The 72,089-nt window shown below is 36.2% G+C and overlaps 2 protein-coding genes and 1 non-coding gene across 4 annotated transcripts; 2 read left to right on the forward strand and 1 right to left on the reverse strand.

Annotated features, from left to right (window-relative positions):
• Positions 1-13,547: 13,547 nt before the first annotated feature.
• Positions 13,548-15,781, reverse strand: LOC107630850 (bifunctional dTDP-4-dehydrorhamnose 3,5-epimerase/dTDP-4-dehydrorhamnose reductase). The gene is made up of 2 exons (XM_016334118.3): positions 15,102-15,781; positions 13,548-14,322 (listed from the first exon to the last, which is right to left on the reverse strand). Exons 1-2 carry the CDS (start codon positions 15,753-15,755, stop codon positions 13,873-13,875), a joined length of 1,104 nt encoding a protein of 367 aa, XP_016189604.1. The 5' UTR covers positions 15,756-15,781; the 3' UTR covers positions 13,548-13,872.
• A 14,557-nt stretch (positions 15,782-30,338) lies between these two features.
• On the forward strand, positions 30,339-34,704 carry LOC107630860 (cytochrome P450 736A117). 2 transcript variants are annotated; one of them, XM_016334129.2, is made up of 3 exons: positions 30,339-30,761; positions 31,918-32,474; positions 33,857-34,704. In XM_016334129.2, exons 1-3 carry the CDS (start codon positions 30,404-30,406, stop codon positions 34,457-34,459), a joined length of 1,518 nt encoding a protein of 505 aa, XP_016189615.1. In that variant the 5' UTR covers positions 30,339-30,403; the 3' UTR covers positions 34,460-34,704. The 2 variants fall into 2 exon arrangements, with proteins under 2 accessions (XP_016189615.1, XP_088357578.1); XM_088501452.1 differs by lacking the exon at positions 30,339-30,761 and adding an exon at positions 31,146-31,321.
• Positions 34,705-68,224: 33,520 nt separating this feature from the next.
• Positions 68,225-68,332, forward strand: LOC148576846 (small nucleolar RNA R71). Its single transcript, XR_015903067.1, has one exon. It is a non-coding gene; the product is annotated as a small nucleolar RNA R71 (small nucleolar RNA).
• The last annotated feature ends 3,757 nt before the right edge of the window (positions 68,333-72,089 follow it).

Here is a 72,089-nt window from a genome sequence, read left to right on the forward strand (position 1 = left end):
GTGGATCATTATTTTCAAAACACAATTCTTAGCCTTTTCACGTGTTTATGTACATCAAATTATTAACATTGTGATTGAGTATCTTTTTCTTTTGCTCAGCTTGGTGTTGAAATTGTTCATGTCCTCATTGGCCCAGTTTCATATTCGTTGCTCTCCAAGCCTACCAAAGGTGTTGAGAAGACCTTCTTTCTCTTCTCGCTTCTCCCCGAAGTCCTCGCTAGCTACAAGTAAGAACTTTAACTTTTGTATTATAACTATTGCTTATTTTTATGTGATTATATGTGTGTTATATCTCTAACTTGCTCATATTTGTAAAATCAGCAAAGTCATATTTACTAGTGTAGTCATATTTATAAATTGATTCTATTTTTTGCTCATTTTTTAATTGTGGATAATGAGATCAGAAAATGCATTGAATATTTGAACTTGATGAATCTTTTTTTCATTTGCTAGAAATCTGTCACAACTCATAATATTTTTTGTTGAAGTTTGATTTGTGTTTCATAGTTTTTAAGATGAGTCTCTTCCTTTCTAATCTGGTTGTTGGTGATTAAAGTATGTTCAAAGTTAAAAAAAAAATATTAAGCAATTTTTCCTAAAATTTAGACATAGTTTATGATAGGATGTAATGTCACTATTTCATCCATGTAGTAAAGCTTCGTTAGGAACGGGATATAGGATAATTATTATTTTTATTGTTGCATTGCATAAGGTAAGAGGGCATGGATGTGTGTGCGAAAATTTGTGTGATGTATTATTATACATTGAGTTTGAACATCGAATTATAAAGACCAACGCATTATGAGAACCAACAAGTATCTGCCAATTTCTTCATGTGAGGTCTCAGCTTTCTATTCTTCACTTTTTGACTTGCATTTGATAAACTTGTATTAGTAAGTGAAAAATAGTACTTTTATGATGGTGATTCTTTTTCCAAGTAATGCTGGCAAGTGTTAATGTTGCCCAACTTTTGGATGTGGCATTAATCATCCCATGATGAATGTGACATGGAACAATTGAACAACTTATCATATTCGTCGGGACATTGATCAATGTTAGTTAGAAGGCCCTGAATTTGACATTTTTGAAGATGACGTGCTTGATCATGTTAACATTGATCATGATGAGATTGTAAGTATATATGTCAATGAGTTATGATAATGTTCTAATTGCTTAATGGCTGGTAATGATACTGTTTTACTTATATTTTAGCATATGATGAGGATGCTTCACATGGTAGCAATGAAGCTGAAGATTGATTTGTAGCAAGCCAATAATTGGTAAGTTAGATAAAATCGATACAATAATGGTTAAGATGTATCTTTTCAACTTCATGTAATTTTTTTTAGGATTAAATATTTTTTTCGTCCTTAACATTTTGGGTCAAAATCAAAATCGTCCCCGACCTTTTTTTGTTATTAAAATCATCCTCAACATTACAAAATGTTATAAAATTATCCTTTTTACAAAAAATAATAATGCTTTGACAATTTTACCCTTAAAACAAAAATAAAAAAACCTCTTCCCTTCCTTCCCCACTAACCCCCTCCCTCTGTCTCCCTACATCTTCATCATCTACGCATCAATCACCTCTCTCTCGCTTTCTCTCTCTCCACCATCATCACCACCACCACCACCACCACCACCGCCCCACCCACTATCATTAACTCTTTCCACTTGAATTCCTTACCCAACACAACTCCAATAGCCAACATAAAACCACACTCAAACCTCAACAATGCACAATCTAGTCAGGAATCCATATAAAAATAAAATAAAACAAAACTCAATTCAGTGGATCAGTAGACTAATAGAGAAAAGCTTTAGATCTTTTTTACCAACCAATGGCCTGAACAATTGTATTCATATAAGTGAATCAAGTCAAACGATGTAATATACTTGTCCTAGGCTCCTAGTATACAATAAATTTTAAACCCGTGCTAATAATTTTATCTATTATTTTTGCTCCATAACAATTCAATTTGTGTAGTAAACTAATCGAAATGACTAGACATTAATGAGCGGAAGAACAATATCTTGATAAAATTGAAGTCAAACCTTGTCATCGCAAGAGCGGCAAAGAGCAGCCTCGTCGGTGGCGCAGAATAAAATTGCAGCGGCGTTTTTGCATACGTTGCAGAGGGTTCTCATTGTCACTCTCTTAATAATTATACCTTTCAAATGTCAATTATTCTTCAGCTGCACTGCTTTCTCACTCTTTCTTCTTCCGCAATGACAGTGCCTCAATGCAAACTTTACAATTTGAACAAGTGGTTCAGGTAGTTAGCATCATTAACAGAAGAAGAATAATGAATAGAAGGAATGAGGAAGAAGGAAGTTGAAACTTGGAAAGCAGGGTCAGGGGGTTTGAGAGTTTGGTTATGTTGGCAGTGGGGCGTGTCTGAGAGTAGGAGGAAGGGGATTTTGGAGGGGGAAGGGGGGAGACCGAAGAGGTTGGGGAGTGGGGTAGGGTGGGGTTTTGTTTTTTTTTTTTAATATTATTTTTATTAATAGTGAAGGGTAATTTGGTCAAAAAAATATAATTGAAGTAGAACATGACGATTTTATAACGTTTTGTAACGTTGGGGATGATTTTAATAACAAAAAAAGGTCGGGGACGATTTTGATTTTCACCTCAGACCTTAGGAACGAAAAATGTACTTAACCCTTTTTTTATGAATTCACGTTTTTGCTATTGCATGATCAAGTACCTTTTATTCATGTAATTTTTGGAACGTTGGCTCCAAATCTCTACTTATTGAGTATGCTACAAAGTATAATCTACTTTTTAAAAAAAAAAAGATAATAAGCATTATTAGGTCTTTGCCGGAGATGTTACCCTTTTTACACTTACAATTTACATACATACATATAAGAGCAATTCTTTGGTGCTTTTTTTACTCCGGTTAGTTTTGGTTATTTTCTTTAGACCGAGATGTGTTTCTTTAATATAATCTTAGTTTTTAACTTTTTTATATTAGATGAAAATAATGCAATGGCAATTGAACCTGTTTTAATGACTCATGCTGGTTTTGGACTTTAATTTTCTATAAATATCCGCCATCAAGCTCATTTGATCATGTAACCTTTCCAAATGTATCTGCTATCATTTGATCCTAGGGTATTATGATTGGCTTACTTTTATATACACACCCAATCAGAATTCTAGTTTTGAAAATATAGTAATGGACTTTTTTTTCTATTTGTTCTATTTTCTTACAGCACTAATGATGCAGTTCTGGAGGAAATAAAGAAAGACTACATACTACAACATGGTGGAGAGAGAATTGTCAGAATGTAGCCTATTAAATATCAATGTAAATGCCAAAGATTATTATATATGCTGTTAAGCTGATGCATGGTGCATTAGAACCATTACTGTGCTTGTAAATTTCTTTTTCAAATTTGTATTCAATTAGAATAAGAATGGAAGAAGTAAAGAACTCCCAAAATAAGTTTTGATGATTGTTAAAGGAATTGAAATCAAAAATTGAGGTTATTTGAGGGAAAATAGATAAATGGAGTGTTATTCATGTTGGTTCCTTTGTTTAAAGGTTTTCTAAATGCTTTTATGGCACTCTATGACTTGAATAATCCAAACAAAGCTATTGTTTCATCCATTAACTTAAACAAATATGCTTTCTTGTTATTCATGTTTTTTACGTTAACCGCATCTTAAACTAAATTTGCCATATTAGAAACAGAAGATGATTGCTACTTTGAAACAAAATGTCACAGCTTAATCAAATATAAAACTCAATAAATTTATATTTTAATTCTAATTAAAACACTATTTTTTTAATTACCTTGTCTATATACTTAAAGATACAAAAATTAAGTCTAAAATAAAAAATTAAAAAGTGAAATGAAATAAAAAAAATAAAAAAAAATTTCACTTTTTTAAAAAAATGTATGTATAATTAGAGGTAAATAATGGATATTCTAACCACAAAACATAGAGAAAGGGAGAAAAAAATAGAAAAGAATAAGCAAAATACACTGGGTGAATATAACACAAAAAAACTTATAAAAACGAGTAAGAGAAATTCAAACCTTTGTCCCAAAACCAAAAACACCGTATTTTTGTTTGAAAATATTTTCAAAAGTTAAAACCGAAAAAACTGAAAATAGCGATTTTAACTTTGTTCTATTTTTTTGAAAATATTTTTAAAATGTTTAATCAATTATATTTTTATGTCATATTTTTATTTTCTTACGAAAATAAAAATGAAACCGTTTAAAAGCCCCTAGATTTTAGACTTCAAAAGCAAAGAGATTGAGAGAGGTAAAAATGAAAAAAAACTTATAGTTCCATCATCTTCTTAACAGATTGTGCCTTGGATTTAGGTTGGGTTCTGCATTGGACAACGAAATCAAACTCTGGCCACTTTCTTCCCAAAACGTGGATCGACGATAGAACCACGATTTTAGTAAGGCTTTCATGTGTTGTAATTCTGCCTTGGAAATGCATGAAAGAAAAAAGTCTAAATAAAAGTGATAGTCAATAAAGACATGGAGCTTGTCCATATTTTGTTCACAGATTGATGAGTCGGTAAACTTTGATGGCATAGATTGTAGTTTGCTAATATATTTCGGGGTTGTTTTGCAGGTGTTTGACTTAATGTGAAAGTAGGAACAAATTTCCTTACAATTCTGTTTTAAATTATGGATTTCTTCATTTTTGTTTGGGTTGCGGTTTTAAAATTGTTTTTGGTGCTGATTTTGTGGGGATTTTGTTTCTCTGTTCGGGTATTGCGTTGAGCATTCAATTGATGTTGGTGCGGGGGTGTTGATTTTGTTTAACTGATTGGGTGATATTGTTCAACCATTCAGATGTTGATTTTGATGGATGAAGAGTTAGCATGATTGGTGTTAGAGTTAAGGGTAGTGGGTGGTATGGTGGTGGAGGAGGTGGTGGTGGTGGTGGTGAAGAGAGAGAGAGAGAGAGAGAGAGAGAGAGAGAGAGGGGGGTGGTGATGGAGAGGGAGAAGAAGATGGAGAAGGAGGTAGGGGCAGCGGTGGTGGGTTGGCGGAAAGGGAGAGAAGAGAAAGACCGAAAGAGAGTGAGAGATATGCCAGGGATGGAGAGGGTTTCTTTTATTTTTTAATATTAATTTTAATATTTTTTATTTTTGTAAAAGGGTAAAATTGTCCAAAAAATATTGTTTATGAACAAAAGGATAATTTTATAACGTTTTGTAACGTTGAGCGAGGATGCTTTTAATAAGAAAAAAAGGTCAGGGACAAAATTGATTTTGACCCCTGACGTTAGGGACGAAAAAAGTACTTATCCCTTATTTTAACCAGGAATAATTATTATTAATTAACAAGATGTTTTTTTTTTTTACTTTTGGACATTTTTGGCACTATTTTTTGGACTTTCATTTAGCCTATATCACGTTTTATACCGTTTTAATTGTTCAACATTGTTATAATTTTATATCTTGAAACCAAAAATAAAGAAAAAAAGCTACTGGCAAAAAAAACCATAGAAAATGAAAGAAATTGTAAAAAAAAAAAGGGAAAATAAAAAATATTAAGTTTATAATAAATACTAATTTGTAATTATTATTCTTATTTTTTTGTGGTCAATAAACAATTTGTTTACTATTTTATTTTTTTTAATACAACTATAACAGTCTAATAAATTATTTATCTCCAAAAATTAAAAAATTCTTCTAAAATTTTTTTGATAAAGTTTATTTTAAAATAAAATTAAATAAAAATTATCAGCACTAGGAATTTATATTTTATTTTATTTTTTTAGATTAGTATAAATCTTCGAATATTTATCTATCGCGAGAACTAATATGTAATTTTTAAGAGAAATGTTAGAGGACACTATCAAATTTTTTTATTTTTTGCCAACAATTAGTTATTAATATTTAAAAATATGGACTAAAATATATTATTAGATTATTAAACTAAAGAAATTTGGTTAATAACTAAAAATAATTACGAAAAATAATAAATTCTAATACTATTTTAATATTTTTCAATTTTTAAATGCATCTGAGTTTACCTTTAAGAAAATAGGAAATAAAAAAAAAAATCCTATTATATACACTGTCTAAGAATTAAAGCCAGTACATAAAATTTAGGCATCCAAAACAACTATCGTTTATACTGGGACACATAACTAGAAATTTTACTTTAATTAAGGAAACTCAACAACTCATCCTCAATTTTGAGAGAAAAGAGGAGGCTTTCATATTTTCAATTACATGTACTTTAATCAAGGAAACTCAGCAACTCATCCTCAATTTTGAGAGAAAGGAGGAGGATTTCGTATTTTTAATTACATGTATCATTATACATTCAAACAGTAAAGACCAGGTCAACATGCAAAAGTTAAAAAGAACTGTCTTAATTGTTGCAATGTGGATGTCCATCAATTAAACATCTATAACTTATTTTTTCAATCAAAATTATTTGGACGGTTCAAACTTTGAATGGTAGAAGTGCAAAATTTTTTAAAATTGGATTGAACATTAATGAAATTAGAAAAAAAAAAAGGAGGATTCTACGGGTATAAATAGAACAACATAACATGAGACATAAAATAAAAAAAAAATTGTGTATAAATATAGCAACATAACATAAGACACTTTTGCTTAGATAATATATATTTATGAAAGAGTGAATATAATATTAAAAAACTTGTGTATTATCTCAATTATATATAGATAACTATATTAGAGAATGTTAATACTAGAATTTTATATTTACACTTTTTTATTTTATATTTATTTCTTTTTTTATTTAGTTATTTTACAATACGTTATCAACATAATACTAATTAAATTTCAGAAAGATACATGTAATAAATTTTTATTATGTTAAAGCTCTCTCATCTTAAATTTAATGTTCTTAATATATTTAAAAATAATTACTTATCATGAATATTAGATGTCAAAATTCATCTTAATTCAATGGATCTCGAAAATACCATTAAGACTGAAAACAAAATATCTCAAAAGGATAAAGCCAAAGCTATGATCTTCCTTTATTGTCATCTTGACGAAGAATTGAAAAATAAATATCTCACATTAAAAGATCCTGCAGATCTTTGAAAGAACCTTGAAGAAAGGTATAATCATCAAAAGACAGTGATATTTCATCAAACTCTATATGAATGAGTGTATTTGCATTATAGGAATTCAGCAATGTTCCAAATTACATCACCAATAAAACTATGTTGGAAAAAGATAACTGATAATGATATATTAGAGAAAATTTTTTCGACCTTTCATGCCTTGAATGTGCTTCTACAACAGCAGCAGTATTGAGAAAAAGAATTTAAAAAATATTATAATCTAATTTCTTGTCTTCTTGTTACTGAGCGAAACAATGAATTGCTCTTAAAAAATCATGAAGCGTGCCCAACTGGCACCGCCCCATTTTCTGAAGCGAATGCTGCAAATCATAACCCCAAAAAGAATAAATGGCAAGATTTTGATAACAAGAAAGGATCTTACTAGAAGTGGAATAAAGAAAGAATTAATGAGCAAAATAAATCAAGAAGATAAATATTTCTGTTGCGATAGAAAGGGCCATTCGTTACATACCTGTCGTACTCAAGATATTTAGTTGATCTTTATCAAGCATCCTTGAAAAAAGATGACAAAGAAAAAGAGACAAATTTTATTTTCCAAAGATGTTGAAAATTACATCACTCATTATAAAGTATCTGATTTTTTTGAGGATTCTAAAAGAAATATTGACCATTTAATCAATGATAGAAAATTTAATATTTAAGTTCATTAAGTACTTATGTCATAAAATAATGTAAAAAATTTATTATTAAGATTTATTTTTTATGTATTTAAATTTTAAGTATAATATGTAAATAATATTTAATAAAATATTAATGTTTATATTTAAAAACTTTAAAATCACTAAATGTGTCCGTTTTAATTATTCAAGAATATAATTTTACTGTGCGTACATCTTTAATTATTATTATTATTATTATTATTATTATTATTATTATTATTATTATTATTATTATTATTATTATTATTATTATTATTATCTTTAAAAAAAATGACAAGAACATATAATAAAGATATTTGCCTTGTGAACAGTGCAAATTTGCATACCATTTTTAAAAGTAATATATATTTTACTTATCTTTTATCAAAAGAAGAATGCGTTAATACCATTATTGGCTCAGGCAATATGATAGAAGGCTCTGAAAGAGTTATAATTTTATTTTTTGGAGGAACAAAATTCATAATAAATAATGCACTATTGTCTATTAAGTCTCTAACAAATTTGTTAAGTTGTAACGATATTCGCTAAAATGAATATCATATTAAAACAACGAATGAGAAAAATCATGAGTACTTATATATCACAACTCATGATTTAAATAAAAAGATTATATTAAAAAAGTTACCATCACTTTCTTTTAGATTATACTATACTAAAATCAGTGCAATTGAATCACATGGCATTGTAAACTAAAAATTTACTAACCCAAATAAATTCATAATTTTGTATGATCGATTGGGACATCTTAGAACAACTACGATGTGAAGAATTATTAAAAACTTCTATGGATATTTACTAAAGAGTCAGAGAATTCTTCAATCTAGTGAATTCTGTTGTACTGCATGTTCTCATGGAAAGTTAATTGTAAGGTCATTATAAGTAAAGATTAGATTTGAGTCCCTTGAATTTCTAGAAAGAATTTAAGGAGATATATGTGAACCAATTCATCCACTATGTAGATCCTTTAGATACTTTGTAAGAACCGGACCGGACCGGCCGGTTCGACCGAAAAACCAGTGAATTGGATCCATAACCGGTCCGGTTGAGTGATGTAACCGGATAAGGAAGAGAGCCGTTTCGAACCGGGTTGAACCGGCCGATTTTGATAAAAATCGAAAAACCAGCAGTTTCTGGTTAACCGACCGGTTCAAAAATTTTTTTTTTTAAAATTCCTTTTCCAAAACGACGTCGTTTTGGTTTATTTTTTTTAAAAAAAAAAAAAAAGAAAAGCCCTACGGGCTACCAAACCCCACCCCCACCCTAGTTTCCACTTTCCCCTTTTCCCCCCAACCCTAACAGCGCCTAAGCCTAACCCTATCAGCCCTCCGCCAGTCCGCCTCGGCCTCACCTCACTCACCCAGCCCCCAGCCCCCAGCCGCCCGCCGTCATCCTCTTCGTCTCACCGCCAGTCTGAACTCTGAAGGAACCAACTCAACCAAGGGAGTAGGAACAGGACAGATACAGACCCGCCACCCGCGAACTCGCCGTTCCAGCGCCGTCGCCCTCGCCCAGTCGCCGTTGCTTTTCCAGTCGAACTCGCCGTTGCCTCGCCCTTCTGCTCTGTGACTCTGTCAAACAGGTAAGCTCCAGTTCTGTAATGTGTAATCTGCTTCTTCTCGGTTCTGCACTTAAAGTTTAATGATTGTTCTGTGAAAAATGCATTACACTCGCTCTGTTCTGCATTGCACATTTGCACTTGTAAGTTGTAAACTTACTTTTTTTCTGCACTTCTTGCTGACTTGCTGTTATGAATATGAATATGCTTGTTGAAATTGTTAAGCTGAATATCCTTGTTGAAAGCTTGAAATATGAAACTGTTGAATATGCTTATTGAAATTGTTAAGCTGAATATCCTTGCTGACTTGTAAGTTGTAAATTTGTTGTTTTGTTGATTTGTACTGGAAATATGAAACTGTTGAATTATATGCTTGATTTGAATCTATGAAATATGAATATGTTTGTCTTGCTGAATAGGGAATTTAACTATTTAAGCATTTAAGGTTGCTGTCTTGCTGAATAGGGAATAGGAACTAGGGAATTTAGGATTGTTATTGTTTTATAATTTTGCGATTTTGCTACTCCATATTCTTTTAGAATGTCTGCTGCGAATACACCATCAGAAACATCATCTTCGCAAGAACAAGGATCAACTGTTGATGCATCAATCGGAACCCAAAAAAACAATAATAGAGCAAAAAACGATCCTGCATGGGGTCATTGTAAACAAGTTGTGGAGTCTGGAAAAATAATTCTGCTATGCATATATTGTGAGAAGCTTATTAGGGGTGGAGGAATTCATCGGTTTAAGCTTCAATCACCTTTAGATGATTTAGGTATGCTTTTATTTATTTATGAGTTTTGATCAACTATGATTTTCGTATGCCTTATAACATGTTTTATATTATTTTTTATCTTGATTTGTGAAACATTATCTATAATGCTAGATCAATTGGATTTGGAAGATGATCGGGAGGATGATGGAGCTAATAATTCTGTGGAAAATGCAAATCAAAATGAAACCAATCAGGATGTAGCTCCACATTTGTCAGATGAAGAGCAACTTGCCGACTTCGAAATCACTCCTTGGATTTAGTTTATGAATTATTATCCATATTGTGTTTAATTATGATACTAATGTACTAGTACTAACTACTTTCATGTTTATCTTTGTATTAGTTATATTTAGACTTTGAAACTTGGTTGTTTTTAAAATGTTGGTGAAGAACTAACGATATGTATTTTGAATTTATTAAGTTTATGACTATTTTTAATATTTATATTTTTTATTCATGTGAAACCGGTTTTACCGGTTCAACCAACGGTTTATCGGTTGAACCAATAAACCAGTGAACCAGTAACCTGACCGGTTCGATCACCAGTCCGGTTCTTACAACTATGGTCCTAATAGATGCATCTTCGAGATGGTCACATGCGTGCTTATTGTTTTCTCGCAACCTGACGTTTGCGAGATTACTTGCTCAAATTATTCGATGAAAATCATATTTTTTAGAAAATCCAATCAAAGCAATTCGCCTTGATAATGTTGGTAAAAATTCACTTCCCAAACTTTTGATGCTTATTGTATGGCTAAAAGAATAAGTGTTGAACATGTAGTAGCTCACGTTCATACACAAAATGAATTAGCAGAATCACTTATTAAACGCCTCTAATTAATTGCTAGACCCTTACTTATAAGAATAAATCTCCCTATTTCTATTTGGGGTATGCAATTTTACATGCCGCAGCACTTATTCGTTTGAGGCCAATTAGTTATCATTAATTTTTTCTTCTACAATTATCTTTTAGCCAGCAGCCAAATATTTTTCATTTGAGAATATTTGGGTGTACGATATATGTTCCAATTGCCCTATCTTCTTGCACCAAAATAAAACCCAAAAAAAAATTAAGAATTTATGTGGGGTATGATTCTTCTTCTATAGTAAAATATCTTGAGATACAAACAGGAGATATATTTAAATTTCGATTTACAAATTATCATTTTACATAATATATATTCATGAAAGAGTGAATATAATATTAAAAAATTTGTGTATTATCTCAATTATATAAAAATAATTACATTAAAAATATTAATACAAAAATTCTCTATTTATATTTATTTTCTCTTTTTTATTTAGTAATTTCACAAGAAATGTAACAATTTAAAAGGAAAGTATTATCAAGTTCTTCAAAACTATAATTACCCAAATAAAACACAAAATCCACCTCAAATTCCTTTCCGGTGATGCTACCTAACCAAAGAATTGCACTCTAAACCTAATACCATATAATGGCGCGTCCATCACATCTCTGATAAAAATTTTAAATGCACGTTAACTCCTTCCCAAAATATTTATTGTTTGAAATTTGTAAAAGAAAGAAATGCCAAATTATATGCACAAATCTCGGTTTTTTTTTCTCTCTCTTATTACATTTTTAAATATATTTGTTTATTTTGAATAAAATAAACCAAAATCTCTACTTAAAAAATTCATTCTCAAAAAAAAAGTTGAGATGTTAAGATTTGTTAATGTATGGTGTTAATAGAACACTTTTAGATATATTGATATAAGCAAGAATTACAATTTGATTAAAAGAATTAAATATCTAACAAAAATATGTGTCATAAAAGACAAGTGAAAAAAATTGTAAATATTTATTTATTTTTTCAAATTATATATAAATTATTGATAAATGAATTTTAATGAAATTATAATATAGAAGATGGTTTATGAGCGCTAATAATGCTAACAACGCCCAGAATAAATAAAAAAATTAAAAGTTTAAATTGACAATATAATTCATTGTATATTGCATTAATAATAATTGATGATTGAATTAAAATTTTAAATTAATGTGAATTTTTATATGTATGAAATTATAAATATTTAATATATTTAAAAAATTATGTATATTATATATATGATATTATAAATGTTATATATAATAAAATATGTATGTTATTTATAAAAATTATAGATGTTATATTAAAGATATTTTTAGAAGTTAAAGATCTTTAAATAAATTTGAAAAGACAAAAATTGAGCTATCAGCTATTGATGCCAAAAGGGCTGCGCTAAAGAAAAAGCAATGATTGAAGTAAGTGTTAGTGATATATATTGTGCTAACAATTGAAGTTTTTTAGATGATTTTAGTGATTATTCTTTAGGATGTTATGAATCAATATTTTGGGATGTTATATTAAACTTGAATTTCTTATTTTATAGAGTAAATTTGTATATTATGGAATAATTTTATGTGACCACTCGTGATGATTCTCATGGTAAAATAATAAATAATAAATATACATTATTTAAACTATTCAAAATACTATATTCAAACTATTGTTAATTACATATATAATAATAATAATAATATGTATTTTAAAATTGTATAATATTAAATATAATAAATATATAATTATAGGTATAAAATTATAAAGTTATGCCAAAAATATTAAATTAATTTCGTTATACAACCCATCATTTTTATATAGAATGTTATAAATAAAAAATAAAATATGAATATGAAAGAAAATTATGAAATAAATTTTAAATATTATTTTTATGTGAGTAGATTAAAAATAATAAATAAATATACATATAAATAATAATTAAAATATTCAATTATGTTACAACTATGTCTCATTAGCATTTGTATAAATTTTATAAAAATTGAAAAAAAAAATAGAGTGGTTAACTTGAAAAGGGTTATAAATAAAAAGAAAAATAAAAAGATTTATTAAAAAATGTTTGATAGGAAACAAAATTAAAAGTATCAAGAATAAAATGTTACACTTAGATATTATTATATAATATCTACATCGTTATTACTATTAATGAAATTGATACAATTTAAAAATTGTAATGCAGCTCCTGTTATCATTATTAATGCCATACATGAATTCATGCGGGTGAGAGTGTTATATTCAAATGTTACTGATTTAATTAATAAATGTCACTCATCACTCATGGAATAAATAATGTCAAACATGAAAAGTTTTGGTGTTTTGGACTAACTTTTATTTGGTTACCAAACATTTTCCTTCCCCGGCCCAAAAAGTGTGGGTGATTAACTGCTTCCTACTTGTTATGGGGTTGCACAAAGTTAATTACCATAAGCTTTCTTGTATGACTAATCACTTTTCTTATCCCTATAATAACTCATGACGAAAGCTGTTTCTCTATATTATTGACTCAATCAAATTTTGACCATTAAAGATCTATTGCTGCTATAGTAAAGACACTACACTAGTGTCTTCCAAACATCCATTTATAGCGTTTGAACGAACCAAAAATTTACTATTGAATCCAATTGGATCACTATTCATTCTCAGTCATTACAATCACAATGAGCTCGAAGCTCAAAATCTAATTCAGTGTTTGTAAACAACTCCCATTAAATAATGAGTATATATAGTGCTATTAATACAAAATAGAATACAACATAAAAATATATCCACACCAACTGCAATCAATACTAATGCCAAAAAATGGGAACCCTTTCCTCAGAGTTACTTTGGTTCTCTTATTTTCCTGCACATGCTTACCAAAATGAAATGTGAACTCATGTTCATACCTATTGATGCATGCTTAATCAAGCATTGACCTTTCGATTTGGCTGGAAGACATACTTGACAAGGGACTCCTTAATAGACAAGAGTTCCGGGAACACATTCTTCAACTTAGTTGTATCAAGCTCATTGTTGCTTCTAGGTGCAACGATGACCTTGGCCTGTTCCTCGAGGTCGAAGTTCTTCCATGAGAAGTTGGGGTCAATGTAGTCTTTGTACATCTGTAGGACTTCGTTGTGGCTCACCACACCCGGGTTTGTGAAGTTCCATATTCCGGTGAGGTTCCTCTTTGCCATCTCTATGGAGATGGGGAGTAGTTCGTCCAGTATGGTCATCGAATTCGGAATGTCCACTACCTTGTCGTACCGAGTTATCTTCGTGATGAAGTTCCGTGGGTTTGATAAATCAGAGGAGATAGGCATCCTAACTCGCAAGGTACATACATTATCATAGTTTCTCAGCAGATCTTCTACCTGCAACATACAAGGTGAAACAGGGTAAATAAGTATACTAGCCTAAACCAATGTTTCATAATAGAAATGTTGTGGCTGTCAAATTAGCATTATCCAAAGTTATATAGGCAATTGCTTTTTCCATTTACACTTTTTGCCCTTCTTTCTTGTGTTTTCTTGCAAACTGAGCTACATCTATGAATAAAACATTGGTTAAGTGGTAATTTGACAACCATAACATTTTCTTTTTCTTGGGCAATTGTGCAAATACACCTACTTAGTGTGACTGTTAGATTTAGACACTGTTGGATTGAAGTTTGAAACACAACACAACAAACACCACTTTGTTCCGAAAGACCGAAACACTAGCCAAGTAGCTATTACTGCGGAGGGTCCACATATACATACATAACAAGAAGATAAAACAAACATAACATGTGTGACATTGCTCGAAAGAGTAACTAAAACATGTGACTGTACAAGTGATTCTCAACTTAAATTTCTAATCAAGTGTCAAAACGACCCCACTCATGCAACATGAATACATGACCAACAAAATATATCATTTTTTACTAACACTTTAAATTAAATCTTTAAGTACTAAATTTTAAATTTTAAACTCTAATCCTAATAATATAAAAATAAGGTGTTGTTTGGCTAGTATCAATAAAAGGTATTGGCACCCTAACATTTCTCAATTACAAAAGCTAAGATGACATTAGAACTTACCAAGTTATGAACAGATCTCTTCTATGAAAAAAATTGGCAGAAGTTAAGAGAGAAAAGATAGGTATATATACCATGGCCTTGGTCTTGGAGTAGAAGGATCCAATGAAATTAGGAGTATCCTCTTCCTTGAATCCAATACCAGATCCAAGAGGATGATCCTTATCATATTCAAAGATGCATCCCGTGGCAAAATTAACCAACAACAAACCATTCTCGCGGCACACGTCAGCAAGCGTCAGGGTTCCGACCACGTTGGCCCGTATAGTCTCCACCTTGTGTGATTCACACCAGTCCACGTTGGGCCGGCCCGTCACACCCGCCGCGTTCAACACGTGTGTGGGCTTCGCCGCCGCTATGTCCGCCTCAAGGGAAGCCCTGTTTTCCAGTCGTCCCGACCCGTAGGAGAATTCTATCCCTTGGGCCCGGCAGAGGTCCCCCAGCAGGCCCCCTATCCAGCCCGTTTTACCGTACAGGAGGAACTTGAAGGGCTTGTTAGCTCCGGCGCCGTTGGTTGGAAATCCCATGTATGAAGCTGAAACGCTACTTGTGATGAATCTCTGGGTTTTTCTGTTGGTTTTGACTTCTGAGTTTGTTGTGTATTTCTGCTTTTGAGATTTTTCTGTTGTGAAACTTAGAAGAATGGGATTTTCGGGTGCTAGGTTTCGAGGATACATATATAGCGGATATGAATGTGTGTATTGAATAGGGACACACATTATTTGCATCTTTTTTCCCGACAGTGACTCCTATGAACACGGTTAATCGGCTATTAGTTATTACAAGATTCTATTGTTATTTTGTTGTGCTAAATTCACGAATGGTCAATTTTGCTACTCAATATTTCAATTACCATTATTTTAGGAGTGTAATCCCTATTCCCTGGGATGTGATTCAGCTCAAAAGCGAAAATTCAATTTGAACGACAAAATTAATACTCAAATTGTTCACTCAAATTATATTTGTATTTTAAATTAGTCTCTAAAAATTCAATTTATTTAATTTAGTTTCTAAAGGTTATATTTGTGACTCATGTTAGTTTTTCAATTATTTTTCATAAATACGTACTAATATGAGATGCTGATCTAGACTGTCAGTGTCACATATCAGAATTTCAACTAAGTATAATAGGATGCTGATGTAGTTGTTAGTGACACGTAATATTGACATAAACGGTGGTATTACGTGACAGAAAATAATTTATCTTTATGTCCCAACATGATTTTTCTACCTGTTATTAACATATCTTCATTGCAAATGATTCAATTTAGTCATTAAATTTTGTTAAGTGACTTAATTTAGTCTCTAAATTTTGCTAAACAACTTAGTTTAGTTCATATCATTAAAAGTCATAAATAAAAGTGGTTCGTAGACTAATTTTTTTTTAACTTACTAATTTTTCATATATTTTTCATACGCAACTTAAATAACATTTTACCATATAATAATTTTTTTTCGAAAAACTTATGATACAACAATTTATTTTATAAAAAACTGTTAAGTTTGCAAAGGAGTTGATGAATATGGTATAAGAAAAATATGATTGCAAGAAAAGAATGAATCAAATCTAGATATTTGAGAGAGAAATGAATATAATCTTGTATTGAATACTTGGAATGGGTGAATTACACTTGATCTGAATTGGGATATAAGGATTTTATATATAGCAACGTTGCATAATAGAATAACTACCTAGAGATGAACTAAGAATTCAATCACTCATATAGCAATTGTAACAGAATTTTGAACTTGCTATTCTTGTTTTTTAATGTTCAAGTTATCACTATCCTTCACACTCCCATCAAACTGAGAGAGCGTCTTGGAACCACTCTAGATTTGCTACAAAATTCTTAGAACAAACTGATAGATAAAGTTTTGGTAAAGATATTTGCTACCTGGTCTTGTACTGGAATGTTGGTGACAAATAACTTTTGAGTAGTGACTTGGCCCCTTACAAAATGAAAGTCTAGTTCTAAGTTTTTTGACTTACTATGCAGGATGGGATTGGTTGCAAGTAATCAAGCACTTTGGGATACAAGAAATTTGCCTAGGTAGCTGCTAGAGCTCGAAACTCAGCTTTCATACTTGACCTGCTTATAGCATGTTGTTGATTGCTGTTCCATGGTATCAAATTAGTTCCTAAGTAGACACATATTCGGTTACAGATTTTCTATCATCACAATCACAATCTGCTCCTTAATCTACATTGTAATAACCTACATTTTTAAAAATTTAAATATGAATAAGTTATCATTTATTTTATGAATTGGAGTTCCTTATTTTTAGAAATTATTTTATTATAAAATATTTTACATAATTAAAACTATAATCTTAATAATTTATAAGTAATGAAAAATTATACGTATATTTTATAGGTAATTTATATTTTACTAAGTCAGGCAAATAGAACAGGTAGTGGTTGTTGTCCGCGTATAAAACAGAATAATAAAGAAAGTAATACCGAACTAGTGTAGAAACAATGATGGAAAATCAGTTAAGACTTTGGAGATGCTTGTTCTTCCGGATAAAAACTTCTTATTGACTACTTTAACAATGAGTGATTCATTCAATGGCAAGGTTGTAAGCGATTAAAGCCGGGCCTAGTGGTCATTAATCTCCTCTGATCCACATCAAACGCCGGTGCTAATGGTCATTCAATATGAATGAGGGTGAAGCTCACGCAATTCAATCTCTGGTGATCTTACTCAAAACGCCACAGACAATGTCAGATCTTTCGGATTGGAGAATGATGCTCATTATTCTAGCTTTAACGCCACAGAGACCTTAATTACCCATGACTAACGAGATTTCATGTCACGTATCCCAATTAGCCCAGATAACTTGTTGGAACCTGTGATATATTCTTAAGTTGTAGCTCAATACTATCCGGCTAAGGCTTCGTAAGAGCTCATGTAGAATAAGAGGTCATACTCTCGTTCCACCACAAATCCATAAAGATGAAGAACGAAAATACATCATAGAATGGAATCAAACATATATTAGAGTAAAAAAGTAATAATATTAATCCATGGGAATGAGCAGAGCTCCTATCCTTAACTTAGGAGGTTTAGTTGCTCATGCTTTATAAAGAAAACAGATAAGAAGGTGTAATGTAATGTGTCTGTGCTTCTCCCCTCCTGGGAGGCATGATCCTCAAGAGGAAGGAAGTCCTTTATTTATAGTAAAAACTCTAAGACTAAACCTAAAAGATATTGTTCTTAATTAAAAATTACAAAAAGAAAATAAAATAAGTTAAGAAGTGCTAAAATCCACTTTGGGCCTACTTTGGTCATGTGCTTCGTATGCCTGGCGTTCAACTTGGGCTTTTGGGCATTGAACGCCCATTAGGGGGGTGAGCGTGCTGTTTCCTTGCTCCCTGGGTGGCGTTGAACTCTAGTCTTGGGCGTTCAACGTTGGGCTTGCTCCTCTTTGGGCGTTGAACTCCAGTCTTGGGAGTAAGTTGCGCGTTCAACGCCCATTTTGGACAAACATTTCCAATGAAAAGTATATACTATTATATATTTCTGAAAAGTTCTGGAAGTTAGCTTTTCAACGCCGTTGAGAGCGTGTCAATTGGACCTTTGTAACTCAGGATATGCTCGTTAGAATGCATGGAGGTCAGGATTTGACAGCATCTACTATCCTTTCTTTGCCGCTGAATCAGACTTTGCTAAAACTTACCAATTTCACCCAAAAATTACCTGAAATCATAAGAAAAATACAAAAACTCAAAGTAGCATCCAAAAGGTGAATTTTGCACAAAAATATACTAAAAATTAATAAAACTTAATAAAATATAACCGCTATAGTAATGGTGTATAAGAGTTTCGAAGTAAGACAACCTACTGTTAGAGAAGAACCCAAAGAACAGAGCAGCTGCAGCTCCGATGATGACATTCCGTGGGTAGAATGGTGGCAGGAAGCTCCGATGGTGATGCAGCGGCTTTGAGATAGCATACTGGCCCTTCCTTCTCACATGCAACAGCACCAACATCAACCACCGCACCTCCCTCTCTCCACTGTTGCGTTCTCTCTTTGCGGGTTTCTCCTCCAGCAGCGGCAACGGTGGCTGGATAGTGATGAACGGTGATGGCTCTCCATAGACGGCGGCAATGAGAACCCAGTAGCAACGGTGACAGATCGGCAGCGTAACATGGAGGCCCATGCTTCGCGTTCCTCTCTGTGAGACACTGACTCCATGCCTCCCTCTCTCTTCAACTCGGGCTTGATGACGGCACGACGGCGGTTCAGCGGCGACGGTTTGGGATGGACGGTGCAAAACGCGACTCTTCCCTCTCTCTCCTCTGCTCTCCATGCTCTCTCTCCTCTACTCTTCGTGCTATCTCTCTTCCATCTTTCCTGATCGGTTTTGCCCTCTTCTCTCTTCCCTTTCTTTCTTCCCTTCGCATCACATCTTTCTCTGTTTCTGTTTTTGAAAAGTGTGCATGTATTTTATGTGTTAGGGTTAGGGAGTAGCGTGAAAAGGTAAGGGGGTTAGGGCTAAAGGGATGAGTGGTGGTGAGTTAGAGTTAGGTAAAATTAGGGTTTTGATTTGGGAATTAGGGTTTGGATAGAGTAATAATTTAAAACCAAATTTAATCTAATAATTAATTTTAAGAATACTATTTATTTTTCAACTTACAAATTATTTTTAATTAAGTATTCTACTTTAAAATTAGAGATAAATAAATAAATTTTCTTTTAGTTCAGAAAATTAATCAAAACTTTTAATTATTCAATTTAAATTATATAAAACTCTCATTATTTTCAATTATTTAGAAAATTTTATAAATCCTAATTGGTTTTAAACTCAAAGTATCATAAAATTTAATTTAATTACTTTTAGAAATATAATTTTCTTTAAATAAAATTATCAACAAATATAATAAATCATAAATAACTCATTATTTAATTTTCAAAAACTCAGGTTGTTATACTATGGTCACGATTTTATAAAAGGGTGACCATAGAGTAAGCTGTGGTCACAGTTTTAAAATAAGGTGACTATAGATAAGCTATTATCATGCTAAAACCGTGACCATAGATTAGCCTATGGTCACGGTTTTACAAAAAAGTGACAATAGATAAGCTATGGTCACGCTAAAACCGTGACCATAGATAAGGCTATAATCACGGTTTTACAAAAGGGTGACCATAGGTCACGCTAAAATCGTGGTCATAGTTAAGGCTATGGTCACGGTTTTACAAAAGGATGACTATAGAATAAGGTATGCTCACGGTTTTAAAATAGAGTGACCATAGATAAGCTATAGTCATGCTAAAACCGTGACCACAGATAGGTTACGGTCACAGTTTTACAAAAGGGAGACCATAGAGTAAGCTATGGTCACAGTTTTAAAATAGGGTGACCATAGATAAGCTATGGTCACACTAAAACCGTAGCCATAGATTAGGCTATGGTCACGGTTTAAAACAGGAGTGACCAAGAGTAGGCTATAGTCACAGTTTTAAAACTGGGTGATCATAGATAAGCTATGGTCACACTAAAACCTTGATCATATAGCATGCTATGGTCACGGTTTTTACGCGTGACCATAGAGTAACAGTAACTTAAGGTCACCGTAAAAAAATGTGGGCAAAAGTGTCAGAATTTAAACACTACAACTATGACCATAGAAATCATGAACATAGGTAAAAAAATTCGTGACCATAGATCTATGGTTGTAATAATTCGTATTTTCAAAACTTCTATTATAGATTATTTACGATTTATTTTATTAATATGAACTTATTATCTTTAGAAGACTATTTTATTAAAACTTAAAAGTAACTACATTAATTTTTATGATTATTGAAGTTTAAACTAATTATGATTTATTCTATTAGTTTGAACTATTTATTAAAAATTATTTTAATAGATAAAATTAAATTAATTTTTATAATTATTACCATTTGAGTTTGGATTAATTAAGATTATTATATAATTTTGCTATAATAAGATATTTTGCATAATTGAAACTATAATTTTAATAATCTATTAATGATGAATATTTTATAATTTAATTTGGGTAATTAATATTTCAAATTCAAAATCTGCTGGTATGAGTAAATATCAATACTCTTTGATGGACTTAGAGTTACTAATACTTCATCATATATCTTCATTTCTTATAATCATCATGTTATTAATGTCATTTATATTAGTAACTTATATATATTTATCCCCATATATATTATTATATGTATTTTAATAATCTAACTTTAGTAATTGTTATATCGAAAAATAATATTTTCGATAAAGATGTTATTGAATTCTTTGACAAGCCAATGTTCGATAAGTTTAGACTTCGATCATTGACAAGTGCCAAAATAATATTTCGATCAACCTCTAAATACATGTTACAATTAACTTTGGATTGAAGCCAATTACATACTCTGTTATGTACTCTCTATTAATCGATTGATACAAATTCGGAAGTCGAAGTGGCAGACTCGATTGTGGTCAACTGTGTTGAAGAAGAAGTCGGTAATGCAATTTGTTAGTCGAAAAAATAACAAGTTGTGAACTTCGAGGTGGAGTAAGAACTTTAAGGTGGAGTCATCGAGGATGGTCAATCGATGAAGGAGAGAATGTTGATCGACTAGGACTCATAGAGAGAGAATGAAGCAATCAAAGGAAGTGAATAGGTGAAGATAGTTGGTGGCAGTTACAGACAGCACTCAAAGAACGAGAATGGTTACTCATGGATTAATGTACGTGGAAGTTACATTTCAATCGGATTGGTTGAAGAGTCTTATAAATAGGAGAAGACTTGAAGGAACAAGGGTTGGAATCTTTTCAGAGAAAACACTCACACTCACTCACATCCCTAGCGACTTTCTGAGTCAGTCAAGAGTCTTTTTCTTTGAAGGGTTCCTTCCATGTCTTTACTTTTCATTTAAATTTCCTGCAACTTTCTTTTCATGCAATTTATCTTCCTTGCAATGTCCTTTCCTTTCCTTTAAATTCAACAACTTTTACCTTTTTTAGTCTTTACCTTTTAATTTTCCATTTATTTTTCCAAACACTTTTTCTTTTTGTAATTTGATTTCCCTTTTATTCAAGCCATTTAAATTTTATTGTTCATTTTAAATTTCTGTAAAGCTTGGTTCTTTCTTCTTCGTCATTGTCAAAGGCATAGATTTTGATGCAAATAAAACTGGTACCCGCAAAAGAGGAGTAGGTTTCGCTCATAAACCATTAGAATCGAACCACCATCAATTTGCTAAAAATCGACAAAACAAATTGGCACGTCCAGTGGGACAGTTTTAAAATTTAATTGTGTCAAAATTTGTTGCTTTCAACTGTTGCATTGTGCATGCAGTGTTGATATTTGGTGCATCCAATTAAGAAGTGATAGAATTATTACCATGACTGACGAAGTTTCAAATGGCAATGCAGAAATAAGTAATAATACCCCAATAACTGCTACAAAATTTTTTACAAATTTGATTCCACATGTAGAGTATAATTATGGGGAGAACATTGCAGTTATTGATGCAAGTGTTGGTGGTAGTGGGCGAAATTCACGCCCTACGATCACCCCAGTGCAAAATCAACCGCAAGTAATCGCAGGTTGGCTTCCATTTGGCCTTCCTCCTGGCTATACGCCTCATATGGGTAGTACACATTTCCAGTCATATTTGGAAATGTGCCAGAATCGATGGCTGAGTTTCGACAATATATTGATGAAAGCCATCATAATTTAGTCAACCTGTTGACTCACCAGATGATTACTATTCTGAATCCTATCCTGGTTGACAATGAGTCAAAATATGATCGACTGGTTAAACAAGTCGAGAGAATTGTTCGAATTGTCGATTATGATGAGGGACAGCCTATTCCCCAAATTTGGTAGTAGACCAGAAGAACGTAGGATATAATGAGGAGAATGTATTTAACAATCCTGAAAGGGAAGAACATATCGCTTTTCTCGTTCGATGAGATCAAAATGCTGATGAAGTTTTGAATAGACTTCACACACAGCGTGGATATCATTACCAGGTGACAAGGATTGTCGATGATGTCCTCAATGGAATGGGTATCAACGTGGGTTTCATGCATCAACCATATTTTATTTCTGCTTTTCCTTCTGCAGTGCAAATGACAGAAGTGCCAATGGGTGTAAAAAAATCCCAAAATAATTACAAAATTTGCAGGAGAGGCTGGAGAGTCAACTGTCGAGCATATAGCTCGCTATATGGTCGAATTAGAAAATTTGGCAGATAATGAAAACCTGAGAATGAAGTTTTTTCCTGCTTCATTAACAAAAAATGCTTTCACTTGGTTTTCAAATATGAGACCCAGTTCGATTTTAACGTGGGCACAATTGAAAATGCTTTTCATGCTCAATTTTATAGAGCAGAATTGAATGTCTCGTTAACAGATTTGCTTGCAATAGAATGAGATGATGGAGAATCAATATATGACTATATAATTCGATTCAAAACTGCTCGCAATCGATGTTATGTGTCAGTCCCTGAAAGCGAGATCGTCAAAATAGCCATCAAAGGTCTTGGCTTGTATATGCGTCGAAAATTACTCAATATGCATATTCCTGATTTAGCCTATTTGGCTGAGAGAGTTCGACAAATTAAAAAAATAAAAGAAGAAAAGAAAAAAGAAAGAGAAATGGTTGAATATGAGTTTGTCGAAAACAATATTCAATGATGATAAGTATTTTTGCTATTGTCCATCTAGAAAAAAAAAACATCAAAAATAATATTTTCGACAAGATATTGTTGAATTCTTCGACAAGCCAATGTTCCACAAATTCGAACTTTATCAAGTTACAGGTGCATATTGGAACACTTTGGAAGGAGTTGCGTACTCTATTAAGGTATGTACAAGTATGTCTGTAAAAAGAAGTTCTTGAGAAGCGGTTATTGACAGTTGTTAGATATAATTGTGGAAAAGAGAAAAATTTTTATTCAACTTTGAAACTCTATAAAGTTGATCAAATTTCAGATAAGAAAAAGCTTCTCTGTTCACTTTGGAAATTGTGAAGTTGGAAATTTGAAAAAAAAATTTCTTGATTATGATATTTTCGAATCATCAAATATGACAACTCTTTGACCACAATGATCCGAGAAGGTAAAGGAAAATTACCATGATTTGGGTAATATGTTGTCATAAAAAATTTCAATGAGGTATCGAAAATGAATACGGTTGAAAATATTCAACAAAATATCGAAGATCCAATAGTTCGACAAACAGCCACTTTGCCTCAAGAGTTCGAAAACAAATACTTGGGGACATTTCTTATATTAAAGATAATTTTTCTTCGATAAATTGAAAAAAAAAATTATCATGGGCTCTTCAAGAATGGCATGATGCTTCACTAATATTTTGTCATGCACTACGAGAAAATATTTGTGAAAATTTGTACAATATATGAAATTGATCAAATAACTATTTGGGGCCAGTTTCAAATTGATCAAGCCATTGAAGATCAATTTCAACAAAAAAGAGTTATTGGAGTTGAATGGATCAAGAATTGGCAAGAGTTTGGTGATTGAGAAGATGAGAGAATATCAACAGCAACAGACTCGATACAATTATTTTGTTCGAGGCCGTGATAGAAATACCATTTTTCGAGATCGAATGGGTGGTAACCAAAGTGGTCGACAATTGCATCGAGTTAATACTGGTGTTCCTTTTACTTTCCGATGAGGGGCAAAATCTTCTCCTTTGAATCGAATTGTCTTTCCAGGGGCAAAGCAGTTGAAACTCCATTCCTAAAAATGGATTCAACTATGTTGATGAGAAATATTTTGAGGAAGAAGATGAAAAAATGGCTGGTATCATCGTCAAAAATATTGAATAATAGTAAGTATTTATATTTTCTTTCTTCTAGTCGAAAACATAAATACTTAGGGGGCATTTGTTATATCGAAAAATAATATTTTTGATAAAGATGTTATTGAATTCTTTGACAAGCCAATGTTCGACAAGTTTAGACTTCGATCATTGACAAGTACCAAAATAATATTTCGATCAACCTCCAAATATATGTTACAATTAACTTTGGATTGAAGCCAATTACATACTCTGTTATGTACTCTCTATTAATCGATTGATACAAATTCGGAAGTCGAAGTGGCAGACTCGATTGTGGTCAACTGTGTCGAAGAAGAAGTCAGCAATGCAATTTGTTAGTCGAAAAAAATAAAAAGTTGTGAACTTCGAGGTGGAGTCATCGAGGATGGTCAATCGATGAAGGAGAGAATGTTGATCGACTAGGACTCATAGAGAGACAATGTAGCAATCGAAGGAAGTGAATACGTGAAGATAGTTGATGGCATTTATAGATAGCACTCAAAGAGCGAGAACGGTTACTCATGGATTAGTGTACATGGAAGTTACATTTCAATCGGATTGGTTGAAGAGTCTTATAAATAGGGGAATACTCGAAGGACCAAGGGTTGGAATCTTTTCAGAGAAAACACTCACACTCACTCACATCCCCAGCGACTTTCTGAGTCAGTCAAGAGTCTTTTTCTTTGAAGGGTTCTTTCCATGTCTTTACTTTTCATTTAAATTCCCTGCAACTTTCTTTTCATGCAATTTATCTTCCTTGTAATGTCCTTTCCTTTTCTTTAAATTCAGCAACTTTTACCCTTTTCAGTCTTTACCTTTTAATTTGCCATTTATTTTTTCAAACACTTTTCCTTTTTGTAATTTGATTTCCCTTTTATTCAAGCCATTTAAAGTTTATTGTTCATTTCAAATTTCTGCAAAGCTTGGTTCTTTCTTCTTCGTCATTGTCAAAGGCATAAATTTTGATGCAAATAAAACTGGTATCCGCAAAAGAGGAGTAGGTTTTGCTCCCAAACCATTAGAATCGAGCCACCATCGATTTGCTAAAAATCGACAAAATAGTAATTATCCATTTAAGATACTTATAACTTGAATCGCTAATCCAACAGCTTTATAGTGTGACACATGACTCCTTTATGACACCTCACCACCGTCATTCATTTAACTAATCTCTCCTGCCTTCATTAATCACCGAACCAAGAAAAGAAAGAGAGAGAGACCATGAGTGAAAGAGAAAGATTCCATGTTAACGTAAACTTTCAAGCTCCGATTTCTTGAGCTTCATAATTTCGATAAAAAAAATCTACTCCAATTAAAGTTTTTATCTTCGTCTTCTTCACAACGGTACCACTTTTCATTGGGAGAAGCAACATGTAGAGCTATTGTCCCTCCATGCAAGGTTCGGCCATGTGAGTCTTAGAGGTAGAGTAGTCAATTTTGACATTTTTTTTCAATTTTTCGTTCAAAAAGTTTTCTTGGTGTTTTAGTTTGGTGGTTGTCATACGAAAGTAGGGTTTGATAATTATTAATAATTAAATGTGTTCTTAATGTGTGATTAATAAATTGATGTTTGAGATTTGATTTTGAGTGATTTTGTGCTTTGGTGAAATTTTGTTAAGATTTGGTGGTTGGAAGGTTAAGATGAACTCTGTGAAAAACCGGTAAGCGAAAAGCTCGAAAATTAATTAAAAATCAAACCAAAAATTTGGAAAGAAACTTAAAAGCAAGGTTGCGAGAACCGAACCGGTCATTGAACCGGTCAAGTTACTGGTTCAATGGTTCAATGGTTCAACCGCGGTTGAACCGTGGTCGAACCGATTTTGTTATATATAAAATAAAATTATTAAAAATGTAATATAAATCTTTTAAAATTTAAATTTAATCATTCATGTAATAATAAAATTTAAAATTTCATAACCTACCCACTAACTAAACTATATCTCATCTCATCATTAAAATTCTACATTCAAATTCAAAAATCACAATTTATAACTAAAAGAAATCATGGCATAAATACTATATCCATATTCAATCAACCATCACCAACAATCAATAATAATATCAATGATTACTTAATTAGACAAAACTCACTCAATTAATGTCAAATTACTAATTAGAAATAGCTATGAACCAGTCTCAGCAGCAACAATTTATCAAGGTGTGCAAAACAAACTATTCCATGCCCCCTTAAAACCTAACTTCATGTTTGAGACACTACATTAATTACAGTAAAATAAAACCTCAGCCATTAAAGCAATTACAGCAAAATTCAGAATTACAGCAATTCAAAATCCAAAATTATACCAATTTTGTTCAGTATTATAAAATTATACCAAAATTCAATTCAGCATTCAAAATCCAGGATCTGAAATTATATCAAAATTAAGAGGATTATTAGAAGAATACATTATAGAATATAGAATTCTACAATGAAATCACTAGTTTTCAGCCATTAACAGAAAATAAATTCAAAAGAAAAATTCAAGTTCCTTCATAAACCAAACAATGAAACAAAAAATAATGTTAGAATTACTTTCAATAGCAAGGGTATGTGCCAAATATTCGGCACATCATGGAGACAGAAGTAATGTTCTGAAAAAAGGTTTTGAAATTCTATTCAGCATTCAGTGTTACAGCAATTCTGTAGCAGAATTAACAGAATAAAAAATTAATTGAAAAAATAAAGAATTATGCAGCAACTCCAGCAAGCCAGTGATTCATATAATTAATAGAATAAAAAATATTAATTGAAAAACTGAAAAACTCTGCAGCAACTCCAGCAAGCTAGCAATTCATATCATTATGAGTTTATCAAAAAAATTAATTAAAACATTAAGAAGCTCACTGATGCAGAGAAAGCAGAGACGACCTAAAGTGGCATAGAGATGCTCGACAGGACAGAGGCGGCCGACGACAGAAGCTATGCCCCGACCTTCCGACGACGAGGGTGATAAAAGCTTCAAACGGACCACCCGACGACGACTATGGCGACAGAAGCTTCGAGTGGTGATGGTGTCAACGACTGGTGGCCACTGCCGGTGCCGATAGTAGTAAGGACAGTGGAGTGGAGGCGTTCCTGCTGGTTTCAGCCTTCAGCTCATTAAGGAAATTAGGGTTGGAAGGGGAGAGAGAGGCGTTAGGCTCGAAGGGATTGGGTGGGTTATGGGCCTTTCGAACTTTTTTTTTTCAAGCATCAGAAAACAACACCGTTTTCTATAAGGATGGCAAAACTGGTCTTCTGAAAAACCCGTCCGATTTGTCCTGTTCACCGGTTAACTACCGGTTTGACCGGTTTTTTATCGGTTTTTTACAGAACAGTTTTAAGAGTTACTCGGACCGGCCAGATGACCGATTTCCGGTTAATCCGGTTGAACCGGCCGGTCCGATCCGTTTTTCAGAACATTTCTTAAAAGAAGGTTTGATTTTATTAGTGGAGGTGTAATCACGAACACAAAATTTATTTTTGAGAATAAAATTGTATTTTGATAAAAGATCATAATTAAAAATAATAATTTTATAAATTTATGTATATTTTGGGTAATAAGTAAAAGTTCAAGAGTAAGATAGTTATTTTATAAAAATATAATGATATTTTTTATAATTATAATGTAGGTAAATTATTTCAGTAAGTTTGTAAAGTAAGATATAAATCTTTCTAAAACTTTGAAATTAAAATGTAATTCCTTAAATTTTAACAATAAGACTTTTAATAAACAGGTTTTTATTATCAAATAATAATGATATTATCTTTTTATTATTAATATTAGTCTATTCATAATAATATAATTATTATCCATTTACTAAAGATATTATTTAGTTTAAATAATTGTTAATAAAAAAGTGAAACATCAATATTTTCTAAAAGTTTTAGAAAGTCAAATCAAAACTAAGAATCTTATGATTCTCCTATCATAACAAATTTAGCAAAAAGCGAGAGAAGAGTGCGAAGATAATTTATATTATTAAAATATAAAAAAGTAAAAGAGAATAATAAAAAAAAAAGAAGAAGAAAGAAAAATATTAAAAGGATTTCTGCCATAGTAAATTAGAGAGCAAAGACTAAGAGAATCTAAATAATCTCTGTCACAAGAGAGCAGAGGCCAAATATAAAAAGACTCTGAAAGACTGTCCGTCACATGAGAGCATATGAAATATAATTGTTGTTTGGGCGTTAGTGCCAAATGTTTAAAGGCGGGAACACCCACAAATTGATAATCATTGATTACGGGGATAACTCACGAACTGTTGAATTATTAAATGCGGGTATAACTCACGAATTGTTGTGTGTTGATCTTGGGAACGCCCACAAATTGAGGATCGATGTTTCCCCTTATGCGTATATTATGGCATCGAGTTTTGCGTCGATTGCTGGTGGTCTCGAACTGATGGTATTTTTAACCACAGATACGTATACACGAAGGACACAATGAAAAACTATATCTGAGATTGATTGTCTGATTTTTAGGTAATGTCAAGTTGCAGGATGTAAACCGACACATAAACTCATGACCTGCATAGGGTTAAACATGCATTATACTTGTTTGCGTATATTTTTCTGTGATGGATTTTCTATGTATATTTGTGGGTGCTTTATATATACTTTATAATTATTTGACTTTTGTGTTCTTTATTTATTAAGTTGAATACATTCTATTATTTGTTGCTATTAGCTAATAACAATAAAATAAACTTAATTTTTAATTCCGATTCTATTAAAGATTCTCTAATTTTTATCATCTCTTTTTAATCTTTTTAGTTATAAGTACAAAGGCTTATTACAAAATTGTAAAAATATAAAAAAATTTGTTTGCGAATTAAATTGTTATTAAAATTTATTTTCTCTTTGCCTTGTTAGTTGAAGTTTTTATTTGAGAGAGGTAGATTCTGGTCTGAGATGTGAGATAGGTGACTAGGTGTGTTGCACCTTATATCAACGTATATTGAATGTATCCTTAACCTTAACCATGACTACACATTAGTCAAAGTAACAGAGGTGATAAATTGGTAACTAAAGAAGCCACACATATTCAAAAATTATTTTTAATATAGAGATAAAGATGTTATTTTAGTTAAATATTAATATTTAAAATATATTATAATATTATAAATATATAAAAAAGTATTTAATACGTATTTTATATATTATTGTTGATTTTTTACATATAAAATTTACTCACTTATAATTATATTAAATAATCTCTTTTTTTTTTAAAAAAAATACTAATATTATTTTTGTATAAAAAAAAAATTAGCCACACATATTGCTATAAATTAAGTCCTAAATCAAATCGAATACAACGTATAGAGCAATAATTATTAGAAAGTGCTAAATAAACAATGATCATTTTAAATAACATGAATAACCACCAATCAAATAAAAATATACTATACCCTAATTTAATGTTATAATTATTAGAGTATGAGGAAAATTATTGTCAAGGTAGTGTAAACTTATCCAATATATATACCAACAACCCATGTGGTGCTCCCTGCTTATACTTTATCGACTCCAACAAGAACCTGCTAGAGACTTCACACTTCACAAAATAAACCAACATGCAAATACTTCTCATTATCTTGCCAATCTTTTCCGTTTTGTTTCTGCTAATAAAATGGTATTCAAATTATTCCATAATCAGAAAAAACTCACTTCCTTCTCCACCGAAATTCCCAATAATAGGAAATCTCCATCAACTAGGTTTGTACCCTCATCGCACCCTCCAATCTCTGGCCAAAAAATATGGACCCTTGATGTTGCTCCATCTTGGGAGGGTGCCGGTTCTTGTGGTCTCTTCCGCTGAAGGTGCACGTGAGATCATGAAAACCCATGATCTTGTATTTGCGAACAGGCCCCAAAGGAAATTGTTCGACATACTTATATATGGTTCCAAAGATGTGTCAACAGCCCCATATGGTGAGTATCCAAGAAGCTAACGATTGTAATGGTATTATGTTCCTACCTGAAACATATTATTGTATATTGGATATTTCTTACTAGCTACTTCTTTTTTTCGCAATATTTTCTGGAATAAAATAAAAAAACTTTATTTTCAAAAAAAAAATATTCTGAAGTTATATTCAGGAATCCGACTTTTTTTTTGGTTGGGGATCCACCTTTCACGCAAGCAGCACGAGGCATAGCTCCGCCACTCTCCTCCGATAAGCAAGAACCTCCAACATGATGGTGGGATGAGGAGATCTATGAGAGGGATTTTAATCTTCTAAATTTTAAATTTTATTTTATAAATTAAAGTTTGATTTCTCATCATTTATTTCATAGGTGGGACGACCAGGAGAAAATAGGAGAGAAAAACTATTCAAGAGTGAGATCAAACTTTACTTTATAAAGTGAAATTCAAAATTTAGAGGATCTAAATCCGACTTGACGGGAAAGTATGACCACGCAGTGGTAACACGACGAGGGAGAGGTGATCCTGACGAAGAGAAGAAGATGAAAATGAACAATGAATCCCAGTACTTTTAGATCAATCATATTTGATTTTAATTTTTTTATTGCAAAAGATATTTTTGTCAGTTTTATAATTTCTTAACAAAAATATTTAAAGGGATGTGTGTTTATCTTTTTATAATTATTTATAAGGATATTTTAGTAAATGTAATGATAATATATTTTTTTAAAAAAATTAAATATTGATCAAAATAATATAATTTACGTGATATTTTTTTATTCGTTTAAATTTGTATTGTATTGTATTAATATTTTTTTTGGTGATTGATTTGTATTGTATTAATATGTAATAATTAATTATCGTACCGAAATAAATATTTTTTTTTAATTTATATTTTTATGATAAGAGATTTTTGTATTTATTGAGTACAAGTGTTCGTTTTAAATTTTTTAAAAAATAACTTTTTTAAATATTTGAGTAAACTTAATTCCAAAAACCCTCATTATTGACCGACCATTTTTCATTTCTTAATGACTTAACGAAGCTATATCTTGTATTGTATGTATTTAGAAAAAAGTTGTGCCTTTGTACTGTAACCGTATTGACAAAGTTGTTGTTTCGAATACTCACTCATACATATTTAATTCTCGTGGACTATAGGTGAGTACTGGAGGCAATTAAGGAGCATCTGTGTGCTGCATCTGCTTAGTGTAAAAAGGGTTCAATCATTTCGCTCCGTTAGAGAGGAGGAAACTCAAATCATGATGGAAGAAGTCAAACATTCTACTTTACCCTCTGTTCCAATAGATTTGAGCCAATTATTCTCCATGATTACCAATGACATACTTTGTAGGGTCACTTTCGGAAGAAAGTATGGTGGAGAAAGTGGGAAGGAGTTGAAGGAGTTGTTCATGGAGTTTACAGAACTTCTTGGTAGTTTTGTTATTGGAGAGTTTGTGCCTTGGCTTGATTGGTTGACCAGTGTTTCGGGGTTGTACACTAGAGCAAACAGAGTAGCTACAAGGTTTGATAAATTCTTGGAGGAAGTAGTTGATCACCATGTGAATCGATATCCAGATGATGTTACTAGCAATTTGGATCATGTTGGATCAGATTCTCAAGGCCACAATGATTTTGTTGATGTATTGCTTTTTCTCCAGAGGACAAATGCAACTGGATTTCCTATTGATAGAACAGTGATCAAGTGTTTGATATTGGTAAGTACAAATTTAGAGGATATAGGAGAGGCTATGATACTTGCAAATAATCCATGCTTTATATATTTAGCTTAATGGTGATATTATATTTTGATTTCTGATGGCTAATTAAGATTAGTGACAACAGTTTTTTTTATGCACAGTTCCTTACAAATAGTTTAAGTTGTAAAGTAGACATTCATTAATCAATATTATACCTAGGGGTGCACAGACCCGGCCCGGCCCGAAGGTCCGGCCCGGTCCCGAACACTTTAGGGGCTAATTTGGTGTGATTTCATCGGGTTTAGGGTCGGGTAAGGGTCTCAAAAATAGACCCGGTCATTATTTCGGGTCGGGTCCGGGCCATAGCTCGGGTCATCCGAAGTCGGCCCGGTGGCCAGGTCATCATACACAATTAATATTTTGTGTTATTAGTGATGGATCATAACTATTCTTATATGGAATTTAAGTATTGTAAACTTTAATATTTTGTTTTATTAGTCATTATAAAACTATAAGTTAATGTTTTATGTTTAGAATGCATAAGACTTTAGACTAATGCATAATATTGTGTTATTTGTATTGATTTAAATATTTGGTATTATTAGACAATATTAGTATTGATTGTGATTTTGCTTTAGTATTGATTGTGGTTATGCTTTAATTTTAAAGAAGGGTTGGTTCTTGTTATATTTTTTTAAGTGAATTTTACCATGTTAAATAATAGTTGGAGTCTTGGAAATTTAGATATTTTTACATGCTAGCTTATAAAAAGGTATCAACGTAATGTAATGTTAACGGCCCGGTTTTCACCCGGTATAATTGTGACCCGAAAGTGTATTGGTTTCATCGGGTCTAGGGTAGGGTTCGGGTCTAATAAATAAACCCGATGTATATTTCGGGTCGAGTCTGGGTCACATCAAACCCGGCTTCACCCGGCCCATGTGCACCCCTAATTATACCATGAAAGAATGCTACACGAGTGTAAGTAGTATATAGCTCAAATTATTTAAAAAGTTCTGTTGCAAATTAAATATCCTATAATAATGTAGAATAATATAGAAAAATTTAGAAGTGGATAATTTAATCTTGATCATTGATTTGATTTAATTATAAGCCATTATTCAAGAATAAATGGCTATATAAAATATTGTGCTGCCCTTAACATTCTTACTAAATAACAAAAATGTTAATTAACTAACAAATTAGTTATTACATATTTGTATATGAATATATATATTGTTTATCTCATTTTTAATATGTATGTTATATTTCAATATATTGTATATAGATAACTGATTTGGTAGCTGATTTTTAAGTATACAGTTGATTTTATCAGCAAATATGTACTATAGAATATAGATATACATCATTTGTCGTCCATTTAATTTTCTTCGTTTTAGGATGTGTTTGTCGCTGGTGCAGACACTACATCTACCATCTTAGAGTGGACAATGACTGAGCTCTTAAGGCACCCAATGGTGTTGAAGAAAGTGCAAGATGAAGCCAAAAACGTGGTTGGTAACAGAAAGAACATAACTGAAGATGATTTGGTTCACATGCACTACTTAAAAGCCGTGATTAAAGAAACACTTCGACTAAATCCACCAATTCCGTTACTAGTCCCACGAGAAAGCATGCAAGATATCAAACTGCAAGATTACAACATTGCTTCGGGAACACGAGTAATTGTGAACGCTTGGGCAATAGCAAGAGATCCTAAGTATTGGGACCGACCTGAGGAGTTCGCACCGGAGAGGTTCATGAATAATTATATAGACGTGAAAGGGAATGATTTCGAGTTGATTCCGTTCGGAGCAGGGAGAAGGGGCTGCCCGGGAACAATATTCGCCATGGTTATTGTTGAGATTGTGCTAGCCAACCTCCTTCACCAATTTGAATGGGTGTTACCAGAGGGTGTGGAAAGTTTGGACATGTCTGAAACAGTTGGCTTAACCATTTATAGAAAGGTTCCTCTTGTAGCCCTTGCAAGCCCAAAGAATTAAGTAGTTAGACAAGGGGATTTAAAAAGTGACAAAAAAAAAAAAAAAAAAAAAAAAGGAAAACAAAGCACCAAAGTTAAGTTCTGATGCTTTTATGGTTTTTGGGAAAATACTCGGTAATAATACTCTTTATTTCCCAGTTCTCACTTTGAAGGACTAAAATTTTAAATATTTAACTTCAGAGTTTTGTATTTTCATAAAGACGGAGATGAAGCCACGTAACATCTTTATGTGTGTGGGGTTATCTACTTATCTATGATCTTTCAGGTATATTCAATGCATATTTTAATTTTTTTTAAACAAATTGATGTCACTTACTGTTCTTGTTGCGAGGGTTACATGAAACTGGAGGTCGATCTCGGACGAGATTTGCTGTGGTGATCAGAGCTGCCGTGTCCAACTTGTTGGATCTGGTGGCCGGAGCTGTCGTATCCGACCTGGTGGAACCGGTGGCCGAAGCTGTCGTGTTCGACCTGGTGGAACTGGTGGAGCTGGAGATGCTGCTGATCTTTCGTCACCGGAAGGTGGTGGTACCTACAAGAGACTCCGATGTTTAAGTTAGTATGGGTTTTAAGCAGGTTTTTAGTAGAATCAGAGTATGAGTTATACCTAGGTACTCCAGTGTATTTATAATAGTGTGGAGTGACCTTTCTGCAGATAGTTATCTTATCTTATCTTTTGAGTGAAGTCATCTTATCTTTAATGGAACCGCCTTTATCTTTCTAGGCTTTAGCCGCCTTTAGATTTGGGCTGGGTTCTTTCATCTGGGCCTTCTTTAGGCTTCTCTGGTGATTTAGCCGAACTCTTTGTGAAGAGGTCGATAATGGGCCAACCTTCGAAGAGGTCGGTCATAGACCAACCTTCGAAGAGGTCGGTCATGGGCCAACCTTCCAAGAGGTCGGTCATGGGCCAACCTTCTAAGAGGTCGGCCAACCCGGTCCATTATAGCTTGAACCGATGCATGAACAGTGCCCCTGCTTGAGTTCGGACCTTTTCGTGAGATCGTGCTTTCAAAGCTTCGATCTCTTTGGGGAAGTCGTGCTCAAGCATCCTGATTTTGATTAGTTTCTCCTTGTGCGAGTCTGGTATTGCCCTTTTTAGTTTGTTGAGAGGACTTTTAACCCATCTTCCGACTTGTTTGTCTTCACTGCTCGGGCTTTTTAGTCATAATCCAACAAATTTTTTAGGTAGTGTTCCGATGGGAAACCTTTTTATAGTTTGTTTGGATGACTTTTTAGCGCCGTTTTGATTTGTGATTTTGCCTTTTAAATAGTGTCTTTTTTCAAGACTTCGTACCTTTCAGTAAAGCATTCCTGACCTTCCTCTGGCCGTTTGCGAGATGTCTTTGTACCTTTTGTGGATTTTCGTAGAGTGTTGGTACTTTGTTGTCCGACCTCTTTTGATCACTTCTGGTTTTGTCCACTTTCTGCTTGGTCGAGGTGGTCCGTAGGGCTAACTTGTCCGACGACTTTTTAGTGTTCTCGTAGAACACTTTTTAGTTTGAACAATTTTGATAGCCTTGTCGTGGAGTCGTGGCTTTTTGGGCAAAGCTGTGTCCCTTTTAGCTCACGCCCTTCGTTGGTCCGACTTCTCTTGTCGATCCTTCTCGAGTTATTTTTAGTAATTCATTTTTAGTCAAGGCTGGCCAGGCCTCAGCTATGGATTACTTTTTATAACTTTGTCGCTTTGATTGGTTGGTCCGACTTCTTCATGTCGGTCCGTCCTAGGTTATTTTTAGCAATCCATTTTTTCTCAGGCGTTGTCAGACTTCTTTCTATGGAAAACTTTTTATAACCTTTGTCGCTTTGATCAGTCTGGTCTGACTTCTTCATGTCGGTCCGCTCTAAGTTATTTTAGCAATCCATTTTTTCTCAGACCTCGTCAGGCTTCTTTCTATGGATTACTTTTTATAACTTTTGTCGCTTTGTCGTGATCGGGCGGTGAATTTGGTTTTCACCTTGCCGACCTGTCACTTTGTAATCGGACGATGAATTTGGTTTTCATCTTGCCGACCTTGTCGTGATCGGGTGGTGAATTTGGTTTTCACCTTGCCGACCTGTAGCTTTGTAATCGGACGATGAATTTGGTTTTTATCTTGCCGACCTTGTCATGATCGGGCAGTGAATTTGGTTTTCACCTTGCCAACCTATCGTAATCGGGCGTTGTTCACACCCTGGGTCGAGCTATCCGATCAGGGATGTTCAGTAATAAAGCGACCGACCTCCTCAGGTCAGGCTATCCGATCTCTTCCCAAAGAGGTCGGTCAAATCGACAGGAAAGCCCAGTAAGGGGCCCAAATAGAGGAACACGACCTAAATCCAAAGGCAGTCCAAGCCTATAGAGATAAGGGCGGTTCCCTTGAAGATAAGCTGACCTCAACTCAAAGATAAGATAAGATAAGATAACTAACTTATCTTATCTAAAAAGGTCACTCTACACCAATATAAATACACTGGAGCACCCAGGTATAACTCATACTCTGATTCTACTAAAAACCTGTTTAATACCATGCTAACTTAGGCATCGGAGTCTCTTGCAGGTACCCCCACCCTCCGATGACGAAGGATCAGCAGTGCAGCCAGTCCCACAAGTCGGACACGACAGCTCCGGCCGCCACCCACCAGCCAGACACGTCATCTCCGACCAGTACAGAAGATCTCGTCCGAGATCGACCTACAGTTTCAGGTAACCCTCAGAACATTGGCGCCGTTGCCGGGGACTTTGGAAGTCATCCGATCACCATGGCGGACGATCATGACAACGACCACGATTCGGATCTAGAGGATAGAACACCGCACAAAAACGCGGACACTACGCTAAAAGATACTCCGGAATCCAACGAGGACAAAAACTCATCAAATCCAGGAGTGATAGAAGCGCTTCAAGATCGTTTAAAGCAACTTGAAAAAGAAACCCAGCACCAACGAGAAGTTGGGAAGGATCTACAAAGAGAGGTAAGGCGACGTCGAGAATTAGAAGATAAACTTTTAAAACTCGAAGCCGATCTCAAAGCAAAAGCTACTCGGACCACCCCTGAGGACAACTCACGCAAAGATAAATATCCATTCACTAGGGAAATCATGAAGACCAAAATTCCTAAGGACTTCAAACTTCCGGATATGATTTTGTACGATGGCACTATAGATCCCAACCATCACCTCAGCAACTTCAGAAGTAGGATGTACCTCACCGATGCCTCAGATGCAGTTCGCTGAAAAGCTTTTCCAACAACTCTCACGAAGACAGCAATCAGATGGTTCGACAACCTACCTCCGAAGTCCATCTCAAGCTTCGATGACCTAGCCAAAAAATTCCTGACCAGATTCTCCATCCAAAAAGACAAGGCTAAGCACGCCCCCAGTCTACTAGGAATCAAGCAAGGAGATCGGGAAAGTCTTTCGCAACTACATGGAAAGATTCAACAAAACATGCCTAGACATACAAAGCTTGCCAACAGAGGCCGCCATCATGGGCCTCATCAATGGCATACGAGAGGGACCTTTTAGCCAATCCATATCGAAGAAGTACCCCACATCTCTGGACGAAGTGCAAGAACGAGCGGAAAAATACATTAAAATGGAAGAAAATTCTCGACTAGGAGAAACCTTAAAATCCAGATTCACCTACCGGGATAAAGATAAAGAGTCCAAAAAGAAGGAAGATCGACAAGGGAAAAAATTAAAAAATATCATAATTACACCCCCCTTCGGGTGTCTCTTGTGGATGTGTACAAGGAAGTCTGCCACACAGAAAAAATACCCCCAGCTCGACCACTCAAAGGCAAAAGAAGAGGAGGAAACCGAAACGAGTATTGTGAATACTATCGTGGACATTCCACCAACGAATGCTTCGATCTAAAAAATGTCATAGAAAAGTTAGTAAGAGAAGGAAAACTAGATCGGTATTTGGCCACCCGAGACGATGAGCAAAGAAAAAGGAGGAGGGACGAGGAGGTCGGACAAACCGAGCGATCACCTCGTACGCCAGAAAGACATGTTCATATGATACACGGAGGATTTGCAGGAGGAGGAATCTCCAAATCATCCCGCAAAAGATATCTTAAAGAAGTATATCATGTCGAAGGAAAGGAGGAAGCGCCCGACATCCCTGCAATCACGTTCACCAAAGAAGACGCATCCGGTATGATCTCAAGACACGACGATCCCATGGTCATCACCATCATACTGGCAAACGCCAATCTTCACCGCACATTAATAGACCAAGGGAGCTCCGCTGACATCTTATTCAAAACTGCCTTCGACAAGCTCGGTTTAGAAGAAAAGGAGCTTAGAGCATACCCGAACAGCCTGTTCGGACTGGGAGATATCCTAGTACAACCACTTGGATACATCTCACTACACACAACATTCGGAAAAGGAAACCAATCCAGAACTCTCAAAATAGACTACATCGTGGTCAACGTGAGTTCAGCCTACAATGCCTTAATAGGTCAAACAACATTGAATCAACTCGGTGCAATAGTCTCAACTCCACATCTATGCATGAAATTTCCAACTGCAGAAGGAATAACTACAATAAAAGTAGATCAAAAGATGGCGCGCCACTGTTATAACGAAAGTCTAAATCTCAGAGGCGGAAGAGAAGAATTCCATACAATTGAGCTTGGTGGAGTTCAGAGACGAGAAGAACTCCGTCCACAACCCGAAGGTGAAGTAGAGAAAGTTCAGATCGGAGACACCTCGGACAAAACAACTAATATTGGCACGACTCTAAAGGAAGACATAAAAGAAACACTCGTACAGTTTTTACGACATAACGTCAACCTCTTTGCGTGGAAGGCTGCAGACATGCCAGGCATAGACCCCGAGTTAATATGTCATAAGCTAGCAGTCTACCCTGGATCTCGGCCAGTACAACAGAGGCGTAGAAAGCTCGGACCCGAAAGATCCCAAGCTGTGGAAGAGCAGGTACAAGCTCTACTGGAGGCAGGATTCATAAGAGAAGTCAAGTACCCACTGTGGTTAACTAATGTCGTCTTGGTGAAAAAATCAAACGGAAAATGGCGAATGTGCACCAACTATACAGATCTCAACAAAGCCTGCCCAAAAGACCCTTATCCACTTCCAAGCATCGACGCTCTGGTAGATGCCTCCTCCGGATATAAATACCTCTCGTTTATGGATGCATATTCCGGATACAATCAAATCCCCATGCATCCACCAGATCAAGAAAAGACCTCGTTTTTAACACCAAAAGCAAATTACTGCTACATTGTGATGCCTTTTGGTCTTAAGAATGCGGGAGCTACTTATCAAAGGCTAATGAATAAAGTCTTTTCAGATCATATCGGAAAAATCATGGAAGTCTACGTGGACGACATGTTGATAAAGACACAAAGTGAAGAGACATTATTGTCCGACCTGGTCCAAGTGTTTGACACTATAAGGAAGCATGGCATGCGACTCAATCCTGCAAAATGCACCTTTGCAGTAGAAGCAGGAAAATTCTTAGGTTTTATGCTCACACAAAGAGGAATTGAGGCAAATCTGGATAAATGCAAGGCCATACTCAACATGAAGAGTCCAACTTGTGTCAAAGAGGTACAACAACTCAACGGGAGATTGGCAGCCTTATCCAGATTCCTAGCGGGATCAACGATAAGATCTCTCCCCTTCTATGCTACTCTAAGGAAAGGAAAGAAGTTCGAATGGACAATGGAGTGCGAGCAAGCCTTCCAAGATTTCAAAAGATTTTTAGGACGGCCACCTATCCTATCTCGGCCACGAGAAGGAGAACCACTCATATTATACCTCGCGGTAGGAAGTCGGACAGTAGCTTCAGCACTCGTTCGAGAAGAGAACAGTGGGTAACAACCCGTATACTTTATCAGTAAAGCATTACAAGGATCCGAGCTGAACTACCAAAAAATAAAAAAGTTTGCCTATGCTCTCATACTAACATCTCGACGACTTCGCCCATACTTCCAAGCTCACTCCATTAAGGTTCGGACCAACCAGCCCATAAAAGGGATATTGCAGAAAACAGATGTAGCAGGCAGAATTTTACAATGGGCAGTCGAGTTATCCGAGTTTGACCTCCAATATGAAGCTCGGACAGCTATCAAATCACAGTACTTAGCCGACTTCATTGTAGAATTTACAGATACCCTGAAAACCCCCACATAATGGAATCTCTACGTGGACGGTTCCTCGAATAAAACTGGAAGTGGCGCAGGTGTGATAATAGAAAGTAATCAAGGAACCCAAATCGAACTCTCTCTCAAATTCGGGTTCCCTGCCTTAAACAACCAGGCGGAATATGAGGCACTACTAGCTAGTTTAAAGCTGGCTAAAGAGGTCAGAGCTCAAAGACTCATTATCTTCAGTGACTCACAAGTGATCACTTCACAAATAACGGGGAGCTACCAAGCCAAGGACCCCAATATGAAAAAGTACCTGGGTAAAACCAGGGAACAGCTTGGACAATTTCGGGAATATGAGATCCGCCACATACCCCACGAACAGAATGCCCGAGCTGACGCATTCTCAAAACTAGCCAGCACCAAACCAGGAGGCAACAATAGAAGCCTCATCCAGGAAATACTACAGAACCCGTCAATCTCGGAAGAGGGAAAAATCGTAGCCATAACAGGTCTAGATCAAGGGTGGATGACTCCTATAATTAATGGTGCACGAAATTGTGATTATCAACAATGGCGCCAAAGAACTTGGAGCTCTCAAACGTGAATCACACTTTGTCATAATTCCGCACAACTAACCAGCAAGTGCACTGGGCCGTCCAAGTAATACCTTACGTGAGTAAGGGTCGATCCCACGGAGACTGTCGGCTTGAAGCAAGCTATGGTCACCTTGTAAATCTCAGTCAGGCGAATTCAGATGGTGATGGAGAATTGATAATTAAAAGATAAATAAAACATAAAATAAAGATAGAGATACTTATGTAATTCTTTGGTTGGAATTTCAGATAAGCGTATGAAGATGCTTTGTTCCTCCTGAACCTCTGCTTTCCTATTGCCTTTTTCCAATCATTCATACTCCTTTCCATGGCAAGCTTTATGTTGGGCATTACCGTTGTCAATGGCTACTTCCCGTCCTCTTAGTGAAAATGTTCTACGCACGCTGTCACCGTGGTGCACGAAATTGTAATGTCAATGTTCACATTACTCTCTTACAACTTCGCACAACTAACCAGCAAGTGCACTAGGTCGTCCAAGTAATACCTTACGTGAGTAAGGGTCGATTCCACGGAGATTGTTGGCTTGAAGCAAGCTATGGTTATCTCGTAACTCTTAGTCAGGATATAATATCAATAATAATTCTTAATTTGAATTGTAAAAAGTAAGAAGGGCAGAACACAAATTATACTTGTATGCAGTAATGGAGAATATGTTGGAGTTTTGGAGATGCTTTGTCTTCTAAAATTCTGCTTTCCTCTGTTTTCTGATTCACGCACGCACGTCCTCCTATCGCAAGCTGTGTGTTGGTGGATCACCGTTGTCAATGGCTACCATCCATCCTTCCAGTGAAAAGGGTCCAGGTGCGCTGTCACCGCACGGCTAATCATCTGCAGGTTCTCAATCGTACCGGAATAAGATTTACTATCCTTTTGCGTCTGTCACTACGCCTAGCACTCGCGAGTTTGAAGCTCGTCACAGTCATTCAATCCTTGAATCCTACTCGGAATACCATAGACAAGGTTTAGACTTTCCGGATTCTCTTGAATGCTGCCATCAATCTAGCTTATACCACGAAAATTCTGATTAAGAGATTCAAGAGATATTCATTCATTCTACGGTGAACGGAAATGGTTGTCAGGCATGCGTTCGTGGGGGAATGATGATGATTGTCACGTTCATCACATTCATGTTGAAGTGCGAATGGATATCTTAGATAGGAACACGCATGTTTGAATGGAAAACAGAAATACTTGCATTAATTCATCGAGACACAGCAGAGCTCCTCACCCCAACAATGGAGTTTAGAGACTCATGCCGTCAAAGAGTACAAAGTTTTGATCTAAAATGTCATGAGATACAAAATAAGTCTCTAAAAGTTGTTTAAATACTAAACTAGTAACCTAGGTTTACAGAAAATGAGTAAACTATAATAGATAGTGCAGAAATCCACTTCTGGGGCCCACTTGGTGTGTGCTGGGGGTGAGACTAAAGCTTCTCACGTGCCTGGGCTGTTTTGGGCGTTCAACACCAGGCTGTAACCTGTTTCTGGCGTTGAACTCCAACTTGTAACGTGTTTCTGGCGCTGGACGCCAGACTGCAACATGGAACTGGCGTTGAACGCCAGTTCACGTCGTCTATCCTTGAGCAAAGTATGGACTATTATATATTACTGAAAAGCCCTAGATGTCTACTTTCCAACGCAATTAGAAGCGCGTCAATTGGACTTCTGTAGCTCCAGAAATTCCATTCCGAGTGCAGAGAGGTCAGGATCCAACAGCATCAGCAGTCCTTTTTCAGCCTGAATCAGATTTTTGCTCAGCTCCCTCAATTTCAGCTAGAAAATATCTGAAATTACAGAAAAACACACAAACTTATAGTAAAGTCCAGAAATATGAATTTTGCCTAGAAACTAATGAAAATAAACTAAAAACTAACTAAAACATACTAAAAACTATATGAAATTAACCCCAAAAAGCGTATAAAATATCCGCTCATCACAACACCAAACTTAAACTGTTGCTTGTCCTCAAGCAACTAGATAAATAAAATAGAATACAAATGAGTCAAGAAACAATAATATCTCAGAGTTTTTGAGTGAAGCTCAGATTCTAATTAAATGAGCGGGGCTAGTAGCTTTTTGCTTCCGAACAGTTTTGGCATCTCACTTTATCCATTGAAGATCAGAATGATTGGCATCTATAGGAACTTAAAATTCAGATAGTATTATTGATTCTCTTAGTTCAGCATGTTGATTCTTGAACACAGCTACTTTTATGAGTCTTGGCCATGGCCCTAAGCATTTTGTTTTCCAGTATTACCACCGGATACATAAATGCCACAGACACATAATTGGGTGAACCTTTTCAGATTGTGACTCAGCTTTGCTAAAGCCCCCAATTAGAGGTGTCCAGGGTTCTTAAGCACACTCTTCTCTTTGCTTTGGACCTTGACTTTAACCGCTCAGTCTCAAGTTTTCACTTGACACCTTCACGCCACAAGCACATGGTTAGGGACAGCTTGGTTTAGCCCCTTAGACCAGGATTTGATTCCCTCAGGCCCTCCTATCCACTGATGCTCAAAGCCTTGGATCCTTTTTATTACCCTTGCCTTTTGGTTTTAAGGGTTATTGGCTTTTTCTGCTTGCTCTTTTTTTTTGCAAGCTTTGTATTCACTGCTTTTTCTTGCTTCAAGAATCATTTTTATGATTTTTCTGATTACCAATAACATGTCTCATGTTTATCATTCTTTCAAGAGCCAACATATTTAACATTCAAGAACATCAAATTCCAAAGACATACGCACTGTTCAAGCATTCATTTAGAAGGCAGAAAGCATTGCCACCACATGTAAACAATTAGAATTTGTTTTATTAAAAACTCGAAAATTATTGCCTCCTTGTTCTAAAGAAAATCTTCTATTTTATTCATGTTTAATGATGATGAGAAAAATAAATTATAGCTTAATTGGGGATAAAATCAAAATATAAATACTAATTGCCATTATATGACTCCTAAGGTGAAACTCAAATAATAGAAAAAAAAGTTATCACAGGGTTAAGGTTAAGATCAGAACTCAACAACCTTGACTTTGGGAAGCGGATGCCTCTTTAGTCTGTGGGGTGCTTGGCCCTTCAAGAGATAGTTTCTGACGCTTTAGTTCTCTTAATTCACGCCCTTGCACCTCTTGTGCTCTGAGCAGTTTGCAAAGCATGCTGTTTTGATTTTGCTGTTCTTCCTTCAATTGGTCCATGGTTTCTTGCAACTTAGTGACAGATGCCTCAAGATGCTCCCAGTATTCAAATTGAGGGAGTTCTGGTAGGAATTCTTGCGCCCTCCTCTTGATGGGGTCATCCTGCATTTGTTGTTTTTCCATTGTGATTTTAGTGATTGGTTGCTCCACTGAGATATACTCTGTTATTCCCATCTTTACTCCAGCATCTTTGCAGAGCATAGAGATTAGGCTTGGATAAGCCAATCTGGCATCCTTGGAGTTCTTGTTGGCAAGTATGTAGAATTCAGATGGGATCAGTTGATGAACTTCTACTTCTTTTCCCAACATAATGCAATAGATCATCACTGTTCTTCTAATATTGACTTCAGAACGGTTGCTGGTGGGCAATATAGAACGCCCAACGAAGTCCAGCCATCCTCTGGCGACTGGTTTGAGATCTTCTCTCTTGAGTTGACTTGGGGCACCCTTCGTGCTGGTGGTCCACCTGGCTCCAGGGATGCATATATCCTCTAGGATCTTATCCAGGCCCTTGTTTGTTCTCATCATTCTCCTATTGAAGGAGTCTGGGTCATCTTTCAGCTGAGGTAGCTTAAAGATCTCTCTGATTTTGTCAGGGTGGATGTGAACAATCTTTCCTCTGACCACAGTCCTGTAGTCATAGAGGGCAGCTCCAGATATTCTCTGCCTGTCTGTTTGCCACAGATTAGCATAGAATTCTTGAACCATATTCCTTTCCACTTTCGTTTCAGGATTAGCTAGGACTTCCCAGTTCCTGTTTCGAATATGCTCTTGGATCTCCGGATATTCATCTTCTTTCAGATCGAACTTGACTTCCGGGATCACAGATCTTAGACCCATTATTTTGTAGTAATGGTCTGAATGTTCTTTGGTTAAGAACCTCCCTTGATTCCAAAGTGGTTTTGGAACACTCTCTTTCTTGCCTCTTGGAGTGGGTTGTTTTCCTTTAGGAGCCATGATCTTAGTGGGTATGGTTTAGTGATCACGGATAAACACACCAAACTTAGAGGATTGCTTGTCCTCAAGCAAAAGAAAAGAAAGGAGAGGGATAGAAGGAGAGCTAGTGTTGAATGGTGGATGAGAGGAAGGAGGCCGAATGTGTTTTTAAAAGGGAGGGGGTGGGTTTTCGAAATTAGGGAGAAAGATAAGATATAAGATATGATTTAAAAAGAGATAAGTATGATAAGAAAAGATATAATTTAAAATTGAAAAGATATGAAAGATATTTGAAAAAGATAAATTTGGATTTTTTTTTTGAAAAAGATATTGATTAGTTGAAAAGATTTTTGAATGAAAAGAGATAGATTTGTTTTGAAAATTTTGAAAAAGAGTTGAATTGGATAAAAAAAAGGATTTGTGCTTATGGATTAAGATACATTTGATATTTTTAAAGTGGGGTTTTTAGAAATTAGGGATTTTAGAAATCAGGGTTTGTAACATGTTTATGCAAGAAATCATGAATTGAAACATGAAAATTAAGATTAAAATGAAAAATATGAAGAGAAAACGAATTTACCTCCTCCCCACCATCCTGGCGTTTGAACGCCCAAACGCTGCATGTTTTGGGCGTTCAACGCCCAACTGCTGCTTCTCCTGGGCGTTCGACGCCCAGCTGTTGCTTCTTTCTGGCGTTGAACGCCCAGATGGCTATCCTTACTGGCGTTCAACGCCCAGTGGATGCTTCTTTTGGGCGTTGAACGCCCAAAACAGACTTTTACTGGTGTTTTCTTACCAGTGAGCTCTTTTTTCTCCGTTTTGTGTGTAGAATCCTTCTGTAACCCTGTAAACTTATACAATTGACTCTTTACCTTAGTATCAATGAACTTTATATAAACAAATAAAATCAAGAATAGGGCAAAATGCTTAGAGGAAGTGATGCCCCATGGCTGGGTTGCCTCCCAGCAAGCGCTTCTTTATTGTCTTTAGCTGGACCTTGCTGAGTTTTTAATCTAGCCTCAGCCTTGAGCACTCTTGCTCAACATTGCCTTCAAGATAGTGCTTGATTCTCTGTCCATTAACAATGAACTTCTTATCAGAATCAATATCTTGAAGCTCTACATAACCATATGGTGATACACTTGTAATCACATATGGTCCTCTCCACCGGGACTTCAGTTTCCCGGGAAATAGCCTGAGCCTAGAGTTAAACAACAGAACCTTTTGTCCTGGTTCAAAGATTCTAGATGACAGCTTTCTGTCATGCCACCTTTTTGATTTCTCTTTGTAAAGCTTGGCATTTTCGAAAGCAGTAAATCTGAATTCCTCTAGCTCATTCAGCTGGAGCAATCTTTTCTCTCCAGCTAATTTGGCATCAAAGTTAAGGAATCTGGTTGCCCAATAGGCCTTATGTTCCAGTTCCACGGGCAGGTGACAAGCCTTACCATACACAAGTTGGTAAGGAGAGGTCCCTATGGGAGTCTTGAATGCTGTTCTGTAAGCCCACAGAGCATCATCCAAGCTTCGTGCCCAATCCTTTCTACGGGTACTTACAGTCCGTTCCAGGATTCTTTTTAGTTCTCTATTAGAGACTTCAGCTTGCCCATTTGTCTGTGGATGATATGGAGTTGCCACCTTATGGCGAATCCCATACCAGACCATGGCAGAGTAAAGCTGTTTGTTGCAGAAGTGAGTGCCCCCATCACTGATTAGTACCCTAGGGACACCAAATCTCCTAAATATGTGTTTCTGGAGGAACTTTAGTACTGTTTTAGTATCATTGGTGGGTGTGGCAATGGCCTCTACCCATTTTGATACATAGTCAACTGCCACCAGAATATAAGTGTTTGAGTATGATGGTGGGAAAGGCCCCATGAAATCAATTCCCCATACATCAAACAACTCAATCTCCAAGATTTCTTGTTGAGGCATGGCATAACTATGAGGCAAATTACCAGCTCTCTGGCAACTGTCACAGTTACGTACAAACTCTCGGGAATCTCTATAGAGTGTAGGCCAGTAGAAACCATATTGGAGGACCTTGGTGGCTGTTCGCTCACCTCCGAAATGGCCTCCATATTGTGATCCATGGCAATGCCATAGGATCCTCTGCGCTTCTTCTCTAGGCACACACCTACGGATTATTCCGTCTGCACATCTCTTAAAGAGATAGGGCTCATCCCACAAGTAGTACTTTGCATCAGTAATTAATTTTTTCTTTTGTTGCCTGCTGTACTCCTTGGGAATGAATCTTGCAGCTTTGTAGTTTGCAATATCTGCAAACCATGGTAATTCCTGAATGGCGAACAAATGCTCATCCGGAAAGGTTTCAGAGATCTCAATAGAGGGGGAGGACGCCCCTTCCACTGGTTCTATCCGGGACAGATGGTCAGCCACTTGGTTTTCTATCCCTTTTCTGTCTCTTATTTCTATATCAAACTCTTGCAGAAGTAACACCCATCTTATGAGTCTGGGTTTTGAATCCTGCTTTGTGAGTAGATATTTAAGAGCAGCATGATCTGTGTACACAATCACTTTTGATCCTACTAAGTATGATCTAAACTTTTCAATGGCATAAACCACTGCAAGCAATTTTTTTTCTGTGGTTGTGTAATTTTTCTGGGCATCATTCAAAACACGGCTAGCATAATAAATGACATGCAGAAGCTTCTCATGCCTCTGCCCCAGTACTGCACCAATGGCGTGATCACTGGCATTACACATTAATTCGAACGGTAATGTCCAGTCTGGTGCAGAGATAACTGGTGCTGTGACCAGCTTAGCTTTCAGAGTTTCAAATGCCTGCAGACACTCTGTGTCAAACACAAATGGCGTGTCAGCAGCTAGCAAGTTGCTTACAGGTTTTGCAATTTTTGAAAAATCCTTTATAAACCTCCTATAGAATCCTGCATGCCCCAAAAAGCTTCTGATTGCCTTAACATTGGCAGGTGGTGGTAATTTTTTAATTACCTCTATTTTAGCTTGATCCACCTCTATTCCCTTGTTTGAAATTTTATACCCAAGGACAATCCCTTCAGTCACCATAAAGTGACATTTTTCCTAGTTTAAAACCAGGTTGGTCTCTTGGCATCTTTTCAAAACCAGTGTCAGGTGATCAAGATAGGAGCTGAATGAGTCTCCATATACTGAGAAGTCATCCATGAAGACTTCCAAAAATTTTTTCACCATATCAGAGAAAATAGAGAGCATGCATCTCTGAAAGGTTGCAGGCGCATTACACAGCCCAAAAGGCATCCTTCTGTAAGCAAATACTCCAGATGGACATGTGAATGCTATTTTCTCTTGATCCTGGGGATCTACTGCAATTTGGTTGTAGCCTGAATAGCCATCCAAAAAGCAGTAATAATTATGACCTGCTAGTCTTTCTAGCATCTGGTCTATGAATGGTAAAGGAAAATGATCCTTTCTGGTGGCTGTATTGAGCCTTCTGTAATCAATACACATGCGCCACCCTGTAACTGTTCTTGTAGGAACCAGTTCATTTTTTTCATTATGAACCACTGTCATGCCTCCCTTTTTAGGGACAACTTGAACAGGACTCACCCAGGGGCTATCTGAAATAGGATAAATAATCCCAGCCTCCAGTAATTTAGTGACCTCTTTCTGCACCACTTCCTTCATGGTTGGATTTAGCCGCCTCTGTGGTTGAACCACTGGCTTAGCATTGTCCTCCAATAAGATCTTGTGCATGCATCTTGATGAGATATTTTGGAGGAAAAATAAATTTCTCCCAAAACACCCAAATCTAACTGGCAAGTGCACCGGGTCGCATCAAGTAATAAAAACTCACGGGAGTGAGGTCGATCCCACAGGGATTGAAGGATTGAGCAATTTTAATTTAGTGGTTGATTTAGTCAAGCGAATCAAGATTTGGTTGATGGTTTTGTGACTTGCAGAATTAAATTGCATTGAAGTAAAGAGAACAAGAAATAAATTGCTGAAACTTAAAGAACAAGAAATTAAATGGCAGAAACTTAGAGTGCAAGAAATGTAAATTGCGGAATCTTAAAGTGCAAGGAATGTAAATTGCTTGAAATGTAAAGGGGATTGGGACGTGGATTTGCAGAAATTAAACAAGGAAAAGTTAAATTGCATCAAACAGAAGGGTAAAAGGGAATTGGGATTGAACCGGATATGAAGCAGAAAGTAAATGAACATAAGAAGCAGTAAACAGAGAATTGAAATGGGAAATTCAGATCTCAGGACCCAGAGACTAGAAAACCAAGTCTAGATCTCAATGCCTTCCTAGATCCAACAAGAACAATTGCCAGGAAATTGTAAATTGCAAAGAGAATAGATGAAGAGCAATTAACCGGAAATGAAATTTAATTAACAGTAAAGAAACAGAGAGATCCAAGATTGAGATTGAAACAGAATTTCTTCAATTCTCCAATCCAAGATCCAAGACAAAAGTAAAATGAAATTGAAAGCAATGGAAACAAAGAAATTAAAGTTCACTCAAAAGCTCTCCCAGAAACTATTATGGAAATTCCAAAAGGAAAGCTCCCCGAATAACTTGAATTCTATTCTATTTATACACTTTCTTCCAATGATCTTCAAGCCTTGAGTTGGGCCTTTGCTCTTGGTGGAATTGGGTTGAAAGAGGCCTTGGTTGATTGCTCTTGAAGTTTGAAGAAGAACCAAAGTGAACCAATTGAACCGGGTTTGAGGTTAGCAAAAGTTGGACCAAAAGTTTGAGCCAAAGTTAGAGCTCCAACTTTTCATAGCAGCAAACACATTTTTCTGGTATGCACGTTGGTGCCAACGTTAGGGGTCTAACTTTGACCCTAACGTTGGCCTTGTCTAGTGTGCTTGTGGTGCCAACGTTAGCCTCCAAGTTAGGGGGCTAACGTTGGCGCAAACGTTGGCCCCTCTCCCTTATGTTTTCATGTGCCAACGTTAGCCTCCAAGTTAGGGGGCTAACGTTGGCGCAAACGTTGGATGGCCAGGGAGGAATTCATGTGCCAACGTTAGCCTCCAAGTTAGGGGGCTAACGTTGGCGCAAACGTGGGATGGCCAGGGAGGAAATTTCAAGTTCCAACGTTAGCCTCCAAGTTAGGGGGCTAACGTTGGGGCTAACTTCTTGCTTCCTGGTTCAATTTCACTTATTCCATTGTCCTCTCTTCACTCCTAGCCATTCCTCTTTGCTTCAACCTTTCTCCAAGCTTTCTTCACCTATCATTAATCAACCAAACTCATCAAAGCTATGCTCAAAATCATGAGATATTCATTCTTTCATAATATGCAACAAATATAGCATAAAACCTCATGAAATGGCATAAATTCATATATGGTTGGTTCAATCAAGGGAAACATGAAAATCTACTCAATTAGCTTGCTTGTAGCTCAAAAAAGTGCATAATTCTAATGAAAACAAAAGAAAAAGACTAGTTAAAATGGGCTAAGATGACTTGTCATCACATCTAGCTGGGCTTATGCCCTTAAGGTCACTTATGGACCACCCAAGAGCTGTCTTGTGTGTCCTTAGCACTTGAATTAGTGCTTCCTCTTCCTGTGGATTTAAAGAAGAGCTTATGATCACTAGAAAAGTATCACCTTCTCCCAGAAATACATATTTCAGGGATGGTGGTAATGGTTTGAGCTCGGGTTTAGGAGGTTTTTCCTCTTCCTGAGGAAATTTCAGAGACTCTTTCAATTCCTCTGAATCCTCTAGATTAGGTGGAACATCTTTAAAGATATTTTCCAGCTCTGATTCGAGACTCTCAGCCATGTTGATCTCTTCTACCAAAGAGTCAATAAGATCAATTTTCATGCAGTCTTTTGGTGTGTCTGGATGCTGCATGGCATTGACAGCATTCAACTTAAACTCATCTTCATTGACTCTCAGGGTGACTTCCCCCTTTTGGACATCAATGAGAGTTCGTCCAGTTGCAAGGAAAGGTCTTCCTAGAATGAGAGTAACACTCTTGTGCTCCTCCATCTCCAGCACTACGAAGTCAGTGGGAAAGGTGAATGGCCCAACCCTAACAATCATGTCCTCAATCACGCCTGATGGGTATTTAATGGAGCCATCAGCAAGTTGGAGACATATCCGGGTTGGTTTAACTTCTTCAGTTAAACCAAGCTTTCTGATAGTGGATGCAGGTATTAGGTTGATGCTTGCCCCAAGATCGCATAAAGCTGTCCTGGTGCAATTTCCCTCTAATGTGCATGGTATTAGAAAGCTTTCGGGATCTTTAAGCTTTTCAGGAAAGCTTTTCAGAATGACTGTACTGCATTCTTCAGTGAGGAGAACTCTTTTAGTTTCTCTCCAATCCTTCTTATGACTCAAGATCTCTTTCATGAACTTGGCATAAGAAGGTATTTGCTCAAGTGCCTCTGCAAATGGAATCTTAATTTCAAGAGTCCTGAGATAATCTGCAAAGCGAGCAAATTGCTTATCCTGCTCTTCTTGGCGGAGTTTTTGAGGATAAGGTATCTTGGCTTTATATTCCTCAACCTTGGTTGCTGTAGGTTTATTTCCTACAAAAATAGTTGAAGAAGCCTTTTTAGAGGGGTTGTCATCAGCACTTGCGTGTGTCTGATCCCTCTCTGGCATTCGAGTGCCAGAGTTAGAAGCTGGAGTGACGTTAGACGCCAATTCCTCATCTGTTCCTGGCGTCTGAACGCCAGAACTGTGCTTCCTTTGGGCGTTCAACACCAGTTCCTTGCTTGTTTCTGGCGTTAAACGCCAGTCCTGAGCATGGTCTGGGCGTTCAGCGCCAGCCTTCCACCCTATTTCTGGCGTTTTAATGCCAGAATTATTTTTTCCTGGGCTCTTACTGTCCTCAGATGGATTTTGGGTGGTTTGCTCATTCCTTGGCTTCCTGCTGTCTTGAGGTGGGGTATTTAATGTTTTCCCAGTTCTTAATTGAACTGCTTGGCATTCTTCTATTATTTGTTTTGATAGCTGCTGTTTTGTTTGCTTCAATTGTTCTTCCATATTTATATTAGCCATCCTTGTCTCTTGTAGTCTACTTTGAATTCGGCTAACTGTTGTGTTAGAAAGTCCAATTGCTGATTGAATTCAGCAGCTTGTTCTACAGGACTGAGTTCAGTAGTTACTGTTTTAACCTCTTCTTTCATGGAAGGGTCACTGCTTAGGTATAGATGCTGATTTCTGGCAACTGTATCAATGAGCTCTTGAGCTTCTTTAATTGTCTTTCTCATGTGGATAGATCCACCAGCTGAGTAATCTAGAGAGATCTGAGCTCTTTCTGTAAGCCCATAATAGAAGATGTCTAACTGAACCCACTCTGAAAACATTTCAGAGGGGCATTTTCGTAGCATCTCTCTGTATCTCTCCCAGGCATCATAAAGAGATTCATTATCTCCTTGTTTAAAGCCTTGGATGTCCAACCTTAGCTGTGTCATCCGTTTTGGAGGAAAGTATTGATTCAGGAATTTTTCTGTCAGCTGTTTCCATGTCCTTATGCTAGCCTTAGGTTGGTTATTTAACCACCTCTTGGCTTGGTCTTTTACAGCAAATGAAAACAGTAATAATCTGTAGACATCTTGATCTACTTCCTTATCATGTACTGTGTCAGCAATTTGTAAAAACTGTGCCAGAAACTCTGTAGGTTCTTCCTGTGGAAGACCGAAATACTGGCAGCTTTGCTGCACCATGATAATGAGCTGAGGATTCAACTCAAAGTTACTGACTCCAATGGAGGGTATGCAGATACTATCCCATATGAAGCAGTACAAGAGTTAGCATATGACCCCAAAGTCCTTCTGGACTGTTCATTTCCACTTAGATCCATGATAGAGAAAGGGAGATGATGTAATAAAAAAAATTATATTTATTTATTTATTTATTTATTTCGAAAATAAAATAAATTAAAATAAAATAAATAAAAATGGGTGAAGATTTTCGAAAAAATAAGGAGAGAGAAAGTGGTTAGGAAGTTTTGAAAAGGATATGATGATTTTTGAAAAAGGTTTTAAATTTTGAAATAAAAATCTGAATTTTAAAGGTAAATTTCGAAAATTTGCTTTAAAATAGAGAGAAAATATATTTTTGAATTTAAAGAGGAGAGAGAAAAATAATAAGATAGCACAAGATTTAAAATTTTTAGATCTAATGCTCCTTGTTTTCGAAAATTTTGGAGGGAAAACACCAAGGAATACCAAACTTAAAAATTTTAAGATCAAGACACAAGGAAAACTCAAGAACACTTTGAAGATTCACAAGAACACAAGAACATGAAGAAAGAACACCAAACTTAAAATTTTTAGAAAACCAAAATAAGATTTTTCGAAAACCAAAGAAAAATCAACAAGAAAACACCAAACTTAAAGTTTGGCACAAGATTTAATGTAAAAATTATTTTTGAAAAAGAATTTTAAAAAGAAGGTACCCAATTTACCAAGAACACAAACCAACGCTCTAGCCAAATGGGCAGTAAATGTAACACTTGTTTTGAAAAATATTTTTAATAACTAAGAAAAAATATTATTTTTATTTTTATTTTATTTTTTATTTTTTTTTGAAAAGAATATAAAAGACTCTGACCCAAAAGACAAAATTTTCCTAATCTAAGCAACAGGATTCACCGTCAGTTGTACAAACTCAAACAATCCCCGGCAACGGCGCCAAAAACTTGGTGCACGAAATTGTAATGTCAATGTTCACATTACTCTCTTACAACTTCGCACAACTAACCAGCAAGTGCACTGGGTCGTCCAAGTAATACCTTACGTGAGTAAGGGTCGATCCCACGGAGATTGTTGGCTTGAAGCAAGCTATGGTTATCTCGTAACTCTTAGTCAGGATATAATATCAATAATAATTCTTAATTTGAATTGTAAAAGGTAAGAAGGACAGAACACAAATTATACTTGTATGCAGTAATGGAGAATATGTTGGAGTTTTGGAGATGCTTTGTCTTCTGAAATTCTGCTTTCCTCTGTTTCCTGATTCACGCACGCACGTCCTCCTATGGCAAGCTGTGTGTTGGTGGATCACCGTTGTCAATGGCTACCATCCATCCTTCCAATGAAAAGGGTCCAGGTGCGCTGTCACCGCACGGCTAATCATCTGCAGGTTCTCAATCGTACCGGAATAAGATTTACTATCCTTTTGCGTCTGTCACTACGCCCAGCACTCGCGAGTTTGAAGCTCGTCACAGTCATTCAATCCTTGAATCCTACTCGGAATACCACAGACAAGGTTTAGACTTTCCGGATTCTCTTGAATGCTGCCATCAATCTAGCTTATACCACGAAAATTCTGATTAAGAGATTCAAGAGATATTCATTCATTCTACGGTGAACGGAAGTGGTTGTCAGGCACGCGTTCGTGGGGGAATGATGATGATTGTCACGTTCATCACATTCATGTTGAAGTGCGAATGGATATCTTAGATAGGAACACGCATGTTTGAATGGAAAACAAAAATACTTGCATTAATTCATCGAGACACAGCAGAGCTCCTCACCCCCAACAATGGAGTTTAGAGACTCATGCCGTCAAAGAGTACAAAGTTTTGATCTAAAATGTCATGAGATACAAAATAAGTCTCTAAAAGTTGTTTAAATACTAAACTAGTAACCTAGGTTTACAGAAAATGAGTAAACTATGATAGATAGTGCAGAAATCCACTTCTGGGGCCCACTTGGTGTGTGCTGGGGCTGAGACTAAAGTTTCTCACGTGCCTGGGCTGTTTTGGGCATTCAACGCCAGGCTGTAACCTGTTTCTGGCGTTGAACTCCAACTTGTAACGTGTTTCTGGCGCTGGACGCCAGACTGCAACATGGAACTGGTGATGAACGCAAGTTCACGTCGTCTATCCTTGAGCAAAGTATGGACTATTATATATTACTGAAAAGCCCTGGATGTCTACTTTCCAACGCAATTAGAAGCGCGTCAATTGGACTTCTGTAGCTCCAGAAATTCCATTCCGAGTGCAGAGAGGTCAGGATCCAACAGCATCAACAGTCATTTTTCAGCCTGAATCAGATTTTTGCTCAGCTCCCTCAATTTCAGCCAGAAAATACCTGAAATTACAGAAAAATACACAAACTCATATTAAAGTCCAGAAATATGAATTTTTCCTAGAAACTAATGAAAATAAACTAAAAACTAACTAAAACATACTAAAAACTATATGAAATTAACCCCAAAAAGCGTATAAAATATTCGCTCATCACACCGCACGGCTAATCATCTGTCGGTTCTCGATCATACTGGAATAGGATCCGATGATCCTTTTGCGTCTGTCACACGCCCAACAATCGCGAGTTTGAAGCTCGTCACAGTCATCCCTTCCCAGATCCTACTCAGAATACCACAGACAAGGTTTAGATGTTCCGGATCTCAAGAATGACCGCCAATAATTCTAGCCTATACCACAAAGGTTCTAATCTTAGATTAGAAACCCAAGAGATATACATTCAAGCTTGTTTGCATGTAGAACGGAAGTGGTTGTCAGTCACGCGTTCATAGGTGAGAATGGTGATGAGTGTCACATAATCATCACATTCATCATGTTCTTGGATGCGAATGAATATCTTGGAGAAGAAATAGACTTGAGTTGAATAGAAAAACAATAGTACTTTGTATTAATTCATGAAGAATAGCAGAGCTCCACACCTTAATCTATGGTGTGTAGAAACTCCACCGTTGAAAATACAAAAGTGATAATGGTGTAAGCATGGCCGAATGGCCAGCCTCCAAGGTCTAGGGACTAAACGTCCAAAGATTCATTATAATACAATAGCAAAAGGTCCTATTTATAGAAAACTAGTAGCCTAGGGTTACAGAAATGAGTAATTAATGCATAAATCTTCTTCCGGGCCCACTTGGTGTGTGCTTGGGCTGAGCATTGAAGCTTCCATGTGTAGAGACTTTTTTTGGAGTTAAACGCCAGCTTTTGTGCCAGTTTGGGCGTTTAACTCCAGCTTTTGTGCCAGTTTTGGAGTTAAACGCCAGAATTCTTGAGCTTACTTGGATCGCCTGTTTGGGCCATCAAATATCAGGCAAAGTATGGACTATTATATATTGCTGGAAAGCCCAGGATGTTTACTTTCCAACGAAATTAAAAGTGCGCCAATTAGGCTTCTGTAACTCCAGAAAATCCACTTTGAGTGCAGGGATGTCAGAATCCAACAACATCTACAGTCTTTTTTCAGCCTCTGAATCAGATTTTTACTCAGGTCCCTCAATTTCAGCCAGAAAATACCTGAAATCACAGAAAAACACACAAACTCATAGTAAAGTCCAGAAGAGTGATTTTTATTTAAAAACTAATAAAAATATAATAAAAACTAATTAAAATATACTAAAAACATACTAAAAACAATGCCAAAAAGCGTATAAATTATCCGCTCATCACAACACCAAACTTAAATTGTTGCTTGTCCCCAAGCAACTAAAAATCAAATAGGATAAAAAAGAAGAGAATATACAATGAATTCCAAAAACATCTATGAAGATCAATATTAATTAGATGAGCGGGGCTATTAGCTTTTTGCTTCTGAGTAGTTTTGGCATCTCACTTTATCCTTTGAAGTTCAGAATGATTGGCTTCTATAGGAACTCAGAATCCAGATAGTGTTATTGATTCTCCTAGTTAAGTATGTTGATTCTTGAACACAGCTACTTTATGAGTCTTGGCCGTGACCCAAAGCATTTTGTTTTCCAGTATTACCACCGGATACATAAATGCCACAGACACATAACTGGGTGAACCTTTTCAGATTGTGACTCAGCTTTGCTAGAGTCCCCAATTAGAGGTGTCCAGAGCTCTTAAGCACACTCTTTTTGCTTTTGGACCACGACTTTAACCGCTCAGTCTCAAGTTTTCACTTGACACCTTTACGCCACAAGCACATGGTTAGGGACAGCTTGGTTTAGCCGCTTAGGCCAGGATTTTATTCTTGTGGGCCCTCCTATCCACTGATGCTCAAAGCCTTGGATCCTTTTTATCACCCTTGCCTTTTGGTTTAAAGGGGTATTGGCTTTTTCTGCTTGCTTTTCTTTTTCCTTTCTTTTTTTCTTTTCTCTTTTTTTTTGCAAGCTTTTCACTGCTTTTTCTTGCTTCAAGAATCAATTTTATGATTTTTCAGATCATCAGATAACATTTCTCCTTTTCCTATCATTCTTTCAAGAGCCAATAATTTTAACATTCATAAACAATCAAATTAAAAAATATGCACTGTTCAAGCATTCATTCAGAAAAACAATAGTATTGCCACCACATCAAAATAATTAAACTGTTTTAAAATTTGAAATTCATGCACTTCTTTTTCTTTTTCAATTAAAAACATTTTTTATTTAAGAAAGGTGATGGATTCATTTTCATAGCTTTAAGGCATAGACACTTAGACACTAATGATCATGTAATAAAGACACAAATATAAATAAACATAAGGCATAATTTTCGAAAAACAGAAAATAAAGAACAAGAAAATTAAAGAACGGGTCCACCTTAGTGATGGCGGCTTATTCTTCCTCTTGAAGATCTTATGAAGTGCTTGAGCTCCTCAATGTCTCTTCCTTGCCTTTGTTGCTCCTCTTTCATGGTTCTTTGGTCTTCTCTAATTTCATGGAGGAGGATGGAATGCTCTTGGTGCTCCATCCTTAGTTGTCCCATGTTGGAGCTTAATTCTCCTAGAGAGGTGTTGATTTGCTCCCAATAGTTTTGTGGAGGAAAATGCATCCCTTGAGGCATCTCAGGGATTTCATGATGCGGAGTCTCCTCATGCTCTTGTCCATGAGTGGGATCTCTTGTTTGCTCCATCCTTTTCTTAGTGATGGGCTTGTCCTCATCAATGAGGATGTCTTCCTCTATGTCAATTCCAGCTGAATTGCAGAGGTGACAAATGAGATGAGGGAAGGCTAACCTTGCCACAGTAAAGGACTTGTCCGCTACCTTGTAGAGTTCTTGGGATATAAACTCATGAACTTCTACTTCCTCTCTAATCATGATGCTATGAATCATGATAGCCCGGTTTATAGTAACTTCAGATCGGTTGCTAGTAGGAATGATTGAGCGTTGGATGAACTCCAACCATCCCCTAGCCACGGGCTTGAGGTCATGCCTTCTTAGTTGAACCGGCTTCCCTCTTGAATCTCTCTTCCATTGAGCGCCCTCTTCACAGATGTCTGTGAGGACTTGGTCCAATCTTTGATCAAAGTTGACCCTTCTAGTGTAGGGGTGTGCATCTCCTTGCATCATGGGCAAGTTGAATGCCAACCTTACGTTTTCCGGACTAAAATCCAAGTATTTCCCTCGGACCATTGTAAGCCAGTTCTTAGGGTCCGGGTTCACACTTTGATCATGGTTCTTGGTGATCCATGCATTGGCATAGAACTCTTGAACCATTAAGATTCCGACTTGTTGAATGGGGTTGGTGAGAACTTCCCAACCTCTTCTTCGGATCTCATGTCGGATCTCCGAATATTCCCCCTTTTTGAGTTTAAAAGGGACCTCGGGGATCACCTTCTTCTTGGCCACAACTTCATAGAAGTGGTCTTGATGCACCCTTGAGAGGAATCTCTCCATCTCCCATGACTCGGAGGTGGAAGCTTTTGCCTTCCCTTTCCTCTTTCTAGAGGTTTCTCCGGCCTTTGGTGCCATTAATGGTTATGGAAAAACAAAAAAAGCTTTAGCTTTTACCACACCAAACTTAGAAGGTTGCTCGTCCTCGAGCAAAAGAAGAAAGAAGAGAGTAGAAGAAGAAGAAATAGAGGAGATGGAGGGGGCTTTGTGTTTCGGCCAAGGGGGATGGGCAGTGTGTATGTTGTGTGAAAGTGAAGGAGTGAAGATGGGTTTATATAGGAGTGGAGAGGGGGGCATGGTTCGGCCATTATGGGTGGGGTTGGGTGGAAAAGTGACACAACGGTGGTCTCCGAACCGGCTCGGTGGCAGCCCGGCAGCCACCTCAAGTGACAGCAGTGACGAATTCCAATCACGACGACTGAAACCAATAGGCAGTGACTATAGTAACCTCGGAATTCAAAAAGGACAGAAACCTCAAATAAAACCCTTACCGGAAGAGTTCTCCGGCGACGACAGCGAGGTTCTGCGGCGACAGAAACGGGCAGAAACTCCGGTGTGGTTTTGGCGGCCACAACAGCTTCTCCTGCAGCCATTCACAACGAGCGACAACCACTGCAGCAGCTGGTTGGACGGCGGTAGTTTCTGACGGCAAAAGGGAGCTCCGGCAGCGTCGCAGGTGGTTTCCCCTTCTCTCCCGTCGGGTTCATCTCAGGCGACGGCACGGTTACAGTGGCGGCGGCAGCGGGCTCCACGACGACTTCCTCTCGCGCTTCCCCTGTGCCCGACCCCAACGGCGGCAAATCGGCGAGGACGCAGTGAGGGCAACGGCTCTGACAAGGACGGAACCCTCGACGGCGCAGGGTGCGACGGGGCTCGCGGCGGCAGAGCGCGATGACTCCTTCTTCTCCTCGCATCATCTCTGCTTCTTCCACCTGCGAGCTTGACAACGGTGGCCATGGAAGCTCCTCGTGCGGCGGTGGGGAGGCAGTGTGGCACGGCGGTCTCCTCTCTCCTCGGCCAGGCGACGGCGCGATGGCGGAGAAGCCCAGTGCGCGGCGCAGTCTCTTTCCTCCCCTCCTCTCCTTCTTCTCCTCCACGAATCCGTTTCCCCCTTCCCTCTCTCTTTCTTTCTTTCTTCTATTTTCGCAGCTGTTGCTGCTGGTTGAATTGGGGAAGGCTGCGGCTGTGTGTGTTTAGGTTAGAGGGCAGCAGCTGCTGCTGCTGAGCGTGGGTGGAGGGAACTGGGTCATGGTAACGGGTTACTGGGTTAGGGTTTCCTTATTTTGAAAATTAGGGTTAGGGTTAAATTGGTAATTTCACTTAAAAAATTGGGATAATATAGTAATTAGAATTAAATTCTAATCCAACAATAATAATGTATAAAAATACTATTTGCTCATCAATTTCACGCTTTATTTTCAATAAAATGTTCAAATCCAAAAGTTAGAAATAATATACTTAATTTCTTCATTTTCCAAAATAGTAATATCAATATTCTAAAATATTAATTATTTAGTCCAAAATTATATAAAAATCCTTTTTATTTCACAACTACCAACTATATAATTTAAATATAGAAAATAATCCAATAATTGTAAAATTGTATAATAACCATAACTTGTCTCAAATTCAATAAATCAAAACTTGCCTTAATTATCTTTACTAAAATAATTTCTAAAATTAAGGCTATAAATAACTATATGATTTGAGGATTAATCATAAAATGACTTTTCAAAGGTTCTGGGTCTTACATTCTACCCACCTTATAAAAATTTTTGCCCTCGAAAATTGATACAAAATGAAAGAAATCTCATAACAGTTCACTCTTGAACACATTTAAGGAAGAAGCAAAAATATATCTCAAAATATAAACATATATACGATTTTCAAATACTTTGATGGTTGTATGCATAAAGATACAAAGGTAGGAGTATGGTTGCAAGGCAACATTACAAGATAGGCTCAAATGCAAAAGATGACATGGGTCAAACAGGTGATAGTAAGGCAAGGCATTGAAGGTCATAAAACAGGATAAGGTTACAACGACGTGCTCAACATCCACACAATAATCTCATCTCAACATCAAAGCTTCAACTTTTCAACTCCATCAAGCACTTTACAATCCCCATATTCGATCATAAGCCTGACAACCGCAAATCCGTTCGCAGGGAACAATACACCCACAACTCATATCGTTGTACACCTACCGTTTCAACTTCCGTATGCACATATCACGTCTTAAAGAACTGACGCATCATGTGACTACATCTACAAGTCGCACGTGATATCAAAATAATTCTCGAGTCTATTCAGAAGGATACAAGATTCAGAAAGGAGAGACACATGCCAAGAATAATACTCATAGACTCGAGAGACTGTATCCAATTCAGGTAACAAAGACACTCAACCAATGAAGTTTGCTAGAAATAAATTGATTGACAACTTCAAAGATAACCCTTGTATCAAAGAAATCCAATAGGACCAATAAGAAGAAAATTCAGTGCATTATTTTGAAACAAATTCAAGCTGAGTCAAAGAAGCATGAGGTTTGCAGTAGTGAAGATTTCAAACCCAAGATAAAGCTCACTGAACTCAAGAGCATGATTAAAAATACTCTCGAATACATTGTTCTCAAAAGAATCGAAAACTTGCAAAAATCATTTCGCAGTCTGAAAGAGAAGTTAAACAACAAACATCCTTCAAGAGAGTAACAAAAGTATAAACGTGACTTTGCTTTTAATACACTTTCAAGTTGAAGTAGATCATGTATAGTTTTAAAAACAAGGTGCTCACAAGTTTGGCTAAAGGCTAAAATATTCCCTCAAATATTTTAAAAAGATAATTAGGTGCACAACTTAACCAAAAGCAATCATAAAACTCGGAAGAGAAATCAAATGCTTGTTCAAAATTTTCCAAAGCCCATATTCAAACAAGCGTGTATAACATTTATAGCGAGGACAAAAGAGGAAGTTAAACTCTCTTTAGAAAAGAAATTCCGAGGTAAAATTTTGCTTACAATCTGGTAAGGAAACAAGTGGTGCGTTACAAACGGACAGGTTTCCATTAAACAAGGAAACTTTTCAAAACCTTATTTAAAATAGCGCATGTCAACTTTAAAACAATTTTTGTCAAAAATTGAACAATGGTTTCAATTATAACCAAGCAACTAAAAAAGTTCGATTTGGAACTTCTTCAAAGAGACTCCAATCTGCTTTATAAAATTCAAAACAAGACTCTAAAAGTATATTTGAAATCACCATCTCACAACAATATTCAAGAAGATTAGGATTTACTTGAAAAGGCATCAAACCATACAAGAAAAGATCTTAAACCAAAATAGTTCAAACAAGATCCACTAGGCTTGAGTCATCAACAATCTTTCAATTGATCCAAAGAATACAAAGTCATAGGAAAAGACAACCCAATCATCAGTAGTTCCTCAAGGATAAACCTTTGACTAAAAACTCTTATAGAGACAATGAGAGAATAAACGATGCACTAATTTGAAATGAATCAAACTGACTCATATAAGAATGAGATTCACCAGAGAAGAAAAACCAAGATCAATGGTAATATCCACAAAATGTAAAAGTTTAGTTAAAAATAAGGTCAAGTATGACATTCATAGAGATGGAAGGTTTAATAGAGAATTTAGTCCGTTCATAGAAAGAAAGCTACGAGTCCAACACTTTCAAAAGAACAACAATGGCATAAACCATATAACATGCTAAATCAAACTCAATTCAAAATAAGTTAAGTAAAGCTTATCAAACGAAACTCAACCGGGACAAAAGTGATAAATCCTTTATTTTCAAAATATTGAAAAATACCCAAATACATAATCAAATGAAGATGTGCATTGGAACTATAGTAAAATTACTAGAAAGCCAAATTATAATTTAAGGTAAATGCAGTTCCACAAACCAGTAAAATATAGGCGGGATATTAGAAATCAATAGTTGTTAAACTGTATAAGAAATCTTCAAGTTCCACATATGTAGATAAGTATATATCCAATCAACAACAAATTTGTATAGAATCTCAAAATTGGCTGTGATCACTGTCGAATGAGAGAAAAACTGAATCAACAATTTCTCTAAAAATAGACTCGAACTCAGGAGTTATAATGTACAACACAATAAGATAAGTTCAAAGCTGTATCAAAGAACATGTGAATCAAGAAGAACTCAAACAGAGAAAGACAGATACAACAAGGATTTCAAACAAGCATATGCATTTAGGATCAAACAAGAATACATATGAATAGAGGAATAGAGTGGAACATCAAACTACTTTTCAAGAAGAGTAGCAAACAAGAACTTCAAGTTAGGACATGAAAGAACAGGTCGACTCGAGCAAAATCCAAGATACACAACTGAATAGCCTCGAGAAATAGTGCCTAACGTTCCCAAAACCCGCGATTCGCTTTGCTCAAAACTTGTATATCATCTATGATAACCCATTAGTGCCTTCATATACATAATTCACTAGTATTAAGCCGGCCAAACTTAATACCAAGAATCATGCATTGCAAGACTAACAGCGTTAATCAATAGATCGTCATGTGCATAAAGCTTTAATTCTCGTCATCAGACAAGACCTAATACATGACAAAAGCTCAGAGTATGCAATTGAAGCATAGTCGGTCCATTCCTCAGGCTCTACAGGAAGAACTGCTCTGATACCACAAATGTAACACCCTAACTATCAAAATGTCACGCTTCCGGCTGCGCCACTCTGATAGTTCGAGTATTACCACGACTCTTATAATATTTAAGACTAAAATATGAGCCTGTTTAAAACTTAAAACCGCATAACCTTTCGATAACTCTTTTTTTTTTGTGAAAACCTAAACATACATGTACATGCAAAATCAGATACAACTTTAAGATATATATACACACACACACACACACACACACACTAATTTACAAATATACATATCATAATTTCCTATCCCTCTTACAAACATAATAAAGATAAAGGCGAGGGAAAACAATGGCTACGGTAATACAAAAGGACTGAATAAACAGAAAATAAACATAACTCTCCTGAAGCTTCATCTTCCATATCCTGAAAAGGAATAACCTGTAGGGGAGTGAGAACGTCGTCCTCGCTTGTTCTCACTATAGAATTACAGAAATTGCTATAACAAGATACGTAAAGATAAAATCTTTCTTAGAGTTTAGTGATCATTGCTCGTCTTATGAGTCTTTCCAAAAACCATAGGTTCACATTCGAAATCCAGAAAATTCCTTTTTGAAGACTTGCTAAGTTTCTCAAATATTCTAAAACAAAACCCTTTTCCTTTCTCAAAGAAAATGTCTGAAAAGTTTTTCCTAGACCGCAACCATGAAAGCAGTTACCTACGCGGTATAAATGATCATCCCGTTTCAAGCATAGGTTCATTAAGTCTATACTGAACCGATCAGATACTTTATACAGAACTAGGACTCAATATACCAATCATGGCCTCAAGCCCATCCAATCCAACACGGCCCCCGGCCCAAACAGCTCGATCAGCAACCAACTCATCACAAACCAATCAATTCAAACACAATCACAATTAATGTGGTTCAAGCACAATCAAGAGCAATTACAACAAGTATAACAGTTAGTAGTTAACATAAGTATTCACATAGGCAAACCAAATACAATATGCACACCCAAACAATATCACATAGATGCAAATGATGAATGCCTATCCTACTGGCTGTGATATCACATTGTCGGTTCAATTGTCAACCCGACACATTCCCATGGGAATGTTGCCCTTCGGTCACGTATAAATGGGAATCCTCTGGGATAACGTGCCCGCCACACGATCCAGGATGTCAGTGCCTGCACACTCTTGTGATCCGAAAGGATGTGAGCGGGATACTTTGCCTCCGACCTCACATCTACACGTAAGCGGGATTAACCACCGTCCTTACGCGGGCGCTGCAACCTCGACAAGCGGGATTAACCACCGTCCTTGCCAGATGCAAGTGACTTATCAACAATCTCGTCAATTATCAAATCTCTCAGCATAAGCGGGACGAACCCTGCCCTTACGCCTACCAAACAATAACTCATCAATCTTGATGATATCCACAATCAATCAGGCTCAATACCATATTTCAAAATCATTCTTGGCCCCTTTACTCTTAAATAACAAACGTAGTCAAATCACAGCTAGCCAAGAATCACTTTTCAAAACGGAACCACTTTCCACATCTTTCCAACACTTCCAAAAATCTCAAAACCATGCCAAGTTCAAAATCTCTTTGAAAGACTCAATCATTCATTTCTAAATCAAGATTTGGTCGTAAGATTCCTCAGCAGAGTCCCAAGACTTCAGGGGAGAATAACCTAACTCATTTCTTAAATTCCTTGAAAACCTCCGAAACTTTAACTTATTGAGTTGAATAAATAGAATAGGGTTTAAACCCAAAACCAAATCGTGTTTCTAATTATGCCGAACCAATTTCAAGACCAACCAAACTTAAGCCAAAACCAATTTCAGTTTCATTCTTAAATATGTTTCCAAGGGCTCGGGAAGTGTTTCAATTTTAATAAATCAAAGTTCCAGAAAATACTTCAAGCTCTTCCTAAATGTCGTAAAGTGAAATAGATTAATTGAAAACCAGGTTTATTTTAAATCCATTAAAACCCCTCCAAAATCTGTTTATGTAAATCAAATTCCAAAACATAAAAAAATTTCATATTTAAATTGATTTTTAAGGCATAATTCCTTTCTTAATAATTACATCAAAAATATAGAGATTTTCCTAATAAGGCAAGTTCAAACATAATTTATTTCTCAAACATTTAAGTCAAAGCATAATTTATTCTTTTCCAAAATAACAATTCCAATCAAAATCTCAGATTTTCTAGAAATTTCGGCAACATCTCCCCTAAAACTTGGACTTTGCCACCCTTTCCGGGTCCCAACAAAACCAATCATCAACTCTTTCTAACAGGTTCAAGACCAAATCAATTTCCAATGAAACAAAACTCAACTTTCAAATTATCAAAAATCATTCAAATCAACCAATCCAGAAATCTCCAATTTATCAAAATCATACATTGTTACAATAAAACAGGCAACCATATTCATTCAAGGTAAAACCAGACAATTCATAAGACTCACATAACCACCAAAAATACATTTTGTACAGCATATCTATTTATAACAATTTCTAATTTAAATAAAACTAGTTTGTACAAAAGCCCCTACCTCAAAACGCATAACCATAACCCAAACGCGTCACAGAGTCCTTTTCACCTCAACTCGAACTGACGGGAACTAAAACCTCAGCTCCCAGCCACTTTTGCAACAGTCTCAACAACTCTAATCACAACATACAACAACCGAAACTCAATCATATAGCAACTAACGCCACAAACCTCAGCGTATGATAACAGAACAGTAACTAAAGGGCTTTCAAATCGAAAACGCTTACCGAACCGAAGGAGGAACGGCTGAACCGACACAGCGGTGGTCTCCGAACCGGCTCGACGGCAGCCCAGCAGCCACCTCAAGTGACAGCGGCAACGAATTCCAATCACGACGACTGAAACCAATAGGCAGTGACTATAGTAACCTCGGAATTCAAAAAGGACAGAAACCTCAAATAAAACCCTTACCGGAAGAGTTCTCCGGCGACGGCAGCGAGGTTCTCTGGCGACAGAAACGGGCAGAAACTCCGGTGTGGTTTCGGCGGCCACAACAGCTTCCCCTGCAGCCATTCACAACGGGCGACAACCACTGCAGCAGCTGGTTGGACGGCGGTAGTTTCTGACGGCAAAAGGGAGCTCCGGCAGCGTCGCAGGTGGTTTCCCCTTCTCTCCCGTCGGGTTCATCTCAGGCGACGGCACGATTATAGTGGTGGCGGCAGCGGGCTCCACGACGACTTCCTCTCACACTTCCCCTGTGTGCGACCCCAACGGCGGCAAATCGGCGAGGACGTAGTGAGGGCGACGGCTTTGACAAGGACGGAACCCTCGGCGACGCAGAGTGCGACGGGGCTCGCGGCGGCAGAGCGCGATGACTCCCTCTTCTCCTCGCGTCATCTCTGCTTCTTCCACCTGCGAGCTTGACAACGGTGGCCATGGAAGCTCCTCGCGTGGCGGTGGGGATGCAGTGTGGCGCGACAGTCTCCTCTCTCCTCGGCCAGGCGATGGCACGATGACGGGGAAGCCCAGTGCGCAGCGCAGTCTCTTTCCTCCCCTCCTCTCCTTCTTCTCCTCCACGGATCTGTTTTCCCCTTCCCTCTCTCTTTCTTTCTTTCTTCTATTTTCGCAGCTGTTGCTGCTGGTTGAATTGGGGAAGGCTGCGGCTGTGTGTGTTTAGGTTAGAGGGCAGCAGCTGCTGCTGCTGAGCGTGGGTGGAGGGAACCGGGTCATGGTAACGGGTTACTAGGTTAGGGTTTCCTTATTTTGAAAATTAGGGTTAGGGTTAAATTAGTAATTTCACTTAAAAAATAGGGATAATATAGTAATTAGAATTAAATTCTAATCCAACAATAATAATGTATAAAAATACTATTTGCTCATCAATTTCACACTTTATTTTCAATAAAATGTTCAAATCCAAAAGTTAGAAATAATATACTTAATTTCTTCATTTTCCAAAATAGTAATATCAATATTCTAAAATATTAATTATTTAGTCCAAAATTATATAAAAATCCTTTTTATTTCACAACTACCAACTATATGATTTAAATATAGAAAATAATCCAATAATTGTAAAATTGTATAATAACCATAACTTATCTCAAATTCAATAAATCAAAACTTGCCTTAATTATCTTTACTAAAATAATTTCTAAAATTAAGGCTATAAATAACTATATGATTTGAGGATTAATCATAAAATGACTTTTCAAAGGTTCTGGGTCTTACACTAAACCTGTTTTTTCTACTATTATTGTTGTTGAAACCTTGTTGAGGTCTCTGTTGATCCTTTCATGAGAGATTTGGATGATTTCTCCATGAAGGATTGTAGGTGTTTCCATAGGGTTCTCCCATGTAATTCACCTCTTCCATTGCTGGGTTCTTAGGATCATAAGCTTCTTCTTCAGGGGAAGCTTCCTTAGTACTGCTTGTTGCTGCTTGCATTCCAAATAGACTCTGAGAAATCATATTGACTTGTTGGGTCAATATTTTATTCTGAGCCAATATGGCATTCAGAGTATCAATCTCAAGAACTCCTTTCTTCTGAGTTGTCCCATTATTCACAGGATTCCTTTCAGAAGTGTACATGAATTGGTTATTTGCAACCATTTCAATGAGTTCCTGAGCTTCTGTAGGCATCTTCTTCAGATGAAGAGATCCTCCAGCAGAGCTGTCCAATGACATCTTGGACAGTTCAGACAGACCATCATAGAAGATTCCTATGATACTCCATTCTGAAAGCATGTTAGAAGGGCACCTTCTGATCAATTGCTTGTATCTTTCCCAAGCTTCATAGAGGGATTCACCTTCCTTCTGTCTGAAGGTTTGGACTTCCACTCTAAGCTTACTCAATTTTTGAGGTGGAAAGAACTTTGCCAAGAAGGCATTGACTAGCTTTTCCCAAGAGTTCAGGCTTTCTTTATGTTGTGAGTCCAACCATGTTCTAGCTCTGTCTCTTACAGCAAAAGGAAAAAGCATAAGTCTGTAGACCTCAGGATCAACCCCATTGGTCTTGATAGTGTCACATATTTGCAAGAATTTAGCTAGGAACTGATGAGGATCTTCCAATGGAAGTCCATGAAACTTGCAATTCTGTTGCATTAGAGAAACTAATTGAGGCTTAAGCTCAAAGTTGTTTGCTCCAATGGCAGGGACTGAGATGCTTCTCCCATAGAAGTTGGGAGTAGGTGCAGTAAAGTCACCAAGCACTTTCTTTGCATTGTTGGCATTGTTGTTGTTTTCGGCTGCCATGGCTTCCTCTTGTTTGAAAAGTTCTGTTAGGTCCTCTAGAGAGAATTATGCTTTAGCTTCTCTTAGCTTTCTCTTCAAGGTCTTTTCAGGTTCAGGATCAGCTTGAACAAGTATGCCTTTATCTTTGCTCCTGCTCATATAAAAGAGAAGAGAACAAGAAAGTAGGGAATCCTCTATGTCACAGTATAGAGATTCCTTGAGGTGTCAGAGGAAAAGAAGAATAGAAGGAGGAGGTAGATAGAAGAGAATTCGAACTTATCAAGAGGGATAGAGTTCGAATTGCACCTTGAGGAGGAGTGTTAGTCCCTTAAATAGAAGGTTGTGAGAAGAGGGGAAGAATTTTCGAAAATAAATTAAAAAAGATTTTGAAATAATAAAAAGAAATTTGAAAATTTGATTGAGATTTTCGAAAATTAAGATGAGGAAAGAAATTAAGTGATTTTTAAAAAAAGATTTTGAAATTAGAAATAAAAAAGATATGATTAAGAGTTAATTTTGAAAAAGATGTGATTGAAAAGATATGATTGAGAAGATATGATTGAAAATCAAATTAAAAAAAAGAAAGTTTTAAAATTAAAGTTGATTACTTGACTAACAAGAAATTAAAAGATATGATTCTTAAAATTTAAAATTTGATCCTTTCTTAATAGGCAAGTAACAACTTGAAAATTTTGAAGTAAATCATTAATAGTAGCAAGAATTTTCGAAAATAATAAAAAATGGAAAGAAATTGATTTTGAAGAGATATGATTGAAAATATATGATTTGAAAAAGATTTGAATTAAAAACGAAATCTTCCCTCTAGTGTCATCCTGGCATTAAACACCCAGAATGACATCCATTCTGGCGTTTAACGCCCAAAATCCTACCTTTTTGGGCGTTAAACGCCCAGCCAGGTGCCCTGGCTGGCGTTTAAACGCCAGTTTTCCTTCTTCACTGGGCGTTTTGAACGCCCAGCTTTTTCTGTTTGATTCCTCTGCTGAATGTTCTGAATCTTCAATTCTCTGTATTATTGACTTGAAAAGACATAGTTTTAAATTTTTTTTTTTGAATTTTTCAATGATGAGAAACAATCAAAATACAACTAATCTTAGGAAACTCAAATCAAACAAACAATGCATGCAGGACACCAAACTTAAAAATTTTCATATAAGAGACACTAACAAATTGAGAATGCATATGAGAAACAACAAAACACACAAAACAAGAGAAATTAAAGATCAGAGCAATGAAATCATCAAGAACTACTTGAAGATTAATGAAGAACATAATGCATGTAATTTTTGAAAATTAGAGGCATGCAATTGACACCAAACTTAAAAATTGACACTAGACTTAAACAAGAAACATAAAATATTTTTTATTTTTATGATTTTATAAATTTTTTTGTGGTTTTTCGAAAATTGAGTGGAAAAGAAAATAAAGGGATTCAAAATTTTTAATAAGAGTTCCAGGAATCATTGCAATGCTAGTCTAAGACTCCGGTCCAGGAATTAGACATGGCTTACTAGCCAGCCAAGCTTTCAATGAAAGTTCCAGTCCAAAACACTAGACATGGCCAATGGCCAGCCAAGCTTTAGCAGATCATTGCTAACAACAGCAAAGTTGATAGAAATCAACAAGCTATTGTGATGATAAGTTGAAACCTCGGTCCAATAAGATTAGTCATGGCTTTACAGCCAGCCAGACTTCAACATATCATCATGAAACTCTAGAATTCATTCTTAAAAACTCTGAAGAACAAAATAGAAAAATATTTTTTTTTGAATTTTTCGAAAATAAAAATAAAATAAAATTACCTAATCTAAGCAACAAGATGAACTATCAGTTGTCCAAACTCGAACAATCCCCGGCAACGGCGCCAAAAACTTGGTGCACGAAATTGTGATCATCAACAATGGCGCCAAAGGACTTGGAGCTCTCAAACGTGAATCACACTTTGTCACAATTCCGCACAACTAACCAGCAAGTGCACTGGGTCGTCCAAGTAATACCTTACGTGAGTAAGGGTCGATCCCACGGAGACTGTCGGCTTGAAGCAAGCTATGGTCACCTTGTAAATCTCATTCAGGCGAATTCAGATGGTGATGGAGAATTGATAATTAAAAGATAAATAAAACATAAAATAAGATAGAGATACTTATGTAATTCTTTGGTTGGAATTTCAGATAAGCGTATGAAGATGCTTTGTTCCTCCTGAACCTCTGCTTTCCTATTGCCTTCTTCTAATCATTCATACTCCTTTCCATGGCAAGCTTTATGTTGGGCATCACCGTTGTCAATGGCTACTTTCCGTTCTCTCAATGAAAATGTTCTACGCACGCTGTCACCGCACGGTTAATCATTTGACGGTTCTCGATCATGCTGGAATAGGATCCATTGATCCTTTTGCGTCTGTCACACGCCCAACAATCGCGAGTTTGAAGCTCATCACAGTCATCCCTTCCCAGATCCTACTCAGAATACCACAGACAAGGTTTAGACATTCTGGATCTCAAGAATGACTGCCAATAATTCTAGCCTATACCACGAAGGTTCTAATCTTAGATTAGAAACCCAAGAGATACACATTCAAGCTTGTTTGCATGTAGAACGAAAGTGGTTGTCAGTCACGCGTTCATAGGTGAGAATGGTGATGAGTGTCACATAATCATCACATTCATCATGTTCTTGGGTGCGAATGAATATCTTGGAGAAGAAATAGACTTGAGTTGAATAGAAAAATAATAGTACTTTGTATTAATTCATGAAGAACAGCAGAGCTCCACACCTTAATCTATGGTGTGTAGAAACTCCACCGTTGAAAATACAAAAGTGATAATGGTGTAAGCATGGCCGAATGGCCAGCCTCTAAGGTCTAGGGACTAAACGTCCAAAGATTCATTATAATACAATAGCAAAAGGTCCTATTTATAGAAAACTAGTAGCCTAGGGTTATAGAAATGAGTAATTAATGCATAAATCTTCCTCCGGGCCCACTTGGTGTGTGCTTGGGCTGAGCATTGAAGCTTCCATGTGTAGAGACTTTTCTTGGAGTTAAACGCCAGCTTTTGTGCCAGTTTGGGCATTTAATTCCAGCTTTAGTGCCAGTTTTGGAGTTAAACGCCAGAATTCTTGAGCTGACTTGGAACGCCTGTTTGGGCCATCAAATCTCAGGAAAAGTATGAACTATTATATATTGCTGGAAAGTCCAGGATGTCTACTTTCCAACGCAATTGAAAGTGTACCACTTGGGCTTCTGTAGCTCCAGAAAATCCACTTTGAGTGCAGGGATGTCAGAATCCAACATCATCTACAGTCCTTTTTCAGCCTCTGAATCAGATTTTTGCTCAGGTCCCTCAATTTCAGCCAG

Source organism: Arachis ipaensis, chromosome B1, assembly GCF_059453495.1.
Source record: "Arachis ipaensis isolate K30076 ecotype BB chromosome B1, ASM5945349v1, whole genome shotgun sequence".
NCBI classification, from domain to species: domain Eukaryota; kingdom Viridiplantae; phylum Streptophyta; class Magnoliopsida; order Fabales; family Fabaceae; genus Arachis; species Arachis ipaensis.

Coding starts and splice junctions, on each gene's coding strand:
- LOC107630850 (XM_016334118.3), bottom strand. CDS start 15,755: ATGCAAATAATGTGTGTCCCTATTCAATACACACATTCATATCCGCTA. Junction 14,323..15,101: donor ACTCCAAGACCAAGGCCATG/GTATATATACCT, acceptor TGTATGTTGCAG/GTAGAAGATCTGCTGAGAAA.
- LOC107630860 (XM_016334129.2), top strand. CDS start 30,404: ATGCAAATACTTCTCATTATCTTGCCAATCTTTTCCGTTTTGTTTCTG. Junction 30,762..31,917: donor TGTGTCAACAGCCCCATATG/GTGAGTATCCAA, acceptor CGTGGACTATAG/GTGAGTACTGGAGGCAATTA. Junction 32,475..33,856: donor TGATCAAGTGTTTGATATTG/GTAAGTACAAAT, acceptor TCTTCGTTTTAG/GATGTGTTTGTCGCTGGTGC.